This window comes from Protopterus annectens, chromosome 4.part0, assembly GCF_019279795.1.
Source record: "Protopterus annectens isolate FY-2018-M chromosome 4.part0, PAN1.0, whole genome shotgun sequence".
Taxonomy (NCBI): Eukaryota; Metazoa; Chordata; order Ceratodontiformes; family Protopteridae; genus Protopterus; species Protopterus annectens.
Window position 1 is genome coordinate 1,446,200,797 of NC_056733.1, and position 72,089 is coordinate 1,446,272,885.

Below are 72,089 nucleotides of genomic sequence, written 5' to 3' on the forward strand. Positions count from 1 at the left end.
ACTACCGAGATTACTAAACACAGCAGACCCACAGGCATTCTTCTAGGTGTGTGTCAACATCCGCAAAGGCAAGGACGTCAGCAGGATATATCTGTGGTGTGAAGCATCTAAAAGCATAACCTGAGTCCCCAGGTGGACGGGAGCATGCGCGTACACACATACTTGGCAGGGCTGGGAATTGAACTTACACCTAACTACCCTATCACACTACAGCATGATGCATTTACAGAACGCGCTACCGAGATTACTAAACACAGCAAACCCACAGGCATTCTTCTAGGTGCATGTCAACATCCGCAAAGGCAAAGATGTCAGCAGGATATATCTGTGGTGCGAAGCATCTAAAAGCATAACCTGAGTCCCCAGGCAGATGGGAGCATGCGCACACACACACACACACACACACTTGGCAGGGCTGGGAATTGAACTTACACCTAACTACCCTATCACACTACAGCATGATGCATTTACAGAACGCGCTACCGAGATTACTAAACACAGCAGACCCACAGGCATTCTTCTAGGTGCGTGTCAACATCCGCAAAGGCAAAGACGTCAGCAGGATATATCTGTGGTGTGAAGCATCTAGAAGCATAACCTGAGTCCCCAGGCGGACGGGAGCATGCGCACATACACACACAAACACACTTGGCAGGGCTGGGAATCAAACTTACAACTAACTACCCTATCACACTACAGCATGACGCATTTACAGAACACGCTACCGAGATTACCAAACACAGCAGACCCACAGGCATTCTTCTAGGTGCGTGTCAACATCCGCAAAGGCAAAGATGTCAGCAGGATATATCTGTGGTGCGAAGCATCTAAAAGCATAACTTGAGTCCCCAGGCGGACGGGAGCATGTGCACACACACACACACACACACATACACACACACACACACACTTGGCAGGGCTGGGAATCGAACTTACACCTAACTACCCTATCACTTTACAGCATGACGCATTTACAGAATGCGCTACTGAGATTACTAAACACAGCAGACCCACAGGCATTCTTCTAGGTGCGTGTCAACATCCGCAAATGCCAGGACGCCGGCAGGGATTGTATAGAGAGTGTATGATCAGACATAGTACTGTGTTACGGTAGACGTATACAACCACACGGCAGTGGTGTACTCGGGGCAACTATACATGTATGGAGCACTACAACAACAATACATAGACACAGTATGCACCACAGACAGTACACCCTTCCAGATAGTCACCCAGTGTGTACTCGGTAGGCATCCATCCTGACGTTGAAGACGGATATCCGTTGCCTGGATGACCACCATGGCAATACAGTATGTCAACGGCCATGCCGATGCACAGAGGGACATCACCGACACAAGGTGTCACTGGCCATGGCTGCACACCTGGTAATATACGTCAGTTCAGACTGTACTGCGTGTTGATCTACACAACGGCGTACTGGGCATGCTCACACAGCTGTTGCAAAGGGCCGTCTTGCATGCAGATGGAGTGTAAACACGGAAGGTCTCAGTTTTAACTGTACCGTGTGTCCATCTACACAACTGCGTACATGGACTGTACTGTGTGTCCATCTACACAACAGCATACTGGGCATGCTCACACACTTAGCTGTTGCAAAGGCCTGTTGTGCATGCAGATGGAGTGTACACACAGAAGGGCACAGTACAGAAGGGCACAGTAAGGTATAACTGTCCTCACGCACAGGGCGGCCACACATGCAGTGACCTGTACACACACAGCTGCCATCACAGCTGTCACAGATGCATGTCACACACGTACACACTGCAGTGTACACTGTAGCTGTCAAGTCATCACCATGTCATCGGTGCAGCACTACAAAGCCTTACAGTACCACAACACCATGTGACACATGACCACTGGGCTGTACAGAGGTGTACACCAGCTGTGCAGAGTACACATGTACCAACAGGGATCTGACAGGTGTTATGCATTGCAATGATACCAGTATACATGAACAGGTCAACTCAAGACATACCACAGCCCTTACACAGCTGTGACACATGACTTTTGCTGTACACCAATGAACACAAGTCTGGATATGTCATACATGTGATTGTGTGGATGTGTGCATGGACTGCACAAACAACACATACATACATAGCCTTTGATGTACCTTGTGCATAACACTGGCCTAATCAATGCTACACACGCAAATGGGAGATGGGTCCATGTCTGTTGAATGCTCACACTACATGGGGTAGCAATGTTGACCGGGACACATACCCTTGTACTGGTTGCCTGTAACACCCGTGATATCATACCACAGTCCATGTGTTATGTATGTCAACAAACATGTCCAACAATAGCAATGCATACAAACATGGCAGCAGGAGACACATGTGACATCTGTACTGTGCATGCAGCAACCATGCATGTGCAGTGGCCGATGTCCGTAACATAGTTGCACTTAACTACGACATGCAGTCGCAATGCAGACCCATCATTGACACCTGTATACGGTGGCATACAAACAGCACGTATGGAGGGATGTGTGCACATAAAGTGGTGAACCACCTGTGTAGATGTATGTGTGCAGGGGTGGCTCACAGTTGTGTCACACACCATCCTATCATGCCATGTGCAAACAGTACGCTATGTCGCTGTTACGTGACGGAGCTGACATAATGCATACACAGCGGTCAGGTGTTACCAACTATAGGTCACATGGCACCTGTAACACTTACAACCTCCTGTGTGCATATAGCAGCACATTTGCCAGATATAGCGTTGGTACACATAATGCAATCAATACCGCTGCATGTCTATCAAACGTGTCAACATATGGCAGGTGTATCATTCCCAGCACTGCCATGTGTGTCCGAATGTGTGACCAGAGATGCCACATATCGTGGGGAATATGTCCCAGTTGGTACACATCCCTGTACACCGTTGTAGAGATCTGTACATACCTCAATGTGGGAAGCCTGACGTCGGCTGGTGTGGTGCATCACACACATCAGCTGTCCGTATACACATGTGTGGTCACCACAGTGTGTGTGTGTCTGTATGTATGTCTGGTGCTTGGTGTGAGGGTGTATGCTAATATACAGTGTGAAATGATCACTAACCCCATGTGGTGACTAACCCGTAATGGTGATGCAGTGCACTACCCTGTTGATGCCATAGGTCCCAGCCATACTGGCTACCTGTGCATGTTCCTTCTCTGTGACACGTCGTGTGGGTGCATAGTACTGTGAGGGTGATGACCACCTAGGCAAGGGCCCCCACCTGAACACTATGGGGTGTGCGTTATAGTGGTGTACACCCCATGAATGTGGCCATGTTCCCACACTGTTACAGGGTCCTACTGCTGCACAGTGTGGCCTCCAGCTACCAAGTGACACCTCACATCATCATTGGCCAGACCGCTGTGTACAACCCCTGCACCATGTCACCATACCTGTAATGTGTCCTGCTATGTATGTCACATCTCTGTCCAGTGTAGCCTGTGGCACTGACTACATGCGTCAGGTGCAGTATATGTGCGGACATCTGTGTCATGTTGGTGTTTCCAACAGTCAGGTCAAGGGTACATGTAGCATGCTGATATTGCCAGACGTGCCTGTGAGTAATCCACAGTTACACGTGGGGGACTGCAAACACTACTACCTGTAGGCACATGCAAGTACACCATAGGAGGGAACCAGGGTATCACAACCAACATGGTGCTACGGATGTAACCGAGACACATACCATGAACACATCACAATGCATGCTGCACCTGCACTACATGGTATGACCGGTGCATGTCGACAGTACACAACCTATGTCACATACACATCTCTCAGTATTCACACACAATCACTGCAACATACACATCCCTCACTATGCATACACAGGTAATATTACATACACCTCTCACTATTCTGTTCACCCTGTGCATCATAATATTTGTGCATAACCCTGCACCGATGGTGTGGATGACAGGGATGCGGCACAGGCTTCGTCATATGCACAGGGTGATATGTTTGCCAGGGGCATAGGCTGCACCAATGGATAACATCATGTGTGTGTGTAAGGGCTGGTGAGTTGATTGGACATGTCTGTTCAGTATGCATGTGGATGTTGTGGAGCTCTACAGTTGTGTTTGCTGTGTGCGTGTATGTGTGTACACAGTTCTGCCATTTGTGAGGCCTACACAGGGTATAATTGACAGCCCCAGATTGTACAGACCAGGTTGTACAGCTCACTGTGTCCGTCCACAGCCACGTGACCTGTGCCTGCCTGGGGTTGCATGGGCACTACCAGGTGGAGGTATAGAGTGGCTACTGTCCATCGACACATGTCCGCTAGAACTGTGTCCCCACTGAGAACGTCCAGGGCCACGTCCATGTGGCCTGCTGTGTCCTGGTGTTGACAGCACAGCACCAGCTGCACTGCTACTGCTACCGGCAGTATGGTCACGTCGACCTACACTAGGCGGTGTTGCTGGCCTACGTCCACATGGCCTATGCCTCACTCCTACCAGATGTTCCAGCACAGACAGCTCCCGCTCATGGATTGCCATGCCTCGGTCAAGGATTCCGACCATTTCACCCAATCGCCTATCCAGAACATCAGCAATCTGCTGTTGAGCATTTGCCAATGCCTGGATGTTGTCATTTAGGGTATGGATAGCAGCCCTCTGCAGCCTCTGCCCTTCTCTGTTCTGCCATTCAGCACGTGCCTGTGCAGCCATTACAGTCTGGAACATGCATCTGGTGATACCAGCTGCTGCGCTCTGTCCTGCAGGTGCATGTCTACCAGAGGTCCTCCTACGAGCAGCACTGGCCACATGCCTGTGTGGCACATCTGCAGTCATTACACTGACACCATGGTGTGTAGACACACCATCTGTAGCCACCACACGTTCCTGTTCCATGCTAACAGATGATGACTGTCCTTCCTCTATGGCCACTGGTGATGCGGTATGTGTTGGCAGCAGAACTGTGTGCGGGAAAGAGGGGGACATAGCTGGGATGGTAACCATTGGCACAGATTCAGCCCCTGACAACCCTGCCTGTATCTCATGCATATGTTCATCACCGCTAGTATCTGTGGGGACACTAATATCAGATGGACCACAGGAGGGTAACACACCTACATCACCTGTGAATGCAAAGAAATACTGTAAAGTACAATAGACACACACACACACAGACACATACACACAGACACACACACACAGACACACACACACACACAGACACACACACACACACAAAGACACACACACAGACCCACACACACACAAACACAGACACAAACACACACACACACAGACACACACAGACACACCATGCATGTGATTTGTCAGATGGCATGCAGCATGCCTGTGATACAGCAGAGGGCATGCAGCTCAGACATTACTAGTGTTAGTAAGCATACCTCCCTGGGGTGGACACTACAGCAAGCAGGTGTCATATCAGTAGCCATGCAGTTCACACAATCATGGTAGTATGCATGCATCCCCATGATACACCATGTGGCCCAGAACAGGATGACCGTACGCATGGCTGATGTGACCTTGACATGTAATCTGCTGACGTCAATTAACATGCATACATGTCTGACACAATGGTGTCCTGACACATGTACAGCATCATAATGGGCTTCACATTGCAGTGTTGTGTGCATGCCCTACAGATAGAATGCATGTTTAGCAAATGTGCATGAGCATGGGAGGGTAGTGTGTGCCATCTACATTGCTATACAGTGTGAAGTACAGACACTGTACCATTGCATGTCATCATGAGGCATCTATGTTGCTGTAGAATGCATAATATGTACACATTGCATAGCCATAACAGATCGTATATGGTAGACTTCAGTGACACCTCCAGTAGCTGTGCACAGGCTTTTAGGATGTCCAGTGTACCAAATCAACTGTATAATCAGTCAACTAAGGCTATAATTGGACCATGTGTGGACAATGTGCAACAGAGTGTATACACATCACATGTACTGTGTGGCTACATGTCTCTGGCCATCCCCCATGGCCATGTGTGCACATGTTTTGGCCAAATGTGTGTGATGGCCATCTATCTCACATGTCTGTGTTGTCCCATATGACATACACCCATAGATGTCAGATATGTCACAATCCACAGGGCTATGCAGACAACGGGTTGTATGTTTGTTATGTGGGGTATTGGTCATGCAATAGTGTGACAGTATTGCGGACAGAACACTACGTGTCTGGGACATGTCAGGTGGCACATCACAATGTATGCACCCAATGCAGGGGCATATGACACAATGGTGACACCTGTGGGCTGCCCATATCACAGCTCACTGTGTGGTACTGTGTGCGTACCACACATGTTGTTCCAATGCATACTACATATGCCTCCATTGTAGAACACCTCCACCGTTGTATGCACAGCTGACCACACATGTCGCAATGACAAGTACTGTGGTTTCAAGTCGATGTATCATTTCGTTTGTATATATTGCACATGGGTGGCCTGTGTGAATGATGGGTGATGCGAAGTGCATATCATGACTGGAACAAGCATCAGGTGTGCAAGTGTTAACTGGCCACATGGCAGATAGATCTACACTGTAACATGCCTGATACTGATGACAGTCTCACCTGCAACGAACTCATGTCTGTGCGGCACGCCAGAGGTACCTGTATAGGGGTGACAAAGCAGTAGGAACATTATCCATGACTGTATGACAGCCACAGGTTGCACTGTGCATGTGAACACATTCACCTGTGTAATAGCATATAGTATGCATATGTGTGCATACACAGCATAACATACTGTAGTATGCAGCATGTGTGTCCACATACCTTGCATATGTTGTTACTTTACATAATGTGCAGTGACACATTCAACTAAATGGGATATAATAGCCATATGTGCAGTACTGACTTACCAGGCAACTCCAGGCTCATTGGTTGGGAGACACCCACCTCCATGATGGCAGCTAGTGTTTGTAGATGCTGTTCTGTGGGTGTCCCCAGACTGGCCAGTAGCTCCTCGGTGTGTGTGAGTGGGGGCTGGGTTGGTGGCCCACCACCTGTTCCACCTTGTTCCCTGGCGATTGCAGTGGCACGCTGTTTTGCATGTTGTATCAAGTCCGTGCAGTGTCTGTGCACCTGCTGGTAGGTGCAGTTATGGCCACCCACATCGTTCACCCTCCTGCGTAGATCCTGCCACAGGTCATCCCGCTGCTGGGCATGCTGTGGCACATGGCTGAACAACAAGTCATAGTTGTCATGGAGCTGTGGGATGAGGACATCATCTTCCTGGTGGCTGTATGCTGGGAGGCGTGTACGGGGCATTATCTGTAAGACATAATGATGGTGACAGGTCGCAGTTTCAGAGATGTACAGAAATACTGCTGCACATACATTTCTATGACATCTACTACATCTGCACAGTTATCTTTGCAAAGCATCATGACACTGACACGACTGAAGTGTTTGTGTCACACACATGTCACACCCATTATGCATTGGATATCATCACCATATATGTGTGTCACCTCATTACAGTGTTCATACTCCATGTAAATGCTGTCTTGCTGAGGGCATGTCTATTTGCCTGCACTTGTGTCGTTACCTATCTGTACATGCCTGGATGTGTCCACGGTAATGCTGTTGACCTGGATGCTGTGTATATGTCACATATCAACACAGACACAGCTGTAATGGACTTGAGCAGTGATAATGCACACATATGCATGGACACCTGTACATGCATGTGTTTTGCCATATACATCTACACAGCACTGTACAACTTTTCAACATCTTGCCACGGATCGCCTGTATTGCACATGTGATAGACATGGGACAATGGTTAGTCAGACGACATTTGCAGGGATGGTTATCAACCATAGCATGTGTGGGCACGGTTTCCAAGCTGTAACAGATAGCCATTATGCCACCGCAAGGTGCATCAGTGCCACATTACTGATCCAGTCAGTTGATAGTACATCTACCATGCGGCCATCACACCATGTATGACTGGGATGACATGTGCAGCTTTGATGGACAGGGTTGCATGGTATGGCGGGAGTATGTCACATATATGGCACAGGGATCTGTCCAGCCTGTGGCGATCCTAGTATTAGGACGGTGGCTGTCCATGACATATTTCTTATAGATCAGGATATGGACATGTAGCATGTCCATCATCATGGTGTAGCAAATGTCTTTCTGCAAGGTAGACAGCATGCTGCATAGTGGAGGTGATGTTTGTGAAGGCTGGTATCGCACATCCATGCATAGCCATTACCCCTTAAAGGTGGTATGTGATCCAATATTGGTCACCACAGTGCTGTATATGCATATCCAGTGATCTCCATGCTCATAGATGGCACCCTGACATGACATGGGTACCTCATATGACTACCTAAGGGGCCTGGAGATGTCACCAAGTCGAGGGGTGCACTGCACAGCACCATCCCTTACACAGTGTCCATAATGTTGACCACAGCCTAGGTAGTAGTTTATGGGTACAGGGATGTTCACCTAGCGGTGACAATGCTGGTATCATCCATCAGACTGTGCACATATGTCACACACCTCACCCACACAGCCTATTCTGTATGTTGTTCACAACACTGACACAGCTATACTGATAGGTCATGGCCATTCACAGCCTTACATACACAGATGCCTAACATTTGTCTGTGTGGTATGGGCTACAATGAGGGTGAGGTACAACACATTAACCCTGTTCTACTGTAGCTGGCACTGGTGTGATGTGCACATGTCACTCTTGCACCTTTTGTAGTTGTGAGTCTGTCAACAGGCCACTGGTGGAACACTCCTGTGACATACAAAGGTATTTGTAATCAAACATCCGTGCTGTCTTGTATATCTGTACTGCTAACATCTACAGTGATAATGGTTCATGGACATGCACACCATACTCAGCAGGGTTATAGTGCGGTGCCACCCAAAATGACTGTCATCACCACTTGTGGGTTGATATTATCCAACACCCTATCTGTATTGTATGGTCATGCTAGGCACTTGTTCAGGACTTGTGAGCATGTCTTGAGCTACTGATTACTATAGTACCCATTCCACACCATTTCCCACAGGTACACTGGCTGTCCTACACTTTCCAGCTTGCTTATGGTACAACAGCTGTTGTACACATGTAACGCACATATCCTGTGGGACATGGTTGTATATACAGGCATGTCCAACTGTCACGTACCAGTGCTACTGCCTGTCTGTATGAGGGATATGTTGTACATGTGGCAATAGAGCAATTGTCTCATGTACACATTCAATGCTCACCTCCCAACATACGACACTACAGCCTGTGGGGGATGCACTTCTGCAGCTGTGCTGGGAGCATAGCTCTCAAGTGTACCTCATTATGATGAATGTACCTCATTTGGGGTCTTAAAAGGTGCATGTTCCTCAAGGTTCCACATTGAAAGGGTCTGTCACACATTCATTGTTGGAAATTGTTTACCTGCTAGCCATGGCTAAATAGATGGGAATCATATTAATTCATTAGAATATCTTTTTTATACGTAAAACCAGCCTATTTTAGCCATCATATGCCCTTCCTAGTTGAAGCTGTTAGTAAGCCATTTGTAAGTGTTCCACATTTTGCCCATTTGTCACACATTATGAGGGCTAATGTTCCTCATTTTGGGGACAGGAGGTTGACAGCTATGGCTGGGGGTAATGCTGTCACCAACCCTGACTGCACCTGACAGTCATTTGGGGATGTGTAACATTCACAACACACCCCACCCATCACATAGTCTCACATGATCTACACCACTTACACCACTGGCCACACCTACGAGGACAACTTGTGCAGTACATCTCCATACTCAGTGTAGGCACCAGAGGTAGCCCCCATCATGGAAGACAACATCACCAACTTATAGCCCACAGACTCATGTGTGTTCATCACATACAGCCAATAGGGAGTTATAACATTCACAACACACCAGTCATAGGTGACTCTGCAGGGAGTCACACTGCAGTTCCACACAGCAGGCTACACAAGGCGATAGTCGCTTACATCTTGCTATTGGGTAACTGCTTCTGCAACATAACCTATGCACCCATGCCACACCTCACCAGGTACGATGTGACTGTCATTCTCCATGTTAGTGTGACTGCCCTGCGATGCCACTTCACAGACTATGTGTGCAGGGACATGCAATAGCTCACCAGTCTTATAGCCCTGCGGGTGTGGGCCAAGCCCTGGGGAGCATTTTGCATTCATCCGGACACGATACCACTGTACAATGACCGACTGTGTTACTTCAACAGTTGCCTATGCTCCTATTGTCATTCCACAGGCATCTGGTATCTGTCCGCTTTGACTGACCTGGTCAAACACAATGCTGTGGCACAGATGACTTGCACCTGTCAGCCCTGGGAGTACAGCTCACATGTAAGGTTCTTGCTGCTTCTATACTGCCTGTCTTGCACAGTTTCCAATAACTGTCACCGGTAGAACAGCAACTGGCAAGCACGACATGGGGTCATGTGACACAATACTTGCATCTTCCTCTGTGACGCACGCAGGCAAGGCACACCTTATAATGCATCACTCAAACATTTCTGCAGTGACTGGGACCTGCCTCTAGGCTCTGCAGAGCACACCTGCAATGACAGGTTATAGACAGACCATACCTTTCAGGCACATACCTGGACCGGCACACCCACAGCTGAGGGGTTCCCATATCCCACTATGTTGTGCACACATCCTGGCTAGTTACTTAGCACAATGCATCAGTGGTGCTCCACATGCAACTAACTGGGTCCGGGACCATTATACACATTGTAACATGCTACAGGGTCAACATCATACCCCACAGTTAACATACCTTATTTGTTGGTATATTGGACAGTGGGCCTCAGACAGCTACTACTGATGTGTGACTGACACTACCCCACACTTAACTGGGATAGCCACTCATGTACTGACACATCCATGAGTCATAACCTCCGCTCTGCTGGATCAACCTATGCACACCACCTCCAAGACCTACATTAACCTTGACATGAACACTACCACCATGTGACTGGTGTTACACACCTGGGGTTATCCCCTCATTGGTGGATTCTAAACACATTCTAATCAACCTTGTTAGACACATCCCGGCACCATACCCATCACAGCATACACAGTACATGAGTACTACAACACCTACTACAGACGTCTGCTGACAGCGGTTGTTAACATCATGACACCCGTGCAGATGGACAATGCACATACAAATGCTGACACATACCCCAGTGCACTTCATTAGCATGTACACAACTGCATGGATCATGCTATTCCACACAGAGCCATGATGGTACACACCAGATAACAGATGCCACTCTGGTGGTCATGTTCCATGGACATATGATGTACAACAACAGGTGTAGGCTGGTGCACAGTGGTGTACATTCCCATGGGTGGGGTGGCTCACTGGTCAGCCGTGGTAGGGCCACAGGGTCCCTCATCACATACTCCAAGACTAGCTAGGTGAACATGACTGCGACACATTCCGGGGTGTACCACCAGGCATTATGGTGGTATGTCAGTAGTCGATGGCAACACCCACATCTGCTGTCACATACCACAGTCACTCAGGGACATTACAGACCCAGGTGATGTTGGCAACATGCTGGAGGATGGATTCAATGCTAACATTACACCCTCTCACTCACTACAGGGACACAATCCATACAGGAACATTGTGGTGTCCCTGTGGTCACACCTACACAGTACTGACCTGCACTCTATATGTCCTGGGACACTGGCCCCATGTCACCTTCCAACATCCCAGGCTGTGATGTCCACCAACCTCTGAATGACATGTCTCCCCACTAGGCCACCATATTCAGTAATAGCCTTGTTTCAGACATTGTAGCCCCTGAATAGCACACAGCAGCATTTATCACACTGCATACAGGTGGCACCACAATGCATGAGTGGGACTATAGTCCTACACACCTGCCTGGACTGTTCTGCATGGCTATGGGGCACATCATCAAGGACGTCATTCACAGAGACATTGTTGGGCTCCCGTCCGTTGCTGCCACCCAGGTTGGGTTTTTTAGAGCAAGAGCATGGCCCCTACACATGGTGGACTCCTTTCATACAGTTACCAGGGCAGTTGCTGATGGTATGGGAGTCCACACATCCTACATTGTCCTCTCACTGCCTTTCAGCACCATTCTCCATTCTGGTATTGACAACATACACATCCACCTGCACATCATACCCTATCTCTCAGGATGTTATGCAATGTGTCTCATGAACAGGACACACACAGTGAGGCCAGCATATCATAGTACCTACTACATGTCAGGTACATTTGGCATACCACAGTCCTCAGTCATAGGGCCCGTCATGTTCAGTATATGCTTCCCTGTGGTACAGGCTAGCACAGGGGACTTTCCCTGCCTAGCTTTCAAACCCCTGCATACAAAGCACCATGATTGCTCCACCAGCTGATACTGACTCCATCCATATGGGTGTCGCTGTGACAGATACATGATATGACTATCATGGCATCAAGCTGCATGACACAAGGTGCATGAACATCACCTTTGCATTACACCATTCACCCAATGACTATCACATGGGTGGTAGTCCCCTACATACATATCACATTGTACATGTTTGCAGTACACACATATGTAGCACCCACTCCTGTGGTTACCGTATTGCCACTGTGGCGTGGATATCCTTCTACGTGGCCACACCTATCTGTACTGGGTGTGTAGCTGGTACATAGGCACCCACTGTACCTCTGAACTCAAGACATCTACACACATTCAAGGGTACACCACCCCATTTAGGGTGTACCTTACACAACAGCTACAGCTTTACATACCACAACATTAACACGCCATGACGTTTACTGAGCTCCGACAGTTTCAGTATGCGGCTGCACTATGGACACTACATCTGTACACATTTGCATACTACATACTCAGGGGTGACCTCTGCTGATCAGACAGGGCCCATGTCCACAACATTATTAATGGATATACTCCTCATACGTGACATAAGTAAAAGCCACTGTGAGCAACATGCTCATCGATATGTGCACACAGGCCACAATGAGTGGGATGTGCTTGAGGGTTACATTCCCAAACCAGACACTCACCATGCTTTGGAACATAAGTCCTATGTACATCACGCAGGGACACTCAGTAGCACTGTTCATGTGATACCTCCCTTGGTGGTTGGGAGACACATGTAAGCCTGGGATCACTGCAGTGGCTGTACTGTGCAGAGGTGCAGGTGACACATGGCTCTGCTGTTCACAGGACACTACCCTAGAGAGGTGCCACTAGTGTGAACACTGTAGTTGTGCTTACACATGGACTTGCCAGACTGCATAGTACCCCACTATGGACCTGTGAAGCTATTACATGTCCTTTGTGCATAGTTACTTGGTAGCCCTTCCATTTAGATTAGCTGTCATGCTATTACAATGTCCCATGCCTACAAGCCATATGTATCCTGTTATTGTACATGCCGATAGACAATACCTGTGGTATGCATGATATGCCTGTTATGCTGTGTAGAATATCTGTCATATCTACCAACAATATTATACATTACACATATTTCACATAGTATCCCATAATGCAAAGCATACTTGCACAGCGGGACCACCTTAGAGATGTCATTAACGTTATATGCCCATACACATGCGTGCTGTGACAGTATATCAACATATGCTATCCCCTGCTATGGCACGTCCTTGTTTGACATGCCCTACCACTGACGGCGGGTTGTATGGAATTGTTCTGTTTAACGCCCTCATGTGGCATCCCTTGTGGTGTCTGTGCTGTGTACCTTGTGTCCCACTGCTGGACACACAGTTTCTACAAGCGTTAGTATGCTCAGCAAGACATCACTACATAAATACCTTTCCCCACTTTATGCATTGCGGACACGTTTAATTAATGCAAACCAGGCTATACATACAGTAAAACTAATTAATACAGATCATGCTATACATAACCTTACATATCGGGTGTTCTACATACCTTGTTATCGTTACGGCGTTTTGTTTCTATCTCTCTCACAGTGTTTCAACTGGTGTTCAGTATGAGCATATGGTTTGAATGTCTGGCAAGTCATCCTTATATACGTCAATACCTGTAACATGTGGATTCATCCCGCCAATTGGTGTTCCTGAGTGACTAATTACTTGCATATCAGCTGTGCAGCTACTCCATTCGCCAATTACATGGCAACAGTGGGGTATAATTGAATTCTCCACTTGGGCGTTGCCTATTTGCCCTACCTTCGGGGAGATGGTCTGTATTGTGTTTTGTTATGTGTAATTGCAACTGCTATGCATGGAGACAAGTATACTTTGGATTCATGTCCCCCGTGGATTGTGTGTGACAGGTAGAGTATTTGGTTCAACATGTGGGTGTACCTGTCATCCCAATGTCTGATAACGGAGTATTGCAAACAAAACCTGTAACATGGCTGTTTGTTCCATTATACAACGCCTGCAATTTTGCATGACGCCTTTAATTGTGTCTCTCACATGGTATGTTGAGGATTCTGCAGATGTAATTGACTGACTGGATGTTTGTGCTGCTATTACAGTCTGTATTGCTTTAGTTTCTAGTGTGGGGGATGTCGGTGGGTGTACGTAGCATATACAGGTTTGTGGGCCTTGCATTTCTACATAATCCGTATATATGTATGTGGGCTCCGTCCCTAATTAGAGAGCTAACAGTTAGTAGATTTATGTTACGGGATTGTACATTGGGCCGTTGTTAAATGGTTTCTATACCGTCTGTAGGTGAACTTGCTACTTGTATACCTCTGGAATTGCAGTGATATATCAAGGGATATGTGTAAGTGACAGCTATCCCTTGTATTTCTGTCCAGATATTTGCAGTCATTGCGGTTGTGTTGGTAAAAGAGCCTGTTTGCCATGGGTTGCCACCTTTTCATATGGTCATTGTTGGACAGTTGTGGGACACACAGCGGTGTTTACAGGCCAACACGTAGCCACGGTCAGTACACAGGTTAGCACATACTTTTATCCTCAATACATACCTATTGTTGTGGGACTTTGGCTACTTATCATATTGCATGTAACATTTACGTTTCTTACATACAGGCATAACTATTAAATACGACTATTACATTATATATGGGACATATTAATGTCCTACCATCTCAGACATTTGCCCTTTGTACTGTTTTATGTCAGGACACACCTGCCCAGGGTGGGGCTGTCCCACCTACTGTGGGACAGGTAGTAACCATATGCCTACGGCTAGCTATACCCACACCTATCGTACTGATCTGCCTCTGACTTGGCACTAAAAAACACATGTTGCAGACACACACACACACATTACAGTCACACAGAGATGCACACAGCACCCTTAACGCACACTTACACAGACTATGGCACTCACAAACACAGTTGAACATGGTACCTACGTGGACCGCAACACCGGCAGCAGTAACTAAATGTCCCTTCATATCATCATACTATTACTCACGGCTGTACTGTTCCGGTACTGTGTTCTATCAGTCTTTCAGCCTCGTGGTTACGCATGTCAGTATGTTACACATTCCATAGTTGGCGGTATCCTATTTATTTGTACCTCCAAGGTGTTATGAATATCGTTGAACTATCTATTATATTTGCAGATATCGCTGAATCCATCTATATCAACATATATCACTCCATTGCCCTTTCTATCTGTATTATATATATGCATATGTGTACACATATATATATATATCTACATATATATCTCTCTCTCTCTCTGTATATATATATATATATATATATATATATATATATATATATATCTATATATATATATATATATATATATATATATATATATATGTATATATATATATATATATATCTGGCGGGGAACATGACAGGCACACAGCACCACCATATGCTGTAAGGCTCATGTACTGTTCAGGTGTTGGCATTCCGTGTTCCACTAGCTGTTGTGTTTACAATGTTTGAGGGCTGCCTATGTAGGAGTGACACATTGGGCCACCTATACATTACAATTTACAGGTGGTCATGTTTGTGTGCCATCCATTTTACTGTGTGTGCAGGTGGAGAGGTGTCAGTCCGTAGGGGCCTACACTGTCAGAGTATGTGCTATACGTTCCCTCTTTGCCAAGACGTAAGCATATTGGGCATGCCTCCGTCTGCCTACTGGGGCTGGCACAGTGTGTTCATGGTCTGAATCCCTCTGTGCCTGTAATGGCCTTGGCAATTGTGGTGGGCTATGAGGGCCTTCACCATTTTGTCCCTGCTGCAGCTGCTTCCGCAGGAAAGAGAACTATTGGAAAAGCTTAGTAAGGATTTTACCTTGAGGGTCATGGAGCCGGATAAAGGTGGGGGGACGGTTATAATGGATAACCATCTGTACCAGTCCAAGATGTACGATATTTTGCATGATTATGATAAATACACCTCGGCTTCCCTCAATGAAATCCATGTGTCCTATCGTAAGATAGATCTGGCCATTCAGGATTTATTAGACCAGGAGGTGATTGAATTTCATACTTACACCTTTCTTTCCAATCCCGATCCTAGGGTACCCTTGATATTCGGGATACCCAAGGTGCATAAAAATCCCTCGGACCCGCCATTGAGGCCTATTGTAGCAGCTCAAGGCTCCAAGACCCATAATATTTCTAAATATGTGGATTGGAAACTTAAAGAGTTGTGGGGAAGACAGGAATATATTCTTAAAGATTCATGGGCCTTTTTACGTAGCATATCACCCCATTTATTTGAGAAAGAAATAGTATTTTTAACCATTGATGTGGTTGACCTCTTTTCCATTATTCCTACTGACCTGGGACTGGAGTGGTTGGAGGAAGCCTTATGGGAGTGCCCCCACATTAATAACAATGATGTTCATGCTATCATTGAGTTATTAGGACTGGTGTTAAAGAACAATTTTGTTTTCTTTGCCGGTGAATATTTCCATCAGGTAACGGGGGTCTCCATGGGGGCCAATTGTGCTCCAACCTACGCGGACATTATTATGTATATATGGGAGAAGAAGTTTATTATGAACAGTCCTTTTTCTAATAATTGGAATTATTATTGTAGATTTCTCGACGATATATGTATTTTTTGGAATGGCCCAGTGGGGGATATTGAGAAATTTATTCAATATATACATACTACCACGACATTTTTAAAGTTTACCCATCAAATAACCTACGATAGCGTAAATTATCTGGATGTGACACTTACAAAGGAGGGGGAGGGGGTTAAATCTTGTATTTACAGAAAACCCACCTTCTCCAATGGGTACTTACATTACCTGAGTTCCCATCCACGCTTTCAGAAAAGAGGAATCCTCAAGGGGCAGTATGTTCATGTTTCTCGAATGACCTCTTCGGATCAGGATTTCAGGTTAGAATGTGAAGTGTTAAGATCTTTATTTTTGGAAAGGGGATATCCTATGCAAATGGTAATGTCTGTACAAGAAGAGGTTATTGCAGTCCATGATACTAGGTTTGGCCCAATTTTAGGAAAAATGTATATAGGTAATGAAGGTGGTTCCCCTAAGAGTAATGTAGAAAAGTTTTCTGGTAATTTTACCTTTATTACAAATTTTAGTGGTAATGCAACCCACCTTAGAAATATTGTTGAGAAGGAGTGGCACATGTTTCAGGAGTTAACTGACTTGGATACATTTAAAGATAGGCAGATAAAAACTATATTTAGGAGGGGACAAAACATGAAAAGATTGTTGGAACAACAGGAGTACCCTTTGCAGACATCATGAACAAAAATAGGTACATATAAGTGCGGGTGTTGCTCCTCCTGTAAATATGTAATACAGGATAGTCATTTATATTTGGAGAGTCGAAATAGGGACATCAAGGCCATGGGTTATTATAATTGTATGTCCAGTGGATTAGTATATTTGGCTATATGTCAAAACTGTCCGGCGTTTTACGTCGGAAAAACTGAACGACAATTTAAAAGGCGTATATACGAGCATATTTATGACATTGCCAAATTTAAAATTACTAATGCACTTTATAAACATACTACTGTATGTGAAGGTGCAAAATTTTTGTTTTTTGTAATTGAGACTGTTCCAAGGGATAAAAGGGGTGGACCCTGGGAGGCGAGGTTAGCCCATAGGGAAACATACTGGCAGATCCTATTGGAAGCTACCAAAGCGCCTGGGTTAAATGAATCCATTTCTATAGTGCCCTATCTTAAGTTAAAAGCCCGACACATTTAATTAAGGGCTTAGTAAAAATTAATTATTAATGGAAAATTATTGTTTTTATTTACATTTGATTATGGGTGTTTTGAAATATGTGTATACATGTAATTATAAACATTTTATTTAATTTTATGTGTTTAAAAATTTTAAAGATGGTAGACAAGTTATTAATTTAAATGTGATAACATAATTGTTTGATTGAATCCATTAAGGGTGGGTATTTAAACTGTGAAATTTTGGATGTGTTTTATCTGATGAAGTCGCTTTCCAAGACGAAAACGTGTGTTGTGCTTGTTGCTGAAGTTTTTTGCACGTTAATAAATTATATTCACTGCCTTATCGTGAGCTTGTTTTTGCCCTGGTGATACCGGTCTGGTGTGGCTGCTTTCCTTGGTGATATCAGTTCATTTGCAGCATTTTCTTGTGAGGTGTACGCATGTCAGTATGTTACACATTCCATAGTTGGCGGTATCCTTTTTATTTGTACCTCCAAGGTGTTATGAATATCGTTGAACTATCTATTATATTTGCAGATATCGCTGAATCCATCTATATCAACATACATCACTCTATTGCCCTTTCTATCTGTATTATATATGCATATGTGTACATATATATATATATCTACATATCTCTCTCTCTCTCTCTATATATATCTATATATATATATATATATATATATATATATATATATATATATATATATATACATATATATATATATATATATATATATATATATATCTGGCGGGGAACGTCACAGGCACACAGCACCACCATATGCTGTAAGGCTCATGTACTGTTCAGGTGTTGGCATTCCGTGTTCCACTAGCTGTTGTGTTTACAATGTTTGAGGGCTGCCTATGTTGGAGTGACACATTGGGCCACCTATACATTACAATTTACAGGTGGTCATGTTTGTGTGCCATCCATTTTACTGTGTGTGCAGGTGGAGAGGTGTCAGTCCGTAGGGGCCTACACTGTCAGAGTATGTGCTATACGTTCCCTCTTTGCCAAGACGTAGGCATATTGGGCACGCCTCCGTCTGCCTACTGGGGCTGGCACAGTGTGTTCATGGTCTGAATCCCTCTGTGCCTGTAATGGCCTTGGCAATTGCGGTGGGCTATGAGGGCCTTTACCATTTTGTCCCTGCTGCAGCTGCTTCCGCAGGATCATATTATGTAGCATGGCACATACTATGACAATGTGGGCACACGTGCCTGGAGAGTACTGCAAGGCTCCACCAGATGTATCCAAGCACCGGAACCGTGATTTCAGAATCCCGAACACACGCTCTATGATGATTCTGGTTTGTGCGTGTGCCTCATTATGGCATTCTTGCATGGGTGTGTGTGCATTTCTGATGGGAGTCATCATCCACGGATCCAGTGCATAGCCAGCATCCCCTACAAGATGGCCATGTGGGATGTCCCCCCTGACAAATACCTGATCCAGCTGTGAGGCATGCCAGATATGGGAGTCATGGTAGCTTCCAGGGCTGCCAGCACACACATCCATGATAATGCCCTGGGGATTGCACACGACCTGGCAGTTGATGGAGTGGACTCCCTTGCGGTTTATGTAGCGCCTACCATGCTCACTGGGTGGTGACTTGATTTGTATGTGCGTGCAGTCTATCGCACCCAGTACCTCCGGGTAGTGTGCCACACGGTGGAAGTGGCGCATATTGCTGGCTAACTCCTCCTGAGTTCAGCGGAAGTATATCTGCTCATTGGAATGTGGTAACATAGCATCCAGGAACTGGTGTAGTACCCTGGATGCTGATGCCTGTGAGATCCCCATTATATCTCCAGTTGGCCTTTGAAAGGTACCTGTGACCAGTATTCGCAGGCTTACACATACCATCGTGTCCACTGGGATGGGTTCCCCTCTGTTTTCTGGTTCTCAGGCATGGCCGGCACAGCTCCACTATTTGCTGTAAGATGTCCCTGTCCACTCTGTAATGCTCTACTATCTCCAGGTCATGTAGCCCCTGGTAGGTTACCTTTGGTCTGAACACTCTCCTTCTCCTCCGAGGCCTGCGGTGGTTGTCGGCATCATCCTCCACAACACCGTCAGTCTCTAACACATGCTGATGAATCACAGCTATGGCAGCTCCCAACATGTACATTTTAAAAGTTCCCCGTGTGTTTACACCTATGGTGCAGTGTTTGGGAATACACAGGTGTGTGTAGGGTGCTTTCACACTTTATACTATTGTGCTGTGAACACCGATGATGTCATAGGGTGTGTATATACGATTGTAGCTACAGGGTATCTTATGTGTTTTACTGCCGGAAATACTATTGTGGTGCCTTTGGTGTTGAATTACATTTGGCTGCCGTGGATTACCTCTTGACCTTCCCTTTACATTTCTGCACGTTGCACCTACCATTTTCTGGCATGCATCCTGCAGCCTACTTTCATTTGTACTTTCCTGGACCTGGCGTATCTTGCGTTATGTGTGCTACTACCGGTCTGCTGTTGGTTTGCTTTGCTCTGCTGTGTCAGGTCTCCTATCTTTGCAATCCAATACCTCCCCTCCTTTCTTTGCATTCCAATGCCTCCCCTATCCTGTTTTGCAGGTTTCTGCAAGCAAACTTGTCAGCTGCCGTCGATTGGCCATCGTGGGTTGATTGGTGTTGATTGCTCATTAGTACTCCAATTACCCTACTTCAGCATTTCCTTCTTTTCTTCCTCTGACCTTCCTGTTTGTGCTATTGTTCGTGGCGCGTGCGTCCGATTACTGTGTTTTGGGCACGCCATCCCGTACACATTACGCGCTTTTGGGCACCATGTGTGCTCTCAGCTAAACGATTCTATACCTTCCTCCCCACCCCTGTCCTGCAGCTTTGCTTAGCAACGGACAGGCCAGATTTGCATTGCTCCAATGTGCTTACTGCTATGGTGGCACACCCCTCTGCTAATGTCATGTATCTCCTCTGAGCCACTCCTCGATGTTATACCACTGCGCCGTATGGTACAACTTTCATCCGGCGGGACATTTGCGATTCAGTATTATCTGCCTCATTTGCATGGCATTGACTACTAATTCATAGTTACCGCGCCGAACACTATCGCAGGCCCTTAGCAACCCTTGCACCTTGGTTGTGGTGTTCCATGCCTACCATTGTGTATTATGCTGTAAACCTGATTTCTATTACGTTGCGATTTTATGACATGTTTATATTATTTCTTTATGTTACAGCTTCCGCACACATGCCCTGCGGTTGTGCTGTGCGTTACTGTGGACATGACATTAAATGTTGTTATTTACATGTTGTGCATCTTTTCTTATGCTATTGGCTGTGTATTTCGCCATTGGCATATGTTAACGTTGTGATACCTGGGTCTGGCCCGCTTCCATAGCTCCGATGTCCTGTTTGGGAAATTGTAAACCGTGTTTTTTGGTTTACATTTCCGTGGGCTTACTCTACGCCTGCACCACTTCATGAATCACTATATGCCTTCATTTGCATGGTGCGACACTGCGCATGGGGTGATTAGCATACCTACACCGGGGGCTGTGCAGTTCTGGCATACGCCGGTAGTGCACATGGAATTGGATCGTACCTGAATCGCTCAACGGCCATATTTGGCATTATACCACCTACGCTATGCCTGCGCCTGGCGCGAGCTTCATGAATCCCAGGGAAGATCTTTTCTTTATAATTGCTGTCTATGGAAAATAATTTTCTAATCACCAGAAAGGTGCTTGCACTATCTTCATATTATGTGCACCAAAGAAATAAAACTCCTGATACTACAGGTTTCCTGAGAAACTTTCTATGCGTGTTATTGTCTGACATATTTAGTTTGGACTCTAAGAAATATAAAAGGTCATGCATAATTAAAGACTGATGAAATCAATTGTGCAAATTTAACATAAGCTACCATTAGAAAATATATAACCATACATGCATCACTGCTAAAAAAATGGAGGATGGTTTATTTTTTCTAAGTTACCTTTACTGCAAATTAGTGATATGGCAGTACAAGCAGTATGTGATTAGAGGATACAGTGGATTTCTACCAATGAAGTCTACTGTATTGCATTATGTAATTAAAACTGATATCTAGTTTAAGCAACTCAAACCAAGCAGCCACCCCACCACAGCTTTCACATCTCAGGCTTTAAGGTAATAACCCTAAAATATCAGACTAGCACGTTAAATTCGTCTTGTATGGATACTGAAATCCATTAAAAAGTAAAGAACTTGTGTGCAGTGAAAAAACTATGAACATTGGAAGCACTACCTCTAAAATCAAAGTGTATCGTGGGTCACACCATTATGGTCCTTCAGAGGAAGAATATCCAGTAGTGACAAGTGACCCTCTCAGCCGAAATTGACACCAGGATTCTGTTTGAGTCTCTGGTAATGAATAGGTTACCAAAACATCAGTGCCCATGGCAGATACGTCTTTTCAGTCATTATGCTTGTACATTTGTACATAGCACAGGACTAGAAACACAAAGCACTTTTATACTGTATTTCATGGTGAGACATAGCAAGTGCCTAATCACTAAGCTAGGTTGAGATTGCTACCCATGGAAATACGTAAGAAGTCCTCTAGGTCATATTTATATGTTCTATTAAACATATGGGAAACTTTTTCTTAGTTGTCTTTTACGGTAGACTGCTGCTGCTATTGCCGTGTTTGTTTCACTTCTGGTGTACTTACCCCAACACGATCTATGATGTTACTTAAACTCTATTAAGATGTTTGAAACAAATCAATAGACGTATGCTATAGTTGAAATGCATGTTATTTTTTCCTCTGTCCAACTTTTACATACCCATTTCCTATGTTTTCTAGCTTGTTATAAATGTTTTTGTTCATTCAGATGCATTTAAAAAAAAAGAAAAAAAAAGGAAAAAAATACAGCCTATATATCAAAGACTGTCTGCTTAGAAGAGTTAGTAAGAAATAAAATGTAAAATGGAAGTTAAACAATGCTGTAACTTGAATACCTGAAGCTAGTGAACATCTGTGCAGCAACAGCTCAGTCATTTACCAAGCTCTCAACTTTTCCACTCAGTAATGTTCTACAAACCTGATAAAGTAAGAAAATGTAAATTAATATGATTTTATGAGGAAGAAATCTATGAATGCAATGCCCAGAATATAACTGTCACCCTCACTTATTTATTTTCAAGCAAATTCAGACAGCAGAGAATAATAGATGCCAGTAATAAGCAATAAATTGGTCTGCATTGCAACATTATGATTACTATCTGTGTGTCTAATACCTTGGGCAAGCAGCAAGCTAATTTTCAGTCTTTAGCTAAAGCAGGCTGCAAGACAAATAGTGTTTTTTCTTCCTAGTTGGTATTTTCATATTTCACTAAAATGAAGCATCAGTGATGTCCCAGCTAGATAACAAGAAGCTTAAATGTTGCTAAAATAAAAATTTGAATAAATATTTGCATGCAAGCATTATGAAGATTGCTGTGCAGATTTCCCAAAAGACAACAATATTTTCTAACCTCAGTGTCTAAAAAAGATAGAACCCAGTAAGGATTTTCAGCATTAACAGTCAACATCAGATATGATGAGCATATATCAGAACTCATCAGTATACCTAAATCCTCCTGACTTGGTCCAGCAATGGATTCTTATAATAATTTTTTACCTAAAAACATCATAAGCACCACTGTAAGTTACGCCCCCAAGCAAGGAAGAGCAAGGATGGATACTGTGATAATTTCAGTTTAAGAGTAGGGACCACAAAAGAACCTGATAATCTAAGGTTCCTAGAGCCTAAGGGCTAACCTTCTATGAACCTATATGTTAATACAGCATGCTTTCTCACTACTACCTGCAAAAGACAGCCACCTTCTGTGTACATCTCTGATGACGTACTTTGACAAAACTGAAACAAAAAACATATAGAACATATTTGCTGTCAGACATATGTAAATGTAATGCTTCTTTACCCTCACCCAAAAGACAGCCATCTGTACATCCATTTGATGTTCGATTGGGAGTAAAGTGAAAAAAAATAATTACAGTATTTTTTCCATTTCCATTCCAGCTTGTTATTTCTAGACAGTACATTGACCCTATACAAGATTAATGTCCCCTTCTACACCCCTCTGAAACTTGTGACGAAAGTTAAAGAAGTGAAGATTGTGCTGTCCCCAGCTCAACACAAGGGTTGTGACCTCTGATGTTTGGGGTGATGTTAATGAAATAATGACATCATATCTGGCTACCTACACAAGCTACAGCTGCCATCTGTGTACACCTCTGAGCAGGGCTAGTTTTAGACCAGGTGAATTTCATTGTAGAGGCCACTACTAAGTTCATCTTAAAATCCCCTTATACAGCCTTGGTATGTGGGGTCCACCAGCTCCCCAGGATATCTGAAAGGATATTCTGTGCAGCATTTTATGTATTTATTTATTTATTTTTGAGATGACTGTTTAAACAAAGCAATTGACAAAAGGGTCATCATATTTCATACAGACAACCCACAACAAGCAGTTATAGCCACTTCTGTTTACAATTCAGATGTCAGATTATGATAAAAGAGGATTGCCATATAATGCATTTCACCTTTGTTCCAAACAGGTGCTGCACATTAAAATATTCCAAGATGGTTCACACAAATCACATTAGTCCTGCAAAGCCAGAATAATAAGCAAGCAGCAGGCATCTATACTGAGTTAATGCATATTGGTTCTGTACCTTGCCACTTGCCTCAGAGCCGACTGTATTCATGTATGTGAATAACTTGTGAAATATCTGGATCTCCTGCCTTTAATCTACTTTGAGTTTGCGGATAATATATACTATACTGATTATCCAGCTCTGACTGTTAGCTTTAGTATTTAAAAGTGTGGTAGTACATAGTCATCAGTAAACTGTTGTTCTGCTGAATACTCGTTTGTATTTTTAAAAGATGCCATTAGACACAGAACTAGTACGTAAGGCATGACAGTACTCAGTCACTACCACATTGTTATGCCTGCTCAAACCTGATTTTTCTTTTGGTTTCGGTTTGCTAACAATTCATTACGATACAGAACGAGTAGGAAAGGGGTGGCATTAGACTGTGTTACTAAACTGTTATGCTTGAGAAAACTTTTTTCTCTTATTTAGACATAGTTTGTTACTTCTTATCTAAGACACATAAATAGCTCCTATGATGATAGTGTTGAGTATGAGTCAGGAAAGACTTCCTTGGCTATTATTGTCTGTTTTACTGATAATGTAATTTACTGCTGCTGGTTACAAATTGTTTGCATGTAATTATTTCTACTCCTGTTGTCACTATCTATCTTTTATATAGGTTCATAGATTCATAGATTAGTACTAGGCTAACTGCCCTTTTGGGTCAACTGAACCCTAGCCATTTACCCCATGTGAGAATCAAACCCTGCTCCTTGTGTCTTTAAGTTAAACACCTTAACCATTATGTCATCTCATTTGTTACACTTGTTACTCCTCTGCCTATACTGCTACCTAACCTTGTTCGCTCTACTGCATGTGGGCGGTAAAAGTGTAGGGCCCTACACACAGAACTTTTGCTCTGCCTTATCTCCTAACTGGGTGTATTCTTCTTTGATAGTAGTGGGTAATGGTCCTTCCTTGTCTATGTTTCTGGAGTCTACACCTCTTATGCTATCTGTGCTAAGCCTCCTTCCTGACCAGTCTATCTTGTTTCTCTCTTACCCTTCCCTTTCTTCTTCTTCTGTACCTCTCCATATTGCATTATCTTTTTTCTGAGGTTTTGTGATTTTTTTTCTTGTTCTTTTTTTACAGACTCCTGCCTGGGTGCTCTCTTATTTTTCTTGCATAAGTCAAGTACACCCAAGTCAGGAAACAAAACAAACTCCAGAAACTACCTGTACTAATAACCTGTGAAGGCACCTCTACCAGGCAATGCGCCTTCAGACTGGTTATCACCTTTTCATAAGAAGTCTCAGTGTATGTTAACTACACTACTATATATAACTTTGTAATATATTTGCCTTTAACTTATGAGAGTTATATTTGCATACCGCGTAAAGTAGGTATCCCTGCTGCAATTTCTCCCGTTACCTCTAGGTGGCACTATATATTTTCTATAGGGCTTTCTCTGAATATATTTCTACTACTAGTGAACTATATAGCTAGACCCTCACTGATCCCCTAACCTGATAAAATTGCCCTTTTTAGCTTGTTTCACATTTGTTCTTCTGCCCCCTATACTTTTCTCTTGGTTGTTTTTTAGGAAAGCCAGCTTTGCAATACTTACCTTTCTGCTGTAGCCATTGCTACAGTTCTGATTGTTCTCTTGGTTGCTCCTCCAACATTTGGCTCTACCCGCTCCATTTGCCCTGCGGGCTCAGTCTGCTCCCCTACCCTACCCCAATTCGCACCCACCCCCAGGGTCTCTACATTTGTTCTTGTATAGCCACTCCCATCTTTCATACAGCCCAATCAAATCTTATTCTAAATCTCCTCCCCTATAGCCACTCTCATCTCTCATACAGCCCAGTCAAATCTTATTCTAAATCTCCTCCTCCACTAAAAGTCTTAAATAGGCTATCCTCTCCCACTGGGTCTCTGATACACCCATAAACTTTAATCCAGAAAACTAAACTCAGCTCTCACTAAATTACACTCCACCACCCACATTTAAAAATGACCATGTCCCTCAAAACTCAATCCATCCTTATACAAATACTTATGCTAACAACCCTTTCCTATCTAAACTACCTAACCCAATCCAGAAATTTAAAACATAACGCCCAGTTCCATACCACCACAACTATTCTCAACCACAACACACAGGACTCCATCTATATATCCCCTTGTATCTTCCCCCCTCAACACCTATTTGCTCTTCCCCTATAGAGTCCTAACCAAAAATATAACTATAAACAATTTCAGCCATATATCCACAAAAATTTCTCACTGCATCAGCCGATGCCACCTTGGACAATATCTCCCCCAAACTTACATCTCTATTCTTCTCTCTGGAGACATCCTCCCCAATCCTGGCCCCTCTTCCTGTCCAGATCCAACCCCTCTATCCCACTTCTCTCAGCCAACTGGTAAATCCCTTCACTTCTCTGCCCTAAATGCTCAAAGCCTTTGTAATAAAATCCCAAACCTACAAGCCTGGCTACTACATAATCAAGCAGCCATTCTCTCAATCTCTGAAACCTGGCTTAAGCCCCACATAAAAGATCTCTGAGCTGCTTCCACCTAACTACCGTATACTAAGGAATGACAGAACTTCTAGAAAAGGTGGTGGTGTTGCAATGTTATACTCTGCCTCCCTCCTAGTCACTCCCCACACCAAACCCCTCCCAAGTTTCGGTAAAGCAGAATTGATACCAGCCCTATTACACCTAAATAAGCATAAACTTATATTTGCCCTCTCTCTATATATCCCCCTGGTGATAACATCTCAACACTCAAAGACAGTCTATCCTGGGTCTTTAATATCACTCATGAAACCATAATCCTGGGTGATGTTAATATAAACTGGGACACAGTCCTAGCTCCCACAAACTCACTTAACATTAACTTATATAATTTCACCCGGTTAATCAATCTCACCACCAGACCCACAAAAAACTGTACTAATGGAAGTATCATAGACTGGATCTTAGTATCCCATCCTCACAATTTCTCTGACAGTGGCATTCTTCCAGACCCACTAGCTGACCACTTCCCCACATTCGTTCATTGTCTCTCCTCTTCTGTCCAACTTACCCATTCCAATATTACCACTCGTTGCCTAAAAAATCTTCAACCCTGACACTTTCACATATACACTAAAAACCATAAACTGGAACCCTTTAAAGACCCTTCCATTCGAAAAGGCTCTTACCTACTTTAATACCACCTTTATAAACCTACTAAACTCATTTGCTCCACTAAAAACTAAGTGTATCAAGTGTAGTCCAATCCCATGGCTAACTAAAAACACTTTAGCTACCATGCGACTCTGTGACAGAACCTGGGCACATTGTCAAAAAAAATAAAACCATCACCATCCTCACCGAATATAAAAGCCTATGTAACAAAGTAAAAAAACTCATCACTACTGATTGCAGATCATACTTTACCACCCTCCAAACTAACCACACTACCAATCCCAAACTTTTCTGGAAAGGAATCTCATCTCTCCTCAACCCAGGTAAAACTGAAAATCCACATCCTAACCTAAACGCATCCAACATGGACTTAGCAAACCAATTTAACTCCTTTTTCATAAATACCATAAATAAACTAACATCACCCTTCACTAATAACTCAGCAACTCATCCCCAGCCCACCTCTCTCTCTCCTTAAACACCTCAACTCCACAACACCCGCCTTTTACTATCAACCCCATTTCTATTTGTGCCATCAAAAAACTTCTCCTTAAAATAAAACCAGGCTCAAATACCCCCGATAAAATCCCCTCCTACTTTTAAAAGCAGTTTCTGAAGCAATTGCCCTCCCCGTTAGCATACTTATAAATCGTTCCATCTCAGAGAGTCATGTCCCCCAACTCTGGAAGAAAGCTTTCATTATACCTCTCCACAAAGACGGTAACAATAACGACATTCCAAACTTTTGGCCAATCGCTATCCTGTCCCCTATTTCTAAATTACTTGAAAAGTGTGTACACAAACAACTTCTACCCTATCGTACCAATAACAGACTTCTAACCCCCACACCACAAGACTTTCCACCAGGCCTCAGCACCTCCACAGCCCTCCTCTCCTTCCTTGAAACAATCAATAAAGCCCGTGACTCCGGTCACTTCACATCCTCTCTACTCCTTGACCTCTCCAAGGCAATCAATACTATTTCCCATACCCTACTCCTTACCAAACTCACTAAACTAAACCCTTCCCCTTCCACCATCCAGTGGTTCTCAAGCTACCTCACAAATAGACAACAAGCAGTAAAACGGAATAAAGCCTCCTCACCCTTCCTCAATACACCAACAGGCATCCCCCAAGGTTCCATTCTTGGCCCCCTATTATTCAACATATTCATTAACGATTTCCATCAAGCCATCCCTAATTCCACCCTTATTCAATACGCGAATGACTCTACCATAATCTCTTCCTTCCCCTCCTTCACAAATCTCACACATCTCACTCAAGCCGCATTCTCTGCAACTGAGCAATGGATGCTTGAAAACCACCTGGCTCTAAGTACTTCCAAAACTAAACTCATGCTTTTCAAACCCACCAAAAACTCTCCTTTTGACAAACTTTCATTCACAATTACCAGCAAAAACAACACTCCCCTTGAAATTGTCTCAGACTTAAAATTATTAGGAATAGTCATTGATGACCAGTTAAAATTTGACAAGCATCTACTAGTCAACATCAAAAAAAACATAAAAAACTAGGTATGCTTTACAGTCATAGCCGTTTCATCTCTCCCTCTACTAGAATCACACTAGCCAACACATACCTTATCCCATCCTTGTTATATCGGGCAACTATCTTTACCAATCTGCAATCCTCCCTTAAAATAAAACTTGCAACTTGCTATAACAAAATATTCAAGTTTGCTGCCGGTCACAAATCGTCTTCCCACCACTGTAATTCCCTTCATCGACTAAGCTGGCTAGAGCTACCCAATTTCCTCACTTACATATTGTTCAGAAAATGCATGCTGATTTATGAAGCATGTTCAATTAATGTTGTTTTCACGTAAATTAGTGTAACATTAAAAATCTATCCCCGATTTTGGATTTTGCTCCCTCCGTCATACTATTAATAATTTACTGCTTTGCCCTTTGTCATGAAACAAATACTAAGGAAAATATCTGGTTGATCACTGCCAGCATCATTGTAAAAAAATAATACTTATCACTTCTAACTTCACATTATCCCATTCCGCTCTACAGTGCAGATATCTGCAGAATGTCCCTGATTTGGACCTCTCCCTCTAAAATGTTTGATGCTCCTGGTAAATTGTTCAAGATTACCATCATTATGTAGAGCCAGACCTTAAAGATTCTTATTTCTTGCTGTTCCAAGAATGTATCTCATTGATGCAATCCTTCCTGACTGAGTGCTATGACTTTGCACCTACACTTCGACATTGTACATGGTCTCTTCTCAGTGATCTTGTAATGTTCAAGTCTAATGCAATGCCACTTGAATGGTCAAGTGGAACACTTCCCCCTGTCGCACCTGCCATGTAGAGGGTAAATTTGGTTGCCTTAGAGGCATATTGTTTATTTATTTCTTACAGCAAAGAAATACTGTATTTCATTGATATAAAAATAAATAAAGATGGAAAGAGCACCCCTAGAATGCAGCCTAGTAGGCCTAAATGAAAGGCTGCCCCTCTTCCTCTTATAAAGTTGGAAGGTTGCTAGCGCAGCAGGATTTACACTAACATGCATTTTCTGAAGGATGTGACATTAGAAATTCAAATGTCTACCATTACTTACTGACTTCAATCCATAATAACTTGCTAAAATAATACCACAAATTTTATGGGTTACAAACCAAAAATATAATGCAAAAAGCTGGCCATTGTGCAAAATTCTGGACAGTTGAGAGGTATGTGCTACAACTATTGGAGGGTACAGCTACAAGCCCATCTAATGTCCATACTTTAATATTAGAATACCCAACGTACTTTTCTAAATGAGGCAGTATAATAACACTGGCATCTTGTACCATATCCTTAATATAATATGAGTAAGCAAAGAGATCATAGTTCTCTGAAAATGCAAAGTATATTTCAGGGCTTTTGTTTATTATAATGTTTAATCTGAATATACTGCTGCATTTGTGTTCCATTGCTACTAGGAGTAATTAAATCCAGATCAAAGTATGAAGTATAATTTCAGTATCTGCAGCAACAGTTAACTCAAATAAGCATCCATAGAGGCATTCATTTTCTATCCAACATGTCATTAGAACCTATGCCAATAAGCCTTCCCTTTCCACTGGCTAATAGCTGTGTATGATTTAAATTATTTGCCATCATGCAAATGATTGCAAATGAGTAAAGAAAGCTATCTACTGAAATAATAACTGCGCATTTTAAGTTAACAATCTGGAACACTCATAATTAATTACTCTGCATATTTTAATTTAGTACACCAGAATATTAATAGATAATGACCATGCATGCTTTTAAATTAAAATTAAAATTGTTTTGTTTCCAAGACTAACACCAGAAATAAGGAATATGTTTTTCTTACATTATAATAAAATTCACTGTTTACAATATATGCCTGCTGTTGATCTGTTTGTCTGAATTTCAGTGATTTTGCTTAATCAAAATCCTGTTTACGAGAGAAAGGTAATATAGTTAATTGACAGCTGTGTATGTTGTTTTGGATTAGAATTGCACAGTACTTTTTATATTTAATGCTATTACTTCCAATGCTTTAGCACCTTTTTAACAAAACCAAACATCAGCATTTATAGCACTTGCTGAAACAAATGAAGACTTTACCTTTTGTGTATTATTTCATTTCCCTCTGCAATTAAGCTCTTTCTGCCATCTTAACTATTTTATAATGAACTGTCTCCCAAAAGACCTGTGAAATAGTGGTGCAACTCAGAATGTATAGTGTATCTGTATAGCAGTTTTATATTATTACTTCACCAAGTCAATATCCTCATATGAGGAAACTGATTAACTTTATGATGAGGTTATGTACGTTTTGTGTACTTGCTCACATGCTTGTCTACTCCATTTGAATGTTTTACCTTATGCAGGTAAAAAGTAAAGGTAATTTTCTTTATTTTCCCAAAATATAATGTATGATATCAAATCTCCTGCCAGTTTGTGAAACAAGGTCTTTCACTGAAACCACAGTCTTTTCTGAAAATTACCACATCCAGAGAGCTCTTCAAATGCTGCAAGTTTTGTTGTTTTTTCAGGAAAAAGGCATAGAAACTAGAGTGTTATCTGCTGGTGATTCAATACTGCTTCATATGAGTTACAATGGCACTGTTTGCACTGAGCAGTGAGTTGAAGTCTAAGTAATTTAGGATCATGGGAGATTGCTAGGCTATTGACCCGGAGGTCATTTTAAGCATAGCCATTTCAACCCAATGTAATACTGTAGAGATACTGGTCAATACCCACTTAGTGATGACTGCCCTTATCCAGGAGGGTTGTGGGCACTCTCCCCGGTAAGAATTTACAGTGCCCCATCCACTCATCCAGGTTCCTCTTCAAGAGTGTAATAGAGATGCTTTGTTTCATCTGAATTGGTAGCCTGTTCTAAAGATGTGGCAGTCGCTGGGAGATAAATCTGCCCCTCCAGCATGTCCTATTTAAATTATAGGCTATATTTAAGTCCCTGGAATGAGTAGCTCTAGACCCATTTGATTAAAAGATATGCAATAAGTTTGTAGGTGCATTTTATAATTCATCAGACCTTTGCTAACAAACTACAACTATTTAACTTCTCTGCTATTACTCTGTCATCACAAACATGATTCAAATACTACCAAGTATAAATGCATGAAGACATGTAACCCAGAAAGGATATCATTTAGTTTTGTATCTTAAGCAGGCATGAACATTAATACTCCACTGAAGACACATTATTATAAATATTGTGTACCACATACAGGTACTAAAATCAGATATATGTGCAAACAGACAAGCCTATTTCTCCCTCCATTTCTTATGAATAGCCAACACTACTCTGAATCTTAGCCAGACAGCGAACTCAGTCAATGATTAGAAAAGGTTAATGAAATGAGAGTGGCATACAGAAATACATAACAGACTTGATAAAAGAACTTTTGTTTCTGAAGATAATCTTACACTCCAGAATACCAATCACTGTCCCATTGAGTGCTAAGGAAAATAGCAGCAGCTGAAGTTTTAGTGCTCTCTCTCCATCATAACACCACACACATGGACACATGAATGCATAGTAACAATGTGTGTGCTTATGTTTGCATCTGTGTTTTATTACACTGTGAAGAACAGTTCTTATAGCACCCTCAATAGCAACAGACAAAGTACTAGCAGATTCACAGGCACATAGGATTATATACTGTGCTTCCAGCAATGCTACCAACACTAAAAACGCAGCCAAAATGTATGCAGTGTAGGTAGAAGTGCTGGGAACATAGAATGGCAGCCTGTTTGTCCTACATGACATTTGTGGAACTCTCATAATGGCAACTGTAGTTTATGGCAACACCATCAGGATATCTGTATTACTGCAATCTGCGAAACATGGCCATCATGTGAAATCTGTGTATTTTACGTGGTTTAAATTACTTGTGCTGCACTGTGTTCCCCAGGGGAGCACAGGCTATCATGCTACCTGCCCTGCCTTGCATTTGATATGGGCAGACATTCTTTACAGTGTTCACTGTTAGCTGTTCCACTGTGGTTGATCACTACAGAAAGTAGCAGAGTTCTCAATGGGAATTTCACTCTTTCTGCTCTCTAAACTAGTACATGTCCATGCCCCTACTGATATTCCATTTCTGAATCCTACTTGCAGAAAATATTAATGCACAGATACTTTAAAATCTATATGGCCTGTGTATCTCATACCAAGGGCATCTGTATATAAATACATGGACATACAGTCAGACTCCCCCCCACACACACACACACACACACACACACACACACACACACACTCACACACAATACAGCTATATGTATATCCTCTCTGTATCTCTCTTTCTCTCACTTTTTCCTCTCTCTTTGTATCACCCAGGCCAGTAGTTTATATGGATTAGTCTATAAAAAGGAAAGGTAATCCTAGAGGAGTTTGTTGCTTGCTTGATTATAGTGGCAAAAAATGTTTCTTTGTACTAAAAGATAGATGCCATTGAAAGGGATTTGCTAGAATATGTTGTCCCTCTAATTCCTGCATCATCTAAAAGAAATACATCCACCATTCAATCCACTTTAAATGCAAGCAGATTCATCACTCTACCTCAAAAAAATCACTGCAAAACCATTGAAAAAGCTAACTGGCTACCTGTGAAACAATTTTCTGACTTTCTACTCATCTCTCAACTATTTAAATCCATCAAGAATGAGACCATTCCCCCACTAACCTCCAGAGTATTCAGAGATGCAGCGACATAAAACCTTAGACATCTTAACCACTCTCGGCCTCTCCTCTAAACCCCACAAACTAAGCTTCACTGCACAATCCATACTTTTTCAGTCCTTGATCCCAAACTATTGGCATTCTCCCTTCTTCTTTTTTAAAGTTCATTCTGCTTACACCATGTTCCAATCAGAAATTCAAGAGCATTCTAGACTTTAGGAAAATCCAACTGCTGTCTCCCTAGTCATATAACTTAATTTCTTACTATACTTCTTCCTTCTGCATACTTTGATCTGATTTCTGCTTTATATTGTGTTTTTTTTCAATGGCAATTTTGTTTTGTCAGTTACACTGTATATAATGTCATTTATTTATTTACTGCATTTAGTCCTTCAACCCTGATATTCACTTTCTATATAATATATGAAAATATTGCATTTTGTCATTCGCTCTGTATATAATGTCATGCAGCTACTGTGTTTATCCTGGGCTGACACTGAAATAGGTTCAATGGGATCAGTGCTCTACCCCAGTTAGCAAATTCAGAATAAATAAATAAATAAATAAAATATTTGTTCCTCATAAAGTAAAAATTATGACACATGACACATGATCAAATAGCAAACTGATGGAGGTACACCAAAGCAAACCAAACAGCAGATTTATGTACTCTCACTTAAACATATGCTCAGCTGACTGAACCCATATATATATATATATATATATATATATATATATATATATATATATATATATATATATATATATATATATGTATATAAAACACAGGTTGACAGACGAGATCAGACAGGAGTCCCTGTGGACTATGATGTTTGCAGATGAAATTGTGATATGTAGTGAGAATAAGGAACAGGTTGAGGAGACCCTGAAGAGGTGGAGATATGCTCTAGAGAGGAAAGGAATGAAGGTCAGCCGGACTAAGATGGAATATATGTGTGTGAATGAAATGGAGGATAGAGGAATGGTGAGGATGCAGGGAGTAGAATTGGCAAAGGTGGATGAGTATACATACTTGGGATCAACAGTTCAGAATAATGGCGAGTGTGGAAGAGAGGTGAAGAAGAGAGTACAAGCAGGGTGAAGTGGGTGGAGAAGAGTGTCAGGAGTGATTTGTGACAGACGAGTACCAGTAAGAGTGAAAGGGAAGGTCTACAAAAGGGTAGTGAGAACAGCTATGTTATATGAGTTGGAGACAGTGGCACTGACAAAAAGGCAGGATTCAGAGCTGGATGTGGCAGAGTTAAAGATGTTAAGATTTGCATTGGGTGTGACTAGGGTAGACAGGATTAGGAATAAGTATATTAGAGGGTCAGCCCAGGTTGGACAGTTTGGAGACAAAGCCAGAGAGGCAAGATTGCATTGGTTTGGACATGTGCTGAGGAGGGATGCTGTGTATATTGGGAAAAGGATGCTAAGGATGAAGCTGCCTGGTAAGAGGAAAAGAGGAAGGCCTAAGATAAGGTTTATGGATGTGGTTAGAGAGGACATGCAGGTGGTTGCTGTGACAGAGCAAGATGCAGAGGACAGGAAGAAATGGAAACAGGTGATCCGCTGTGGCGACCACTAACCGGGAAAAGCCGAAAGAAGAAGAAGATATATATATATATATATATATATATATATATATATATATATATATATTTATATATGGAATTAATGGACATGCTGCACCTCAGAAAATCCAAATCCCATCGAGCTACGCGCTCGAGAGACTTGAACCTCAGCACTGAAATAAATAGGACATGCTGGAGGGACAGATTCATAACCCAGGGGCTCCCTTCACTCTGGAATAAAATCCCAGTCCACGTTAGGCAGAGTCCCTCATTGACTCTCTTCAAGAGGAATCTTGATGAGTTGATGGGAGATTGTAGGTTTACCCCAGGTATCACTTCTGTGTCACTGTTAGACAGAGGCACAGTATACTAACCTCGAAAAAGGGCATAGCAAAATAAATTTAATATGGGTGGCAAAAGCCAAACACATTCTGGCTAGGCTTATAAATGCCCTAGAGCAGATAGCCTAGTATGAATCTATGAACCTATGAACCTATATATATATATATATATATATATATATATATATATATATATATATATACATATAAAATGTATATACACATAACCCAACATAACACTTCTTACACATCACATTAAAGTATAGTGCACTAATGCAACTAACCCTAATACCACACAAAGTGCAATACAGCCTCTTTAATGCAGCATAGCACACTTAGTAAACACCCCCCTACACACGCACACACACACACACACACACACACACACACACACACACACACACACACACACACACACCACACACAGTAAAAACACATACCTCATACAGCTGTACTGCACCAGGAACCACTCACTTCGACTATCTGTACTTGATCATTGAAGCATTTGACCACTTTACTTTGCCTGTATCCCACACACAACCATACTCTCTCACACACACACACACACACACATATATATATATATATATATATATATATATATATATATATATATATACATATGCATATTTATACATACATATATATATATATATATATATATATATATATATATATATATATATATAAAACCCAGGTTGACAGACAAGATCAGACAGGAGTCCCCGTGGACTATGATGTTTGCAGATGAAATTGTAATATGTAGCGAGAGTAGGGAACAGGTTGAGGAGACCCTGAAGAGGTGGAGATATGCTCTAGAGAGGAAAGGAATGAAGGTCAGCTGGACTAAGATGGAATATATGTGTGTGAATGAAAGGGAGGATAGAGGAATGGTCAGGATACAGGGAGTAGAGTTGGCCAAGGTGGATCATGAGTTTAAATACTTGCGATCAACAGTTCAGAGTAATGGCGAGTGTGGAAGAGAGGTGAAAAAGAGAGTACAGGCAGGGTGAAGTGGGTGGAGAAGAGTGTTAGGAGTGATTTGTGACAGATGAGTACCAATAAGAGTGAAAGGGAAGGTCTACAAAAGTGTAATGATACCAGCTATGTTATATGAGTTGGAGACAGTGGCATTGACAAAAAGGCAGGATTCAGAGCTGGATGTGGCAGAGTTAAAGATGTTAAGATTTGCATTGGGTGTGATTAGGGTAGACAGGATTAGGAATAAGTATATTAAAGGGTCAGCCCAGGTTGGACAGTTTGGAGACAAAGCCAGAGAGGCGATATTGCGTTAGTTTGGACATGTGCTGAGGAGGGATGCTGGGTATATTGGGAAAAGGATGGTACGGATGAAGCTGCCAGGTAAGAGGAAATGAGGAAGGCCTAAGATAAGGTTTATGGATGTCGTTAGAGAGGACATGCAGGTAGTTGCTGTGACAGAGCAAGATGCAGAGAACAGGAAGAAATGGAAACAGGTGATCCGCTGTGGCAACCCCTAATCGGGAAAAGCCGAAAGAAGAAGAAGAAGATATATATATATATATATATCTATATATCTATATATATATACATATATATATATATATATATATATATATATATATACATATATATATCTATATACATATAAAATGTATATACACATAACCCAACATAACACTTCTTAAACATCACATTAAAGTATAGCGCACTAATGCGACTAACCCTAATACCACACAAAGTGCAACACAGCCTCTTTAATGCAGCATAGCACACTTAGTAAACACCCTCCCTACACACACACACACACACACACACACACACACACACACACACACACACACACACACACACACACACACACACCACACACAGTAAAAACACATACCTCATACAGCTGTACTGCACTAGGAACCACTCACTTTGACTATCTGTACTTGATCATTGAAGCATTTGACCACTTTACTTTGCCTGTATCCCACACACAACCATACTCTCTCACACACACACACACACACACACACATGTGTATGTATATATATATATATATATATATATATATATATATATATATATATATCTTCAGTATATAATGTATCTGTTTCTATGTGTGAACACACACATATATATATATATATATATATATATATATATATATCTATATATATATATATATATATAGCCATATTTATGTATATATATATATATATATATATATATATATATATATATATATATAGAAAGCTCTATCCAAGCCAGAATCTTCACTGTGCAAGTGTGAGGACGTACGATGAGTTCCAGATAAAAAGCTAAATCTCTTTGAATAAAACTATTATGTGTGTACACCTGCTTGTGGTGCCCTGCTACTTTGCTTAGTGGTAAACACATAGGTTCACTAAAAGTAAAACAGACACATCAAATGAAACAATGTGCTATGTTTATTAGTACAAATGGATGTCTCAGTTGCTTGCATAGGGGCAGTTTTGCCTCAAGCTATAGAAAGGGAAGAATATCCCATTTGCTATGCTAATATGAAGATACATTACTGTACTCTGCTGTAGAAGGAGAGTGTCTAATCATTAAGTGGGCCCACAGAAGCCCGAAGTATTGCCTCTTAGAGAGTTTGTCTTCATCCCACATCATGTCCTTTTCCACATTCAGAAAGTAATACAAAACCACCACTTAGTTCAGCCAACACCAGATTTCCCACCCTCAGAGGTACAGGAGTTGGCAAAGGAAGCTGGATCTCAGTGGATTCCTAACTCAGAGCACAAAATACGTACTCCAAAGTCCAGACTAAGGTCTAAAACTATTCCTCTTAACTGCTCTCAGAACTAGAGAAAGATTTAGACCTTTATATCCCATAACTGGAGAAAACCTCTGAGCACTAGTATTCATTTCAAATTATATGTTTGCAAATTTAATCTAAAAACATTCTCCCATTTGAAGGAAATGAAAATGAAAAATCCTAATAGCACTCTTATTTGCAAACCTGACCAGTGAAGAAGGTTGAAAAAACAAGTGATTTTTTCCACCTATACAGCCAAAACTACGTGCATTTCAAAGCAAATGTGAGTTCTACATGCAAAACCTCCTAAAAACAAGTAAGAAAATGTTTTAGAACCTGAACAAAATGAAAATACAGGCACTCATAAATCTCAGCAGTGATAAGTCACATTGTTATGAAAGATGACAAAGGTGGGAACATCCATGTGACAGACTCTACTGTATATAACAGAAAAATTGAAACTAAACACCACAAACAGCAGTTTTACAAAAGTGTAGAACTCAGTGCTGTAATCATCTCCTACAAACTTATCTGGGATATCCTCAATAACTGTAAATGATGACAAACCAATCAACAGAAAACTGTATGAGTCTGTTTACTTGTTCACTCACTTTTTTGGCATACCTAAGCCCCATAAAAATACTCTTGATCCAGCATATAGACCTTTAGTGGCAGGGGGGAACCATATAGCTGAACTAATTTCTGTCTACCTTGAGGCTCACATTAAACAACTAACTTCTAACATGAATTTGTTTGTATTAGATATTCTTGCTATGTTGAGGAAAATCAAGGATATTCATGTAACTCCTGACACATTTCTGGTCACAATAAATGTGAATACACTGCACACACAAGTACTGCATTAAAGCAGTTGATGAAACCATGCTTAAAGACACCATAGCTCTCCTCGTCAAAATCAAACTTGTGACCAAACTTTTTTGGATCCTGCTGAACAACAGTTTCTTTATGTTTAACCAAAAGTTCTATAAGCAAACCAAAGGTATTGCTATGGCTGCAGCCATACCTCCCACCACTGGAATTTAGGAAATACTCCCTTAGCTAAGTGGAAGTGTAAAGCTGTAGACAGTCTTGGGTTATATAAGTTCATTAAAATCTATCTGAATTTATCAACAATATTTTTATCATCTATCACATTTATTAGTGATTCCATGGCTTTCCTAAAATTCACTACCCAACACAACCAGGTTACTGTCATTTTCCTTGATTTAATTACCAGCAAGGTTCAAAACACAGGCACACTCTGTAACAACTTATATAAAAAAACCTCACCAGGTTTAACTTATTATTCATGCATCTAGTTTGCATCCCTATATTACCAAAGTAAAAGTGATCAATACATAAGGCATGAGGATTGTGAGGATGTTTAAGGAAACTGAGCAATTTATCTGTAACATGAAAATATTTCACAACAATTTTCGAGCCTAAGGCTATGAACGAAAAATGGTGGCTTACATTCTCTTACCTATTAGAGAACTGAAGGAGAAAGATAACTCAAGCATTATTGAACCATAGGTGCAAAGTAATGACAGATTTTAGAAGCCTACAATCTTATACCAAAGCTGAGTTATGGAAACATGGCCTTATCTTTTATAAAAACTATAAAAGAAATCAAAAAGGCCATAACTGAGAATGGAATAGTAATTTCCAATAACAAACCCATTAAAAAGCTTCTTGAACCAAGTCCATCACTTGTGTTTAAAAAATGTAAACGCATCTGAGATTTCCTGAAGGCCAAAACATACAAATGTACTACCAGTGACCAAGACACATCAACTGTAAATACTGTGTTTAAATGAGTTGGGCCAAATACTGCATCAGTTTGGTTACCAGGAAAAAAATATGCCAGCACTACAAAGATAGCTGCAACAGTGAAAAGGCTTTATACAGGACTCAGTGTACTGAGTGCAGAAGCTTCTATCTGAGAAAGACGGTTGATAAGCTAAAACTCCAGATCACTCATGACATTTCAAATATTAATCTCAAAGGGAGCAAGAATTTGATGGGGAAATACACTGCAAACTTTGAAGTACATTCACCATTTTCATTTTACAATCTAGACTCAACAGACTGCCGACCAGTAGATGATAAGAATGCTCTATTTCAGAAGAGAGAATTGGAATGGCACACACCTGAATGTGTACAATCCACTAGGACTCAGCATCAGTTGTGTCATTCAAAGCATTCTAAACTTGTGTAACCTGATCCACAAATTGCTTTTCTAACAACCAAATGATTAAGTTTTAAGTACTTTTTAAAACAAGATGGTTGAGAATTTTAAGTTTAATTGGGAGTTTATTTTTATTTTTTAGAGAGTTTTGCTTTTACTCTGTCTAGGAGATTGCAAAAGGTTGGTTTATTAATAACTTGATATGATGTTTGGCTATTATAGCAGATTTGGATAACAGTTTCTAGTATCAACATCCTCCCTGAAAGTGATATTTTTTTCTATAAAAGCGAAATACGATACTTACAACAGACTCCAATTGTAGAAAATTAAGGATTAAACTTATTGGTGCAGAATATCTAGGCATACACAACTTTTGAAAATGGCAGCCACTGAGGCTAATTGCTATAACTTACCTCTCATTTCCCTTTCCCTACCTGGACTAACCTTGGTCATCCAAGAACATCTGTCCCAATTTTACTTTTTTCAATACTTTTTGGAATACTGTGAAGTCCATAACCTTGAGATTTCAACACTTTATTTCATACAGATAGTTTGTATGTTTCCTTCATTAATCATTTGGTTATTTGGAACTAAAACATTTTTTTTTTACTTTTATGAGACCTGTTGATGCTTTTAATCATAAACATTTTGATTGCTATCACCCGGCCCCCTTGTTTATCATCAACACCATCTAAACTGAAGAAGCATTGAGCTGGCTGAGAAAAAACTCACTGGCAGACAGCTAGTCATAGACACAACCCAACTCAGTGGTTGAGTGATCCATCATTAGTCCTGCTAGAAAGGCAAAACATGCATACACAAGTAAGAAGGACAGACTTGGTCTAAACTTTCCTTCAATTACAGTCCCATAAAAGCAGATATCTGTGGAAGTTTTTTTAAATATTTAATTTTTTAAATGTTTGATGTCCTTTTATTACTCTGTAAAAGTGGATAACAAAATGTTAATTCACTAATATCTACAAAAGAGATACTGTCTGAACTTAAGCATGTTTCTTGTGATTTTCAATGATGTGAACATGGATATTGTGGTACCACAGATTTTATGCTTTAGCAAAATGGTAGCTCCACAACAGTGAGTTTTTTAAGATCTTAGGAAAAAATATATCTGTAAATTTATAGACCTGAATAAGTAGAAGGGTAATATATTCTGATTAATTATTACTGCAAAATACATACAGAGGCATAGCTGGGTCCAGTATTGCCCTGTGTTAGTCCCTCAAACTCGCTACTCACCTCCTAAGCTCTTTATGTGAAGAAGAACAAAAAAAAAAGAACTTCTACTTATTGCATTAAGCTGATTGTTTTCATGTAATACAACAGCCAATCCACACCTTCCCCCAGCTCTTCACCAAAAGAGAAAAACAATTCTTCAGATTACTGTAGGAATCCAATCACACACCACCAAATCCACCTTCCCCCGATCCCATCAAAAGAGGAAAAAAATACACAGATTGTAGAAAGCCAGATGACTTGCTACAGTAAACCTGCAAATCACTCGCCTCCAAATCCATGCCCCCCCAGCTCTTACCAAAAGAGTCTAAATCAAATGTCCTCAGCAGCCAATTCTCATCACAGCTCTTCAAGTTAAGAGCCAAAAAAAAAAACAATACTGTACCCAAGTGCCTTTCTGTACCAGCATTTTGGTATGGAAAAAAGTTATAGATCAAGCCCCTTAACACTTTGCACCTTAAGCACAAAGTTACTGAGTGAAGCACCAAGGATCATTTGATATTTTGATTATATGGGACAACATTTATAGTTAATGATCTTTGTACTAAGAAAGGTATACTAGTTTTGGGTAGTTATATACCCACTATTTATTTTACAAATGCTGTGTTTACTATTGCGACTTGAACTGTAAGAGAAAGGGGAGTTGTGCACTCTTTTGGAGAGTCAACATCATGCTTCCATGAGCCACTGGCTTTGATACGAGTGGTCTAGCATGGTTTATTTGAGCATTAACCATCAGCCCTGGCCTTCCATCCAGAAAGACTCAAAATTCAAAGTGAGGGGGTGGACAAAACCCAATCAGGACCTCCAAAGCAAGCACCATGTTATTGCTGACATGACATCTCTAACTTAAAACATGATCAGCTTATTAGTTATTATTAGGGCATAAATCACTAGCGAAGGTTTTTCACCCAGTCAGGCTCATCATTCTAATGAAGGGGAGGCAGAATCCAATCAGGATCCTCAAACCTAATTCTGATTTCTAGTTGACACCACCAGGAAGACCTGCATCCCTCCCTGCCTTCCTCCTCATTATCAAAATGGAACAATAATCTACACAGAAGATTTCTCTATATAATGCTACAACAGCTGATTGTCCACTTGGTATGAAGAAGTCTTACTAGAAAGTGAATATCAATAAAAGCATATCAATTAAACACCTGTAAAATCAGTGTTCTTTCCATGGAGTTAGAATTGCATGCCTGTAGCATAAAGTGAGTTATTGCATTCATTTCTTTTTGTGACAAAATAACCTCTGAACTCTGCACTGGTAACCCATGGTAATTCATGATATGGGTTAGGTTCTTACATTTTGGGTTTGGCTTGAATCCAATTGGGTTTAATTTTGTTTCTCTCAATGGCTATTCTAAGACAAGGACACTAACCCAAGGTTATCTCGGTTGGAATTGACCATGCAGCCTCTTAGTTTTGACAAAATGCATTGGTTGGGCTGCAGCCACCTGAATGTATATGGACAGCCTTGACATACTTCCCACCTGCTGAATCTGATAATTCCCTGTTGGACAGTGTTATGTAGTACAGTTGTAATAAGCCACTTCTAATTGTGCTGGCTAGGAAAGGTCAAATAACATAGTGGTGGATGGGGCCTTTAAAATCTGTAACATACAAATGACTCAGTAATATTAGTAATGAAGAGGTACAGCTGTACATAGGTATATTTAAAGCACAGTTCCTAAGAATATAGCAAAATTGTACCCTTTTTCTCTGAAGAGGGTTTGCAAAGGACTCTAGTTGGTCTTGCATAAACCAGAAAAAGTGTAGTCCAAAGGATATCTTATGAGGGAATGGAACAGACTTTTCTGAAGAGAAGCCAGCTGGACTTGTTTCTGCATTGAAAGAAGATAAAACTGTTTTGTTTTTCCCTGTTGCTAGAATTGAAGGTAATTTTTTATTCCATCAGGAGAAATAGGGGAGAGAGCTTTATGCTGTTCAGAGATCTCTGTAATTACAGTTTTACTTTGGTCCGCTACTCTTCTAGAGTCTTGTGTAAAAAGGAACACTGCATATAAGTGAAAACATTTGCTATACTGTAACAAAGCCTGCCTGAAAGGAAGACTTATTTATGTCAGACTGCAGACTGACTTGTTTGTTAATAACTATTTATTTTCTGAACATTATCAGTAAATATGATCTTGTATGACTGCAATGTGCATCACAAACCACACCATTATGTGGGTTATTCTTTTATTCCACCTCTATTTGGAGTACAAAATGAGGATATCTATATGTCTGTCTGTCTATCTATCTATGTTTGTGCATTTGTCTGTGTGCTATAAAAATGTTTTTTTTTTGTTCTACCTTCTATTTGGAGTTCCCAAAATTAATATCTTTCTCTCTGTACATATATACATAGGGTCTATGTCATAAAACCGAAAACACAAACTCTCGAATGCTCACATGAGCAAATAATCAAAAACTTGAAATTGATATTGTGGGGGGCTGCGCCCCACACACCCCCTGCTAAATATATATTCCTACTACGAGATTGCACTACAGTGAGGAAAGGGCAAATATTCTGATCTTCACTGTACTGTGATCCCAAAATACCACTTTCGAGATTCTGATTATTCACTCATGAGAGTTCGAGACTTTGCATTTTTATCTTTCTGAAGTAGACCCTATACAATGTATATATGTGTGTGTGTGTGTGTGTGTGTGTGTGTGTGTGTGTGTGTGTGTGTGTGTGTGTGTGTATATGTATATATATATATATATATATATATATATATATATATATATATATATAGATATAGACATAGATATAGATATAGATGTCAATGTCCTCATCTTGGACTCTATTAGAGGATGCAATAAAACCATATAGCAAAAAAGCAATAAAGCTACATATTTTTGTGTTCTTGTTTTGGTCTCTGGTACTTTTCAGCTGGGCTTTGATGTCTCTCTCAGAATGTCTCTCTCTGTTAGTTCCTAATTCCCCTTAATGGCACAGTTCTTGTGCAGCTTCACCTAGATATTTAACCAGTCTGTACCTGGGCTACCAGCCCATTTTGTACTAATGACAACAGGTTGGATACATGTGGTATAATAAGCTATAGAGCCACCTCAGTGTATACAGAAGTGTATAGTTGTATAGTGGAAAAACTATAAACTTACCAAGCAAACAAGAGCCCAAAATGCACAGTTACAATGAGGCAACATAACATCCCCAGATAAATTAAACTTACATTAGGAAAAAAAAACTTCTAACCAGAACATATGAAGATTAGAATAAAAAAATTAAAAAAAAATCAAATAAAAATATACCAATATCACAAAATATCGATAATATGCAATACTACAACAACAAAATATCAATAAGCATAAAATAATTTTAAATATTCAGAAATCTTACATAAAAAATATTGTCCTTTGCATCTATCCTGAAACAGATCGAAAGTGAAAAATTATGTGGATGACCTGAGATCACCAAATCTCTCCCATTCAGAAAACCAGAAATAGTACTGCAATTACAGTCATAGCTTGGTTTAATCACTATCACAGTAGCTGTCATCTATAGTCCTCCAGGAGACAACATTCCTCTGCTTGAAAATATTCTTTCATACTTTTCTCAACACATCCCCAATGAAAATATCCTCCTTGAGGATGTCAATATTAACTGGTTTACTCTCAGCAATCCAAACTCTTAATACTCATATTAATTCATATGGCTTTACACAACTAATCTCCAAACCTATCCATATAAACAACTCTCACACATCTAGTACTGTTATTGACTGGGTACTTGTATCTAATCCTTCCAAATATCATAACCATGAAACCCTGCCAAACACCCTGAGTAATTACTGCCCTATAAAAGTACTTAGGTTCACTCCCCACTTCTCAAAACCTGCTAAAATTATCACTTGTCATAAACTCTCTAAATTCCACCTAGAAACTTTAATGCCCTTCTCTCTAAAGTAAACTGGAAATTCCTTACACAACTCCCACTGAAAGAAGCAGTCCTACCTTTCAACTCCACCTTCTTTAGCATCTTAGACTCACTTGCTCCCCCCTCTCAAAGTCTGAATTAAGTCCAACGTATCTCCATGGCTTTCAAAAGTCACTCATACCCTTATGATAACTAGAGAAAAAATATGGAAAAAATGGTCACAAACTAAGCTCTCTGCAGACTTTCAAAAATATAAAGAACTCAGAAATCTGACAAAAAAAACTCATAAGCAAAGATAAAAGGGACTTCTATAACAAACCTCCAACAGCCCTAAAATCTAATCCTAAAAAATTCTGGAACTCTATAAACCAAATATTACATCCCAGTAATCATAGCTCCCCCACTTCATGCCCAGACAAGACATCTGAAGAAGCTGCCACTATCTTCAATACCTATTTTATTGATTCAATATCTAAGCTACTGAACCCTAACCCAAACTCCTCTACTACTAACATCTCCAACTTTTCTGAACCTACTCTTAATACTGTCTCCTCAAATACCTTCTCTCTCAAACCTGTACCTACTAGCTACATCAAAACTCTACTCTTTAAATTAAAACCATGCTCAGCATCAGCTGACAATATCACTTCCACTTTTCTTCTACTAGCAGCTGACTGTCTTGCTCTCTCTGTATCCCTCCTATTTAAGCACTCTGTTTCTGAATCTAAAGTCCCTTCCATCTGGAAACAGTGCTACACTCTACCTATACACAAAGGAGGTAACTCCTCTGATATCTCCAACTTTAGACCTATCACTATCCTGTCAACTCTCTCTAAAGTACTAGAAAAATGTATTCATAAACAAGTTATGCAGTATCTTATACAGGAAAATCTGCTTACACTCACTCAACATGGCTTCAAACCCAAACATAGCACCACTGCAGCTCTATTATCCTTCCTCAACACAGTCTATATCCATGGATGATCATAAACTTATTTCTTGCCTATTCTTGGACCTCTCAAAAGCTTTTGACACTGTCTCATACTCTCTTTTGCTGCACAAACTGCATAACCTCAACTTCTCCTCTGATGCTGTTGCAAGGTTCTCCAGCTACCTCACTGATAGATCTCAATCAGTGGGGTGGCACTTTGCATTCTCCCCTCCTCTCCCTGTCAAAATGTATGTACCTCAAGGGTCTATCTATGGCCTTTACTTTTTAATATCTTTACTAATCAGCTCTATACTTTCCTGTCCTCAGTCATCTTTAATGCAATACACAGATAACTCTACAGTCATCACCACAGCCAACTATCCCTCTAAGCTCTTCTCAGCTACTCAGGCATCTTTTAACTTAGTTTAAACATGGCTATCCAACAACCAGTTCATCCTTAACCCTAAAAAAACAAAGCTGTTACTCTTCCTACCTAAAATGTTCAACAATATTAAACCCTCCTTCTCCATACAGTCTCTTAATAACGTTCCCATTCAGGTAGAATCCAGTACTAAGCTCTTAGGCGTAACCATCAACAATCAGCTTAAATCTGGCTTGCATGTTAATAACTGTATCAAAAAGATGCATTCAAAACTAGGACTCCTTTACCGTAACAAGAAATTCCTTACCTCTGAAGCCAAGATTACTCTCTCTCTTACCTAGCTTCTACCCAGTCAAATGTACAATTCTCAAATTCTTACAAATCTTAACTCAGCACCAGGATTTGATATCTGCATTCCAGTATATTATTTTTCTGAAGTTGTTAATAGTGTTATTTAGATAGTTTAGTTTTGTATGTTTTGTCACATTATTTTGAACAGTGTGACTAAGAAGAAACCAGAACTTATTAGAGGGATGTTTGGAAGGAATTTTACATGACAGTGAGTTTTCATTCTGTATTATAGCTATGTGGAGATCTTTCCAATTTGAGTTGCAGTTTGGATCAATCCAGTTTAATGTAGTTTTAAGTGGTGAAGCTTTGATATAGGTTTCCAAGTCAGGGAATCTTAAACTGCCACCATCCCAAGATCTAATATGGTGCATATGCACAATCCTATTTTTGTTCAGGTACCATAGAAAGTTTAATAAAGTTTTATTTATGAGTTTAATATAATTATTTCCTGGATGGGTGTCTAGAGCCAGAACAATATATACAATTTTTGCAATGAGAGTAATTTTTAACAATTGCAGTCTGTCTTCGAATGAAAAAAAACATATTGTTCCAGTAGCTTATGTATATATTTACCTGAGATATTACGTTTTTATAATTTGTTTCTCTTGCTGTTTCCAAGTTTTTGCATAAGGTTATCCCTAGGTGGTATAGTTCTGAAGAAGTCCCTTATGTAATAGGGATGAAAACACTTAACTTTCAATAAATTATTCTTGATTTTATGGTTGTAGTGTGTGCCTTGGATTTAACCACAACTGGAAGTTTTTTGTTCATGTATTAACTTGTTCTCCAATGATGCGTTAGATTTTTCTTTATTAAAGTGGAGTCCTGAAATTTTTTGAAAATTATTTATTATTGTGTTTAGTTCTAATAATTTTTTATTTAACTTACGTAAGGCAAGCAGAATATCATCCACAAATAGCGCTATTTTAGAATTGTATGGATTATAAATATTAATTCCTTTGATTTCATGCTTATTTCTTATTGATGATGCTAATATTTCTAAGACAAGGGCAAATAATATTGGGGATAAAGGGAAACTTGTTTGGTACCTTTGGTTATGGGGATGCACTTTGAAGTGAAGGGACCTAATTTAACATATGCCAAATTATCTTTATAAATAGCCTTTATCATGGAGATGAAAGATATTGGAAAGAATGCTTTTAGTGTTTCAAACAAAAAATCCCACTTCACCAAGTCAAATGCTTTTTCTATGTCTATACTCACCAACAGAACACCATCATTTACTTTGTTTAAGAATTCTATTAATGTTAATACTTTTTTGATATTATCATGAGTGCACCTTTTATGAATAAACCCAGTTTGGTCATTATTAACTAATTGTGAAAGTGGAACCTTTATTTTTTCCACAAATATAGACATAAAGATTTTGTAGTCATTATTTAATAAGGAAATTGGTCTATAGGATTTACATACCTGTGGATCTTTGTCGGATTTAAGAATAGGGGTAATCAAGGAGTATCTACAAGACGGGGGGGGTTACATTTTTCATTTGTAGTTCAACCAGGGTGTTATGAAGTAAAGACATAATTGAATCTGGAAAAAGCTTATAAATCTCTGCTATAATGCCATCTATGCCGAAAGCCTTGATAGGTTTAAGGTTTCAATTTTATTTTTGATTTAATTGAGAGTTTTTCATTTCTCAAGAGTTGTACTAAGATTTTCTGGCATGGCCTTCAGATTTAAATTGATTAGTTCTTGGACTGTAACATTTTTGTTTTATTATCAGAGTTAGAATGTTTAGTGAAATGATATCTAAAGACTTCTAATATATCTCTGATATCAAAAACTGTCTTGTCAGTACCTTTATGTAATAATTTTAAGATATCATTTGCCTTGGAATGTAATTTTGCTCTCAATGACAAATTGTGCATGTGTTTGGGAGTAAGAGCATAAGAGTTTAATAAATTTTTTTTAATGATACGTTTCTTTTGTCTCCCAAAATATCTAGATATTTCTTGTTTAATGCATCCATTTCTTTTTTGTTATTTAAGTTTAATTGTGATGGTCAAGATTTCAAGGAGGTTAATTGAGATTGTAGGTTCTGTAGTTCCGATTCCCATTCCTTAAGTGTTTTCTTATACCAGACTATAGTTTTATGATAAATATATGCTTTTAGAGCATCCCAAACCATAATAATGTTTGTTTCAGGGTTATTATTTGTCTCTAAGAAGAAGTTTAATTCTGATAATAACCATGGTTTGAAGTCTTTTAGTTTGGTGATACAGGCAAGAATTCTAGTAATGGTATTTAGTTTTGTGAAGTCTATTTGTATATCTAATGTAAGACAATAATGGTCTGATAAAAGACAAGAAAGAATAGTAAAGGATGTAAGCTTTACTTTTAAATCATCGGAGATAAGGACTTTATCTGTTCTGGTTTGAGTTTTAAATCTATGATCAATGGGTGTATAGCAGAGTGATTTGTTATTTTTTAGAGTTATATTTATCACACAGATTTTGAGAATTTATATATTTCTTTAGAATTTTAGCAGTGGATGCTAGTCTAAGTGGGCTTAGTAAGGCGTATTGTATTGGAATTATCCAAAAGCAGTTAAAATCACCACTTAGAATATAATTCCCTTTTAATATACTATCAATAAATATTGAGATGTTGTTTGGCAGTTGAAGCATCCAATCCTGGGAACCAATAATGGTTAGTAAACATCCAAATTCTTTAATTGAATTTTAGAATAGCAATAACTAGTAGACCCTCTGAGTCTTCACATTTGCATAATATTTGAGGGTAGATAATATTATTCTTCCAAAGGATCATCACTCCTCTCCTTTTAAACTTAAATGAAGCATGAGCTAGTGCCATATAAGTAGTTGGTTTCCAAACATCCTTCTTTTTATTTTTAAAATGGGTTTCCTGTAGGAATACTATTTGTGGTTTGTTTAATTTAAGGTATCTTCAAAGGTTTAACTTCTTCTTTGAATTATTGATGACATTTATTAAGTGAAGCTAAAGACAAAGACATGGTGAGTTATAGGTATAGTTTATCCAATGGTCAGTAATAACTGATTTTATTATCTCAAAGCATTCAATGAAAATTTGAGACTTCCAAACTTGATTGGTATAAGTGGCATGTTTGGAAGAATTGTGACTGTGAATATGATGTGAAGTATATTGTAATTAGCAATTGAAGAAGGTTCAGAGAGCTAGGTAAACGCCAGGTATACATCTCAAGCGAAAAAACAAAAGAAACCAACGGTTAGACCACAGCTGAAGAAAATATAATTATTAATCCAAGGCAAAAATAGTCCATATATAATTCCCAAAGAATGCTCTTTATTTGGTCAAGAGTAAGCGCTTTCACGATTTAATTAACTGATCGCTTCTTCAGACTCATAAAAACAGTTAAAACACAGATATTTAAAATACAACTCAACCAATAGAAACACATATTATATTATGACATAAGCTAATTAAAATTCTCTAATATGCTGCATTTATAATATGACAATTTATATTCTATGGTAATAAAAATGCCTATAGTACAAAATTAAACATAAAAATACATATTTTACAGTGTTCTATATTTTCAGTGTTTTAGTGGTATAGATTTTAAAAAAGGTTTCAATGAAACAGCATTATTTAAGCCAGGAAACTTATCTGCTTGAAGTAGTAAGATCCATTTCTGTTCTGCTTCTTCTACTCTATTTTTTATATATCCCCACCTCTCTTACTCTTATCTATTAATTCTAAGACCATGAAGTTAAAATGTGCTCTTTATTTTCTTGATCCACATGCTTTGCTAAGGCATTGGTATCCTTCTTGTTTTTTATATCTCTAAGATGTTCAAGTATACGCTCCTTTAAACATCTATTCGTCTTGCCTATGTAAAAGGCAGGACATACAATGCAGAAACTAAAATAAACCAAATTCTGCATTTTACAGTCAGCATAAAACTCAATATCAATTATAAATCCTAATGTGGGATGTTTGTATATAGATTTATTATATAAATAATCACACGCTGTACATGTTCTGTAGGGGAATGTCCCCTGCCTATCAGATTGTACCAATATTTCATTACTTGTGAACTTATAACAAAGTTGCCTTTTCAGGGATTTTTTGTTTCTAAAAGAAAAGCTGGGTCTGTCCACTTATAGTTTCTTTAATTCAGGATCTGACAGCAGAACATTCCAATTTTTCTCAAAAATGTTGCAAAACCTTCTAACATCACTTGAGTAAGTTATAGGAAATCTGATTTTCATATTATTATTACCTACTACATTTCTACTTTCCTCTACGGTGTTTGAAAAGAAGGGTTTGCATCTCCCATCTCTATTCTCAGTAATATACTTAACATTTACATCTATTTCTTTCTTATTATAACCTCTGTTTAGGAAATCTTTCTCTAATATTGTCATTGTCTTTACAAAGCCTTCGTCTGTATTATGTAAACAGCTTATCCTCATGAATTGTCCTTTTACTACATTTTTATGTACAAATGTAGGGTGCATACTAGTCTTATGCAGAATACTGTTTCTCCATGTGGTTTTCCTGTGCATGCCTATGGTAAGTTCATCTAACACTGTCTTTTTAACTTGAACATCCAGAAACTCAATAGAGTCCCTGGAATATTGGTAGGTAAATCTTAAAAATTCAGTGGTACCATGTAGATATTCTACCATCTCTTGTGACTCTTCACTGGTACCATCCCATAATAGAAAGACATTATCTACAAAATGTATGTACCATATAATACTTCCAGCATCTTTATTACTTACATTCAGTACATGCTCTTTCTCCCAAGCTGCCAATACTAAGTTGGCGTAGCTGTTGGCACAGGCCGTGCCCATCGCCACGCCAACTTTCTGTAAATAATATTTGTCATTAAATATAAAAACATTGTTTTCTAACACAATGTCAAGTAATTCACATATCAAGTTAATTTTAATACTCTGAAAAGCTTGATTCGAAGTTAAGATGTCACGTATTTTCTCAATACCCCACTTATTTGGTATCACTGTAAATAGTGAGGTAACATCCATAGTTACAAACATATAATTCCTTTCAGTGTTCCTAACTCTATTATATAACAGTTTTAAAAATGCTTTCTTGTCTCTCAGTATAGTATCACATAATTTTAAAGTTGTTTGTAAATTTTTCTCAATATAAATAGAAATGGCTTCTGTAGCCCATCCTTTGCCGGATACAATCGGTCTCATAGGGGGCTGTGTTATGTGTTTATGGATTTTAGGTAAACCATATATAATCGGTATGGTAGGATATTCGATCTGAAAGTAATCAAACAATTCCTTTGATATATATTTAGTGATCAATAAATCAAAAACATATACAGATAGCCTGTCAATTATACCAGCTACTTGTCTTTCATTTATTTCAGTATAAGTATCTGTGTCATTCAGAAAATTCCATCATTTTCATGTAATAGAATACCTTATCCATTACTACTACACTGCCTCCCTTATCAGCGGGCCTAATCTCAATGCTCTGAGATTCTTTTAATTGCCTTAATGCTTCGATTTCTAATTTACTCAAATTTGTGACTTTGAAGCAAAAGTGCTCTATTGTCAAGGGACAACTGGTCAGGGCAGCACGTATGTGCAGCACTGACGTTGCCTTTGAAAAAGAGTGCCTCTTTTTGGTTGACATGTTTCTGAATCGAGGTTACCCCATCAGCCTTCTCACTGACCTTAGAGATGAGGTATCTTTTAAACATCTGACTGGGTTTTATTTACCATTGTTACTATCTAATGAGCAAGATATGCTATCTGACCCTTTAGACTTCACTCCTGGTTCATGTGGGAATGGTACACTGGAGATAAGCACCAACCATGAGCCTATTCATTACAACACTAGCCCTAATTTTTCTATGGCCTTTATTTCCCCTTTTAATTTAAATTCTGGACACTTGTGCTCTATCATACGTAAAAATTGGTCCTTTATTTCCCATTCTGGATTAAACCATAGACTGGGCTTTACCCCTTTGTTCATTCATAAAAGGGGTAACAACCTCAAGGAATTACTGCAAAGAAATAAAGGGTTTGACCCCATGGTGAAGCATAAAGGTACATTCACTTGTGGTTGTTGTAAGTGGTGCAGACACCTTAAGGTTGGCAACTCGTTTTCTATTGGTAAGAGGAAATTTTCAATCAACCATAAGATCAACTGCACCACTAGATCTATTGTATACATCGCCTTCTGTGAATGTTGTCCTGCCTTCTATGTTGGAAAAACGGATAGGCGTTTTTGTGACCGTATTTACCAGCACTTGTATGCCATTAAGAATAAGAGAAGCGACAATGCCCTCTCCAAACACATTTCAAGTAATGAGGGGCACAGCTTCCTTTTCATGGGAGTTGATAATATTAAACCAACTATTAGAGGTGGCCCCCAATCTCTAATGTTAGAAAATCGTGAGTTGGAGTGGCAGTTACAACTGGATGCTTTCTCTTATCCAGGTTTAAACGACAACTGCAACATTTCATCCATCCTAAAATATAAAAGCTATTTGAGGTAATGTGGTTTCAGGGTTGGCCCATGATGTGATTGGTTGGAGTGGTCAGTTGGTTTCTCACCCAGCCCAATGCATTGGATGATATTACATCAAACAAAGGGCCGCCCTTCCACTTTAGTGTATTGTTGGACTCTGTCTCACCCATTCTGAAGTACTGACCTTATTCATCCTAAAAAATAAAAAACAAAAAATAAAATATAAAAGTTATTTGAGGTAATGTGGACCTAGGGTCGGCTTATGACTGGAACATTGGATTGGCCAATCAGTTATTCACCTAGGTTAATGTACTAGATGATATTATACCAAACACACGACCGCTTCCTTCTTCAGCGTAATGCTGGACTTAGCTATATTCTATCTTGAATGACCGACTTTGTCCCAAGTATTTTAAAATATAGGAGCATTTAGGTCCATTAGCCTGTAATATTTTGGTTTATTAGGGGCTAACTTGCTCCTCTTTTTTTAGTTTTTATTAAATTTGTTTTTATCACTTTTGCCAGATTTTTGGCAGCTTATTTTAAATTCTATACGTGTATATTTATACTTTTACATATTAGTTGGCTATCCCTAGATAGGTATTGTTACATGGTTGGATCTGATCTGCGATTTTGTGGTAATCATTATCCAGCCTAACCCATTCTTTTGTAACATACACCTTTAAATGGTTTTATCTGTTGGAGGATGTGACATCACTAATGGTTTCCTACTAATTCTTTTAAAAGTGAGTGAACCTTTTGAATTACATGCTGATGAAACTCCTGTTTTTGCAGGGGCGAAAAACGCTGTTCTTGTGTATTGAATAAAGTGCGTTTACTACCTCTTGGAACTTTTGGCTTTGCATGACATCGTTTTGTTTTTTCACTAGTTTGAAAGATAAGATAAAATCAATCAAACTGCTTTCCCAAACCATCATGTACATACCTATCAGCTCTAAAATGTACTAGTAAAGAGACTTGTACTGTAAACATGCAATGGATTGAACTGTGTCTACTAAGTTATTAAAATACAGTGGGGAAAAAGGGGAAACACACACATATTAGCATCTGAAGTTACATATGTAATATTGGATGTTGAGGTTCCTATCTTTGACATGAATTAGTATATGAGATCAAATGAGTTTAAATAAGTACAACATCTGTAAATATTAGTCAGAGTCAATAAGGATTACTATTATAATTATGTTATCCAAATGAACATCTAAGGAGCCTATAGTCTGGCTAAGACATTTATATCTAGTTAGAGTGTATGTCATTTAGTTAACCAACAGCTGGTGTAAAAAAACTTTGGGACAGTGTAATGCATATATAAAAAATGGCATAAATGATTGCTTAAGCATAGCTATTCATCAACACTTTAGTTTTTGTTCATCTACATCTTTCTAACCAAGTAAAAGCTGAATGTAAGAGTAAGAGGTCCGAAGATTTCACTTAGTTTAACTTTAAGGGGCTTCACAATTACCTCAGTGAAATACACTAATGTATATTATGTTAAGATGAGTAGGTAATGTTGAACTGCATTTATTTTTACAGGATTAAAAGTTTGAATACATTGTTATCTATATTATTTGTAGCAAGAATTAGTGAATAACCAAATCAATAAATGGAAATTATGGTGACTTCATTAAAATGTTCTTAATGCAGACTGTTCACTAACATTGCAAAAATAAAACTTTATATAGGCTATCTTTATAATGGTAATAACGCAGTGTCATACAGTTATTAAGCATTAAGTATGAGTCAGTGATGATTATTACATGTCCAATATTATTAAAACAAACTTCTTTACATTACACTCTATTTCATTTTCTATGTAGATGCAAGTAGTTTATTATGTTATTATGTGTTATATTCTAACCATTCATCTTGCATATATTTGCTATTTCTTTTACTTCTGCAAGGTCTTCTTAACTTGCTCTCTAAACAATCTCAGTTAAAGTGTAGCTCTTTTAGATATTTTACATATAATAGCAAAAGTCCAACAGACGTTATAATAGAGATGCAAGTTATATGTTTAAGGAAAAGAACCTTATCATTAACTAGGTTGTATTGATGTAACAATGCTTGCAGTTTACCACCAGAGATTTTAAAAATACATGAGTTGATATTTAAAATCTATGTTAAATCTAGCTGTTTGCACCTTTTATACACCTTATAAAAGACAGATGATTCTTAGGAGTTTTTCTTGCTCAAGATTCTTACATTTATAAAAGCTTCCAGATACCCAAAATCTACTGACTGGACTGGACCTGAGGCCACCATCTTAGTGCAGCTATCTACAGTATCATAATAACATTTAACTGTGTGCTTATTCACACTAAGAACTGTCAGCAAAAGTTCTGAGAAGTATTGTTTCAGAGAGGCATCCAGGACCGTCTCACACATGTTGTTTCCCTATTGTAATGAAACATTTGATTTTTTTTTTGCATGTAGCTGCCTTAATGTCTACAATTAGCAGAGGTACAACACCTTCTTGCCAAAAAAAATTATTACATGACACCAGTATAAACCCTCTAGCCTTATGCAGCGATATGAAAAAGCTGTTAACCAGACTCTGCTCTGCAAATACACTGTACTTGTCTTCAGTCTAAAAGAACTTTCTTGTCATTGAAGCTTGAGAGTAAAGTTATAACTAGATGTTCTCAAAAGCTTGCACAGTTTGCTGTCTTCAAGTATTACATAATCAGGAAACTCTACTAGAGACTTTAAATTGTGTGTATATTTATGTTTATAAGTCTGGACTGATTTAAGCTTATACTTGTTTCTGTCAGCTTTAATTTAAATAAGAAATCATATTAAACTGGTATTTTCCAAATTCTAAAGATTAACTTAAAATTAGTGACGTTTTATAAGAATAAAAGGAAATAACTTACTTAAATGTAGCAGTCTGAGTGTTTTCAACTTTAATTAGGAAGTTTGAAGCTAAGGGTGCATTTCTAATACTGTTCCCTACACTTCTTCTAGGGGGCAACATAGCAGAATGGATCAACAGCTTCCAGAAGCCTTAGAAAAGACAGAGCAGTTTAAAAATGCCTCAAGAGTATCTCAAGGTAAGAAAAAGATTCAAATTGAATTTAAACAACATTTTGAGTAAAAAAAATAGATTTGTGAGTTAAAAAAACGAAAAATAAAGCTAAAAAAATGTTGCTATGTTTACTCGTGGCTGTTTCCTGGTTTTATAGAGTCTAACAGATGATCTAACATTAATAAAACATTAAATATCGCAGGATAAGTTAAATAAACAAAAAAGAACAACTTGTCTAACAGTACCTTATCTAGAAATCTTTTTTTCTTAAACAATTGCTTAATATTATTGCTGCAAGTTAACTATTTGGTCTGTTTGTTAAATGATATTAAAAAAGCATTAATTACCATAATGGTGCAGTAAGCATGAATTAAGAAACATTAATCACTAACAAACAAACAAAAAAAAAACAAGATTTGATTATTTATTTACCAGTTGATTCTTTGACAGATGAATTTGCTGTGGTAGTCGAAGTCTCATTTTTTTGTGTTTCTTCTTTTGGATTTAATTCCATATGTTTTTCTCAGATGTTCTCTTTAATGAAGACAGGGAAAAGTCCATATCCTCTGGGATGGTTGTTAGATAACTGTTTGGTATAAAGGAGATAGCTTCATCTAGGTTGTTAAAGATTCTTGTATCAGAAGAGAAGTACATTTTGATTTTTGCCGGATACAATATTTGGGATCTAATGTTGTTTTGTTTTGGATGTTTGACCAGTGGCCAACATATCTTCCTAATTTCCAGAATTCTAGCAGACTAGTCATTGTCAAGTCTGATGTGGTATTCGGTAAATTTTAATGGGGCATTCCTTTGGGTTGTTTTTAACACTAGATCCTTATCAAGGTAAGAAAGGAATATTACAACAACAGATCTCAGTGTTGCTGTGGAGGATGTGGGCACTGGCTTACCATTTGTCCTATAAGCTCTTTCTATACCAAACGGGAGCCCATCTTGTAAGTCTAAAATTTTGGAAATCCATTTATTCAAAAAATAAATACATGTTCTCACCTTTTGTCTTCTCTGGTACTCCTAAAATTCGGATATTGTCCTACTATCCTGATTTTCAAGATCGTCAATTTTATCCATTGGTCATGTGTTTTGTTTTATTTGAGAAGAAAGTCTGTGTGTAGTTCATCCTTCTTTAATCTTCCATTGATGTTGGTTATGGCTGTCTCCATGTCCATTATTTTATTTTGATGTTATTGAAAAAGGTCCCTAAAAACTTCAGTTTGTTTAGAACTATTCTCACTTAATTTCTCCAGCTTTAGTTGGAAGTCATCTGTCTTCAGTGATAGTGACTGTAGAGTAGATGACACCAGCTGTAGTTCTTTCCTCAATGCAGCATCAGACTGCGAAAACCTGGGCCTGTTCATTTTCCTTCAAGTTTAGTCTCAAATAATTTGACAGTTTGTAAAGTTAATGTTTAAACTATATATATATATATATATATATATATATATATATATATATATATATATATATATATATATATATTAGTCTAATTCCTGTGCATTATATAAATTCAGGGAACATCAGGTTACTCAAACAAATTGAGAACTTCAATTTTATTAAGTTTATAAGGAGGGAGTTTGTTCATCAACTTGGACCCAGTTCCCCTCCAGTAACAGAGCAGGTGCACAGGATTACTTTGTGTGCAATTCATAATGGGTTACAAAGGCATTTCATTGTAAAATGCCTTAGTTATAATGGCAAGGAGCTATCCTGAGTAATACAAGGGGGCTTCTTATGAAAATGCAAATTGGGTGCCATCACATTAGGATTGTTCCTGGCTATAGTACAGCACATTTAAATAGAAGGAAGGCAACTGAACTTCACTCCCTGACCCAACAGGCCCTACTATCCACTGAACAATGGCTCATTCACAACCTATTGATCCTAAATCCCAAAAAGACCAAACTTTTACATTTCCTTCCCCATTCTCTTTCTCATCACAAAACCTCCTTTTTTATTACATCTTCTAACAATACAAATATCCAACCTGACACCCACACAAAACTCCTAGGGGTCATTATCGATGACGAACTCAAGTTCAACCTACACATACTCCAATGTATAAAAAAAAAAACAGAAACTAGGTCTTCTATATCGGAACAAAAAATTCCTAACCCCTGAATCTAGACTGGGCCAGGCACTCCTCCTCCCCTCCCTCTTATACGCCGCCCCAGTTCTTACCAATATCCAGGCCTCCACTCTAAACAAACTGCAACAGACTTACCAACAAATAGCCAGATTCATTACTAACTCCCCATACAACTCACACCACTGCATTTCTTTAAACTCTCTTCAATGGCTTGAACTGCCCCAGTTTCTGCTATCTTATCAATTTCATATGCTACACTTTATTCTTTATAAACCCTCCTTCTGTCCATCTCTATCTTCCTTAGTCTCCATCTACATCCCATCCCGGACCCTCCGTACTTCTAACCAACAATTACTTGATATCTACCACCCAAAAAGTTCAGTAGGCAAACTACTCTACAAACACTCCCTTGCCCATGCTTGGAACAAACTTCACCTTGACTTACGTTCAATCTCCCACACCTCAAACTTTAAAAATGAACTAAAAGCTTATTTTCTCAATTCCAGAACCTGCCCTTGCCATGACCCTACCTAGTCTTCATTCCCTTTATGTACCCTCAAAGGGACCATACTTAGTAACGCATTACACCTCTCTCTCCAATGTGTCTACTATGCATTTGCACAATTTTATACAAACAAAAAATGTTAATTGTTGACCTATTGAATTATATCAATGTAAAATTGTTACTTAGCTTCTTTTTAATGCAACTTTAACTTTATGCATGTATCCCAACATATGTGAATCGTTTTGCTATAACTGCTATTATATCAATATTGTTTAAAATTGTACTTGTTTTAAAATGTATTACTGGAGCTTTTCTCCTCGGGTCTCCACTGAAAATGGGCCACAAGCCCAGTTAGACAAACCCGGTTAACAAATGTCAATAAATAAATAAATACATAAATAAATATAAATGGCTATCCACTTACAATGATGCAGAGAACTGGGTTACTCAATTTGACTGTGTTCATGGCTGTAATGTTTCTTACCACTGACAACAATTAAGTTAGTCTCAGCACACATGAGGCTAAACTTTTTCTAAAAAGGATTGCCACCACCCCATGAAGCCCTCATATGCTGAATTAGTGCAGTATGGGACATTTTAGCAGTCTACAGAGAAGAACAGAGACAGGCCACCATTGGCCTCTCCACATAAATCCCCTGCAATTTAAAAAAAATGGAAGGATGCAGGTAATACTTCTGAAACGGGACAGAGAATGGGACAGAGGGGGAAGCAAGAATGCAGTTCTTCTCCCCAGCAGTACCAGTATAAACCCAGTCCGACATAGACCTACCACAACTGCAAACCAAACACATAATAACACAAAGACATACTCGGAGGCTCTAACAAAAAACTTACCAAAACAACAGAGGCTCCCAAAGCAGACACCCAAAAATCCACCACCTCAAAACACAACACATGCAACACATACTTCAATAAATCAGTGTGTCAAACAATCACAGCCCTTAAGGCCAAACACTATGCCTGATACACTAGTAATAGGTGACTCTATAGTCAGACACACTGACGTTCCGCTTCCCAGGCTGAACAAGGAGAGGGTAATGGTGAGCTGCCTATCTGGAGCTAGGATCTGCCACATAACACACGCATTCAGGTCACTTCAAAGCAAGTACAAATATGACTCCGTCATTGTCCATGCCGGCGTGAATGACCTGAGACGTACCTCCCTTGACTACATGAAAAGAGACATAGAGGAGCTCTCTGATTATGTAGCCCAGGCTGGTATGACCCTGACCCTGAGCAGCATCTTGCCCTTACCAAGAATGATGCCACAATACAAAGACAAGATGATCAGCTTTAATAATTGGCTCAATTACTGGTGTCATTCTGTCTGCTTGGGATGACATGCTGGACAAGCCACGCTGCTTCGCAAGGGATGGCTTGCATCTGTCACCACTGGGCTTCCGGATATTGGCTAAGGCTCTTGCCATCTCCATAGTGCCTTTTTTAGGCAAGGCTCAAAAGACAAACCCACCTCCTTAGAAAACAGAAATGGAAAAAAATTAAGGGTAATGCTGCTCAACGCCAGAAGTCTAAATCTCAAGATGCAGGCTCTCGAAGCACTCCTCAGTATGGAGAACATCGATGTCTGTGCAGTCACTGAAACCTGGTTCAAGGCTCCTGAGAGCACCCCAGCACTACCAGGCTATACCTCGTACCATGCTTTCCGGCCCCAAAACTCGGGCCAAACCAGAAAGGGAGGGGGAGTGTCCATATTCATCAAGGACACCCACACCTCCAGGTTAGTGGCAACATATGAAGCATCCGAGACCATCCAGGTGAAACTAACCGTAGGCAAAACTGCTATACAACTGGTAGCATGTTACAGACCACCCTCTCAATCTCAGGAACCCCATTCAGCCTTCCTGAAGACATTGGAGGATATGAATGTCTCACGAAACACCATCATATTGGGAGACTTCAATTATCCTAACATAGACTGGGTGCATTATTCTAGCCCTAACACCCTAGCCCATAGGTTCCTGGAGTTCATAAATTCAAATGCAATGGAACAGCTAGTCACCTCTCCCACAAGGGGAGATAATATACTAGACCTGATCATCACAAACATAGGGACAAAGTGCTCCACACCGGAAGTATACCCCTCACTAGTGAGATTTGACCACAAACTAATCACCCTGGATATACATAACCCACCTCCACCCCCAACACAAAAGACTACAGTGAAAAACTTCTCAAAAGCCGACTTTACACTTCTTAAGACTGAGATGGTATCCTTTAAGCCCTCTGGGCCAGTGGAAACCACATCCCACAATGCTGAATCCTTCACAAATGCTTTCTAAGGCATCTCCAAGAATGCATGGATCATGCAATCCCAAATAAAACCAAGAACCTCTCCACCAAGGGCAGGCATCCTGTCTGGTGGACCGCAGTCATAAACAAATTGTATAACAAACGAAGAAAGCTACTGCACGTCAGAGCAAAATCCCATAAAGAGAAGGCATCTCTGATCAGCACTAGTAGAAAGCTACATTCTCTCATAAAAACATCCAAGGCCAACTTTGAGAGAAAAATCGCAATGGACACTAAAGATAACCACAAGGCCTTCTTCTGCTATGTTAGAAACCTGGGTGGAAACCCTCAAATATGCTCAGAGTTAGTTCACAATGACAAAAAATACACTGAACCCACAGATATTGCCAACATTCTGGCAGACAGGTTCAGTGCCAATTTCTCCCCTCCCTCACCCCCAAAAGAGGAAATACTTATCCCAGCTGAATGTAACCTCCCTGTCATCGCAGATGTCCAGGTGAGAACCGCCCTCAGCAAAGCTAAAAACACAGCATCAATGGGACATGATGGTATCCCGGGTTGCGTGCTACGTGAACTCCAAGAGGAGCTAAACCCGCACATAAAAATGCTATTTAACCTTAGCCTTACTACAGGATATGTACCTGAACACTGGCGTACAGCAACAGTAGTCCCACTCCACAAAGGAGGCACCTCTACAGACCTTGGTAACTACCGTCCCATAAGCTTAACCAGCCTGGTCTGCAAAGTTATGGAAAGAATCATTATGGAACTCATAAACCGAGACATTGGGGACCTACAGACACTTGATCCCACCCAGTTTGGCTTTGTAAAAGACAGATCCTGTCTTTTGAACCTGGTTGACTTTTTCAAAACAGTCACTAGAACCATTGACGAGGGCAAAGCAGTCCATACAGCCTACTTCGACTTGGCTAAAGCTTTTGACACAATACCCCACTCAGGCATCATAGATAAGCTCAACAGCTTAAATGTAAATCCATATGTCACAAGATGGGTTGCAAACTGGCTAAAGGATAGAACCCATAAAGTCTAAATCGCTGGAGCCATGTCAGACTCAAAGCCAGTCACAAGTGGTGTCCCACAGGGCTCTGTCTTGGAACCCCTCTTGTTCAGCATTTATTTCTCAGATGTGAAAGCAAACACAGGAGGGTTGTGGCTGACAAAGTTCGCACATGATTGCAAACTAGGCGCCATAGTCGATACACCAGCTGACACATACATCCTACAGAAAGGCCTCACTGAAACGGACAACTGGTGCCGGGGTCATGGCCTTAAACTAAATGCCAAAAAATGTATAGTCATCCCCTTTGGGAAAAACAAAGTACCCACAAATTATCACATAGACAGTAACCCACTGAGTATGGAAAAAGTAATCAGAGACCTGGGGACCCAAGTCGATAGTGACCTCTCATTTGACACCCACGTTGCCAAATTGGTTAGAAAGACTTTCTACCTTGCCCACTTTATCATGAAGGGATTCACGTCCAGATCAAAGGAGGTCATTGTACCCCTATACTCCTCCCTTATCAGGCCCATGATTGAGTACAATGCCCCATTTGGTATGTACCTCACCTGGCACTTGCAACAGCTGGAGAGACCCCAAAATTACCTCACCAAGAGGATCAAGAGTCTCCAACATATGTCATATGCTGCCAGACTAAAGAATCTCCAGCTCTATTCAGTAGCATACCGCCTACTTAGAGGTGATCTGTGCCTGACGTACAAGGCCATGTACAATCAGGAATTGATGGACATGCTCCACCTCAAAAAATCCAAATCCATCAGAACCACGAGAGCTAAGGGTTTAAACCTCAGCACAAATATGAATAGGACATGCTGGAGGGACAGATTCATAACTCAGAGGCTTCCCATACTCTGGAACAGAATCCCAGTTCATGTTAGGCAGAGCCCCTCACTGACTCTCTTCAAGAGAAATCTTGACGAGTGGATGGGAGATCGTAGGTTTACCCCGGGGGTCATCCCTGTGTCACTACTAGACAGAGGCACAGTAAACTAATTCTATTATGTAAGGGGGTCTTCACTGTGTCACTACTAGACAGAGGCACAGTATTCTAAATCTATTCTGTACACTTTTGTACCATTACATGGGGTGGCGAAAGCTACATCACTATGGCTAGGATTATAAATATCCCAGGCCAGATAGCCTAGTACTAAACTATAAAACTATGAAACATACAATTGTGCACCACTTTCAGAGGCTGATGAGTATGGGGAGCCCAGTAAAGAGGAAGGATTGTGTGCAACACCAGACTGACACTGAGGAAATTGCTGAGATAAGCAATTACTGGATGCTGGTACTTCACAAGCACTATATCTTGCCGAAGGAATATGTTTGACATATGAATATTTATGGTTTATTGTGCTTATTATTTATTTTGGCCCTTGTTAACTCTTTGTTGGAGCATATTGACTGCCATGCATGGGATGATGGCCCGTTCTCAGTTGTCAAGAAGACTGACATGTAAATTGGTTTAAGTGAGTATAAACATGACTCAGTGATTTTATTTCTGTGTTTATATTGGGGAGGGGGTGTGAGGAGAGCAGCTTAAGCAGCAGGCCATTGCTTTTCTTTTTCAGCTGTACAGTTTACCTAAGTACTAATTATTACTTCTATTTGTGATTCCATTTAAGGTTTTGTGATCCATCTGTGTAGGAATTAAAATAGATCTTGGTACAGTCCTACTATCACTGCACTCTTTGCTGTCTTACGTCTAAGTTACCCTGCCCTGGTTTAAGCTATGTATTTGCTTTTTTTTATTTTTAACCTCTTAGTGTTGCATGCAACATTGTAATTCTATAACAGGAAGGTTGTTTTTTTTTTAATACTAAATTGTACTGGTTGTTTTACTGATAATTTTTTGTCTGTTTTTTATTCTCCTTTCTTACCACAGTTCTCAGTTGTAAGGTTGATGCAGGACAGACTCCATTACCATGTTATGCTTCAGCTGGAATGTGAAAGGTGCTTCTTCAATAATTAAATCTGAGGCTGTATTAGGATTTATTGTGAATTATGACCTGCAGATTATATTTTTTTAAAAGAAATAAACATTAAGACTACTTATGCTAGAGGTTTTATGGAAAAATGGAAGGAATTTTACATACCTCTCAACTGTACAGATTTTTGCAGAATGCCCAGATTTTTACATATATTTTTGGTCTGTTTCTCAATAAAATTTTGATTTTCTGACAAATCATTGTGGATTGAAGTCAGAAAATAATGGCATACGTTTGAGGTTCAGACTTCATACCACTCAGAAAATTCATGTAAATGCAAAACTTGTTATTCTATCAACATTCTAAAATTGTAAGAGTAATATTTAAAAATGGTCACTATTTTTGTGCCTTTGTCTCCCCATTATTTATGGCTTTTTCCAGATTTCCTGCCCTAAGAGGGAAGGCGGCTTAATACTTAAGTTGCACCACCTCATCTAAGAGGGATGTTGCCATTTTTCTTTAAAGAGCAAAAGGTCTCACAGGTGAGGTGGATTGTGTTAGAATTCAAAGTATATCAAAGACAGGCTATTTGGGGAAATTACTTATGGTCCCATTGTGGAGAATCCTACAGCCCTTGACAGTTTCTTTCATGCTATAGAGAAAATGGGAAGGTATGCGTATATGATTCTATTTGCAGGGACTTTAATGCAGTTATTAACCATGAGGTTGGCAGACTACCAGCAGGCAGGTGTAAAACACATCACATTGCTGTTGAACTGAATAATTGGCTACAGGGTAAAAGCCTATTGATATTTGGAGAGTGTTCAGCTCTGCAGTAATGGATCTTACCTATTACGGAATTAATGGTCAAATTGTGAGCAGGCTGGATTTTTGTCTCTTGAATGCTGACAGAATATATTAAGTCAGTTTAGTGGATATTGTATCAGGACCTTTATCTGGCCATAACCATGTACTACTGAAGGAGCACTAAGAGGATAGTGTATAGCCAGAGGAGACTTGATTCACTCCTTTTACTAGATAGGAATTTGGGAAATACCTTGGGGAGTGAATAGGACAATTTTGGCAAGTAATGCAGGGGTAAGACATTACAGCATACGGTTCTGTTTTTTCACAGGGGACAGGAAATTAAATGATTTGGATATAGAAATGAGAATGGGAAAAGAGAACTCACAAAAATGAAGGATGAAATAAGGAAAAAAGAAGCATTGATAAAACATGGGGGCAAGATAGAGGCAAACAACTACACTGAATCAGGGTTATTAAATGTCATTATTCCAATCTCGTGTATTAGGACATCAAGGATAACTGGAAATGAATGAAACTTCATTACTGGTCCAAAGGGATCAACTGCCAAAAAACTGATAACAGAGGATGCGCAGAAAGAAAAAGGGAGATTAGGGTTCTGGCATTAAATGACAGGAAAGGCAATGTATTGAGTCTGAAGGCGTTGACTTGCTGATCAGGGAGAAACATCTTAGAGTGGTGCAGAACTTGAATGAAGGTCATGCAGAGCTAATGAAGAATTATCTTGTTACATATGAGTTCAACGCCATGCCTGAGGAACATATTCCTGACCTAAAGAAACCAGTTCAGCTGGGGGGTTATAGATGCAGCCTCTCAGGGTTTAACATCTGGGAAAGTCCAGACCCTTCATGGTTACAGCAGATTTTTTTATAAAGCCTTCATTGCACATCTTTCTATGACATTTCTGTTTTTTTTATGAGGCATGTCTGAAGCAGGGCAGCATTCATCCTAACTATACAATGACTAAGGTTGTAATGCTACCTAAAGCAAACAAGGACCCACTGGATCATAATAGTTATAGGCTTATCTTGCTCCTGCAGGTGGATACTAAAAGTTTTGCTAAAATAATGGCTAGTAGGGTGAACAAAGTAATGTTAAAGTTTGTGGCACCAAATCTTCTAGAATTTATTAAGGGTAGACAAGGGGTCCAGATTAGGTTAAGCTATGGCTTCATATTCAATGGCTGTATCTAGGTAGAAATAAATCAGGGCCTAATAATGTTAGATTTCAACAAAACTTTGACATAATTAAATGGAAGTTTTCTGAGCTAGTTTGGAGGTTTGTTTTTTTCTCATTGAATTTGTAAAAATGTGCAAGTTGTTATACATCAACCCTTCAGCTCAGTTTTTCACAACCAGATCCTTTCTCATAAGACTGATATAAAGTGTAGCATTTGGCAAGGATGCTCACTATCCCACTAACTTTTTGTAATGGTTGTTGATGTAATTAACATCAGCATCAGTCAAACTCATACAGAAAATGGGATCTCATTTGTCTGAAACTGAAGCATTACTAGAAGCAAGTACTTTGGGTCAAAGTCCCCATAAATGCAATTACATCTCTGCTTGGAACATTTAGAGAAATCTCTAAATTCTCTGAGTTGATAATAAACATGCAAAAGTTAGTTATTTCCCTCAATTTATATACATTGGAGCAAATCGGAGCTTGTGCCCTTACAGGTAATAATTGAATGCAAATATTTGGATATTGAAATGAATGGTTTGTTTAGCTAAATTAATAAATAATAACACCAAGCCATTGCTGTTAGCTATCGGCATTAAAATTAGGCATCTCATATTTTTTTTAAGGCAGGAGATTTCACCGGAAAAATGGTGTGTTGCCTTGACAGCATTAAATGACTCCATGCTCCCAACACTAGTCAATATTATTGATCATAATCTGCTATTTAATTGGTAAAAATCCCCCAGTGAGTGGCAGGAACTTTGATAGGGCAAGAGTAGGAAGGTATTGGACATGTTCAGATAGGAGGGGGTGGATTATTTCCATATGACCAGGTGTCATTTACCGGTGGCCTGACTATGAGCCTCACTTATCTTAGATCGGCCACAGGACTTGCACTGACAAGAGATTAATTTCCTAAGTTCTGGCTATTGGGCATGGTAGACAGAGATATCTATATGCCTTTGATGAAAGGATGTTGGAGTAGGAGAGTAATCTCCACAGGTCTAGCTATATTATTCCAAAACTGGAAACATTCACTGATGAGTTCGACAAATGATTTCTGTAAGATAAGTGAAAGACTAAAAACAAGTTATAATAGGCACCTTTTATTGAGATGATGGGCAGAATTGTGTCGTATTCTACTTTTTTTAATTGATAGAAACAATGTTTGACATTTTCTGTGATGTACTGAGTTAGTCAATGAATAATTTGTTACATAGCTTCATTGCTGTTTTTATCATGGCATGTTTAATGTTGAGACTGTCATTACTGATAATAATTTACTCCTATTGCCAAATGGATTAAAGACTGAATCAATAAAGTTGGAATGGTTAAAAAAATAAAATCACAAATACTGTTCCTTCAGGATGAAGGTGTCAAGTTATTCGGGAGCTAACAACAATTCTCAGATGAACTTGGTATAGAACCGAGGTGGTATTCATAGTACACCGGTATATATATATATATATATATATATATATATATATATATATATATATATATATATATATATATATATGCGCAAGGGTAATTAATGAAGAGAAACATTGCACCTTTATGTAAATGTGCTGACCACCAATGAATGGTGCTGTATATGGAAAGTGAAGTGCTGTGCCAAAATGCCTACAATATTTTCAGCTGTCTTAAAGATCATAAAATGTATTAAAGGTAGTGTGGTAACGTGTGGTAGAAGCTGCATGAGTGTAAAGTGATAATTTCTTTCAGTTATTGTCATTGTTTGCAAATGAACACAAGCCTGTGCAAGCCCATAAGTACCACTAACGGTTACTTCAGGAAAACTACAGAGGTTTGTTTAGTAAAAGGATGGCACTGACATGACCTGCTGACTTTTATTTTCAGTAGGTAAATGGAACGTTTCCTACAATATAATACCTGCACATTTTGTTGTCTAACTTTTTTGAAGTGACTACTAATATACTACACAGAGTTAAATAAAATATAGCAGATGGTGTGACTGAGATGGGCCTTCCTCTTCATGCACATTCCCACTCTCAGTGACAATAACTGTAGCAACCCCCCCCAAGTGGCCATAGTCATTTTATACCTATTGGATGAGATACACATTTGTATGATATGATATACTGAACTCAGCATGACTGAGCTTCATTTGTATAATATGTTTCTAAATCAGCCCCAGGTAACTACAGTAGACTTAAGTCTGCCTTTTTCAGCTGTGCTGAGCAGGGATTATCATCAACCGTCTTAGTAAAGACTGGACAAACTGAAAAGAATTAATAACAGAGGGAATAAGCAGAAATTACTAGGGTAGCACAACAATGTGAAAAATTTAAAAATCTACTGGCCAAAAACATTTCTTTACTGTTAAGACATGAATGATAATATATTTTACAGCCTTTTGAATCACACGATCCAGAATGTGTAAGTTGCTGTTTTTACTGCTGTCTGAATGTGTTCAGATGCTGTCCAACTTTAAATACTATTGACAACAGTTGCAGAAAAGTAGAACAGCAGAGAAGAATGATTATAGTGTACCTAAAAATACCCAGCAGCACAACATAATATGCAGCTTTTATACACCCATAATACTTCACAGTTAAATGCAAGTTGGAATGACTTATGGAGGACAATTAATACCTCAAGTCAATACACATCATTTGTTTTAGCAGAGAGGAAGAATCTGAACAGAAGAGCCCACAGTAACTCCTAGACTCAGGAAGAAACTTGACAGTGAAGACCCAAGAATGGAGTACCAAAAACACATTATCTAGGACCAAGAGCAGTCCACCTCTCACTGCACTGGGTCTGCATTTAACAAAATTTCTGTAATCTGCAGAACAATAAAAATTGTTCTTCCAAGGCACTACTCCAGCAGGCATTTTCAATAATCAAAGTGTAAATCACTCTATTAGATGGACCTGATGAAGTTCAGGTGAAAGTGTTTTCTTAAATATAGTTCTATACTTGTAGCTCATAGAGTGTTGTCATGTTTTGTTTGTTAGAAGTTAAAAATAAAAATAAAAATAAAAGCTTTGTAAAAAGAATGGTATTCCACAAGCTACTGAGCTAGTAAACCCTTATGGGTCTTCCAGCAATGTTCAAATAAGGTACTAACCTCTAAGCTTTTTGGATTGGCCCCTTGTTTTTCCATCTAACAGATTTTCCTCCAATCAGCTACCATGGACTCTCCCACTATTTTCTTTAACTGCCTTTAAATAACTGCCCTGTTGAACGTAATTTATTAGAACAATAACAGTCATCCATCTACCTACTTAACTATATAAACTTTTGGAAACTTCTTCAAGGTGTTTTATTCCTCTGACAGGGAGGGTATCAGAAAGAGTCTTCTAGATCTTCTACCTAAAGTTATTTTATCTAGGTTAATCCTTCATACTTTTCTTCTTGTTAGTCTTGTCACCCTTTGGGTGACAGGTGGGATACCAGACTTCACTCGAGCCCTGTGGATTACTTCTGCTTTGTCTCTATAAGGGGTGATGACTTTGATGCAGATGAGGATGTCACAGGAATCATCAGAGGTGGAGTGGTCACCAGTAGTTTCAGACCACTGCAGCAGCCAAAGTTGTGCAGTGTGGAAAGTTAGTGCATAGCTGATGGCAATACTTCATGCTGACATATAATGCTTAGTATACTTGTGTATGTATTACCCATAACATTTTCCATCACCAAGTACCACATCCACAGCAGCCATACAAAAAGTGCTCATTGTCTGCATGGTAAGTGTGCATTCACCTGTTTACATATAAATTATTGTTATTGTCAAAGTTATGAGTAACCATGTTATCACTTATTCCTTCACAAGGTCAGCATCAGAACCAAACATTTTCAGTGCAACAGCCGAGCAGGCTGATGTTAACAACAAAATGGCTGATGATGATGATGTCATGACATAGCTTGAGGAAATTGGCACACAGTCATAAAGTACACTGGCAGGGCCCCAAAGACATCAAAGCAGGCAGATAACTATATAGGCAGTGACACCAACTCTCACTTTCCACAGAATGAAGGCATAACATTACAACCAGAGGAAGGGTAGACACTATGTAGCTCAACACGTGTCTTTTGTACAACATGAACACCTTGTGGAAGCTGCTACGATTTCAGAGTTATTAGTATAACTGCCATGCCTGTGAAAAGGGGTGGAAGTCAAAGACCTATTTCACAGTTACTACTTGAGACAAATATGGCCTTCGCTGGCCACCTGCAAATGAGCCGTGACATAGTTCAGGCAGAGGCCACTGCCACAGACAATAAGGTAGAGATTGTTAGAGTATTGCAGGGTATACATGACAAATGTCACCTGTATATGGGAATGATGGAAGCAAGAGACAATGCCATGACAATTCTGATGTGCAGTGTAGTGGCACACACACAGCATTCATGTCTGTCAGCATACGTTTACTGGTAAAGATTTAGACTCACAGCTAGATGTGGATAGAGAACTGCCCACATACATGGAGGCAGTTAGGCCACACCTCCATGATTCCTAAGAAAGTGCTAAAATGAATAGTGGGAAGTTAGCTAAAAGAAGGCAAGCAGGCTAAATCAGCCTTCTATAGCACACAGTTAAGCTCTAGGTCTGCAGCAGCGTCAGATCAATGTCTAGGGGTTCCTCTGCATCCAGCATCTCAGCATCAAGCTCACATGTCCAGCACTTGCTCATAATAAATATTACAATCACTCACACTATCCTTAGAAGACATTGTGTATGAAACCTTAGATCTATAGCTACAGAGCAAGCCACAATGACTTAAAGTC